The sequence below is a fragment of the Ostrinia furnacalis genome, unplaced genomic scaffold, assembly GCF_004193835.3.
Source record: "Ostrinia furnacalis isolate ACB-3 unplaced genomic scaffold, ASM419383v2 OfSCF4910, whole genome shotgun sequence".
NCBI lineage: Eukaryota > Metazoa > Arthropoda > Insecta > Lepidoptera > Crambidae > Ostrinia > Ostrinia furnacalis.
The window spans coordinates 1-71488 of record NW_021135149.1 but is presented as its reverse complement, the minus strand read 5'-3'; the positions used below and the strand labels follow the sequence as shown (position 1 = coordinate 71488).

The window sequence follows — 71488 nt, the reverse complement described above, 5'->3', positions numbered from 1 at the left end:
CAAGTGATTTTGCATACCTAGTAACATTCTCAATTGTGTTTTTCAAATTAAATCATAATTATTTATTTAATTTTGACCAGTATTTTGGAACTTATAAACGTCAAGGATAAAAAAAGGTAGCCCTTAAGGGGCACCTTACATGTCTCCTTATCTTTTGGTGGGCCCTACATACTTATATCGCAAATGCTGAGAAGAAATGCCGGAACAAACTCAGTATGCAATATTTATAGGTAATTGCAATTATTTATTGTACTTATTCCTATAACACGGATGACTACGGTCTTAAAGCATGGAAGCTATCTATTCCGGAAATTACTTACTCTACTACTAGTTTTTTTAACTGGTATTTTGCTACCAGAATAAGCACAATTCTCTGTTTTGTGAGAATTTGGTCAACCTTATGTACTTAGTTCTCAATAACAAAGAACATTCAAGGAGAACAAATGCGTTTGTAAATTGACTTTATTTCAAAGACTAACAGTATTGACACCAATAAATAGTGTGTGTTTAGAAGTACACTATTATTCTGTTTGGCACATTTTCAGGCCCGTATTATGAAACGAACCTCAAAACTAACCGCCTCTGTGGTTAGTGGTATGTATGAGCAGCTACTAAAGACCCAGAAGTTCAGGGTTCGATCCCTAAAGGGCACAAAATTTTCTGCTTGGAAGCAAAATTTTCTGCTCGGTTTGCTTGGAGATAGGGCTTGTTTTAAGTCCGCCTGGCTCGCTACCACTAATTTAAAGCCCGTATTCACAAACATTACTATGAGGTCTCACAGTGCGCGTGGATGCACAGGATCACACACGAACCAATCACAGAGCTCTATTTAACACTGTGTGTTCGATTTGCTGCTTCACTTAAGCAAGCATCGTTTGAAAAACGGGTGTAAGTCTGTCGCCATAACAACAATGTTAACAGCATTGTGTTCCAGCAGTTAGAGGTAAGATAGCCAGTTCTTCCGTGGTTGAGGATTCCGGGTGAAGCTCGCTTCCACCTTCGGCCTGATCGTCACTTTACATCAGGTGAGATGCAGGCCAAGATAAAAAAAACACGATTTCAATTCTAGCAAACATCAAAGCTTCTTTTGTGTTATATGGCTTCGTAACTGATCAAAATAATAGTATTAGTTAAACTTAAATTAACTACTCACTTAAAAACCGATCATCCCTATTTTTCATAATTTTTCGCACAAGTATGAGTGTAGTTTTATAAATACGGATAATCTATATGAATATTACAGAGCTGAAAAGTTTGTTTGTTTGTTTGCTTGAACACGACAATCTCAGGAGCTGTTGGATAGCCTATTTATCGAGGAAGGCTTTAGTCATTAACATCACCCTACAGCCAATAGGGGCGGAGCAGTAAAGAAAAATGTTGCAAAATCGGAAAATATTTTTCATCACGCGTAAGAAGTCGCGGGCACAACTAGTTTTATAATACGAGTATTTTCAAATAAAATTGAGTACATAATAACGTAATTATGTTGTCCCAGGTGTGACTCTATGGTCATTATTAAAAGAACAATTAATTTTCGCGCCCATTGTTGAAAAAAATCAACAATACTGTGCAAAGGTAATAAATATACTTATACATAAATAAATGTATTGTGTACGTATGTAGATACTATATAAAAGGAAGAGAATTGGACCAAATATAGGACAATTTTGTATAAAATAATCTTAATAATTTATTTTAATAATTTGTACGTTGATTTTCTACAGTAACAACAGCTTTGAGTTATTTCAATTTGATAATAGGATGTTTTTCTATTCGAATAATGGTTTACGTAATTAGTTCTTTTGTTAAATATGGGTACTTAATTTTGCTTTATGCCCCATTTTCTTTTTTTTTAATTATCTTTGACGTTCATAAGTGCCAAAACTGGTCAAAATTGAATAAATATTTTTGATTTCGCTTCAATTGGTCAAATTCAAACACATCTCTCCTCTCCACGTTATAGTCTTTCTTCAATAAATAATTATTCCATTTTTGTGTTAAAGAGAAAGAACCCATGTGTAATAGCTAGTAATATTTTACAATGACATGGAAACCTACGTATTACAGCGATAATTACACAATAATATGGTTTTGAACAATAAAAGAACAATTGTTTAAACAACAATGGCGTAAATTGCTCGAACAATATTTATTGATGAATTATTGGGTATTATTAATAATTAGAGACTTATTCACGGTAAATTGTGTAAGTAAATGTATTTTAGTATGGTTTAGTGGTGGGGAAAGAAAGGTCCGGGTTCGAGTCCTGGTTATTTTTCTTTTCAATGACAACTCTAACTACAGTACAGTAGTAGTACAGTACAGTACTACACAAACAAAAAAAGTTGCCGTCCGTATTCACAAACATTACGATGAGGTCTCACAAAGCGCGTGGACGCACAGGGTCACGCACGAACCAATCACAGAGCGTTCGATTTGCTGTTTCACTTAAGCAAGCATCGTTTGTGGATACGGGCGTAAATGTATTCTTGTATGGTTTAATGGTGGGGAAATGCGAAGGTCCGGGTTCGAGTCCTGGTTATTATTTTAACTACAGTGTGAATTTTTTGTAGTTGATCAAACATAAAAGTTCTATTCTACTACTAAAGTATAAAAATAATATTAAAGTAGGTAACTATTAGTCAATTGATATACTTTTTTGAGTTGTCAAAACGCGACTCTATCATTGATTTTGTATGGCGAAAAGAACTAATGACATTAGGTACTTGTTCGCGAACTCAATTGATTAACTATTTAATTATTCCAAAGCTACTGAAAATATAATTTTACAACCCTATTTTGCAGATTGACAATTAGTTCGGGTTTCAGGGCTAGATTGAAGATTCGTGAAAGAAATCTGTTCTTGGAATTAATTGTTTAATAGTGTCAACTAACCAATTTTACTACAATGCTTAAAGGAGAGACACAAAACAAATAAAATTCCTTTTTTTATAATGAGTAGGTACTAGCATTTTCAGTGTTAAATTATAACGTTAACTTTTTTAATAATATGATATTATTAGGAGTGTCTCTACAAAAATTCATTCAATATAATTTCATGTTTCGTAAGATAACGATATAACAATTCTGACAATAGTGACTGAGTTTCTTGCGCTGCTTCTTCTCAGCACTAGCCCATTTATTGTCCTGAAGCAGTGGTAGGGTTAATACTGGGACGTGTAAAAGTGCTTTTTAAAAGCCTACTTGCATAAATAAATGAGTTTTATACTTTATCTGTAATCCTATCTATCGTTTATTATTAGTACACACAAATAATAAAAATTCTATAGACATTTTTACACTTCCCTATCTGCACACTTAGTTCCAAACTAAGCAATGCTTGTACTAAGTACCTAACAGAAAACGGATATGAAATAAGTTTTGTAATTAAACATAGAGAAACATTTGTACATTATTTTAAAGTATTCCTTTTATTATTTTCGACAACTAATCGGATGTTGTCTTTGCATATTGATTAGTTGAGTTTAATTATATAAAATAACTATATATTTCAAGCCGGTAGATTGACGTGAAATACAATTAAACATAAATTACAGATATTTCATGTACAATAATTAAATACATAACCTAATGTTACAATTAATAATTAGATTTAAATCCGACATATTCCATCAAAAGTGACTGAAATATACGAGTATTTCCTTCTTTCCAAATCATAGAAAAAACTGACGAATTCAAAAAGGCAACTGTTTTGTTAAATAATAGAAATTATTTTTTTAATAAAAGAAATTGTAGCAAAAAATTAGAAAACAGCCCATCTGTAATTCCAACCTATTTTTTTTTTACAAATGAAATTAATATTTTGACAGGCAAATTAATATTCTATGTGACTTATACTAGCTTTTGCCCACGGCTTCGCTTTGAAATTAAATTTGTCACAGATCATTATTTAAAGCCTATGTTATTCTGATATATAAACAATAGTATTGTAACGTTTCATCAAAATCCGTTCAGTAGTTTTTGCGTGAAAGAGTAACAAACATAGGTACATCCATACTCCATACAGCCGTACAATTCGCATTTATAATATTAACAGGATTTCGTTTCTTTTCTGTGTAAAGTGTCCCTTATGGGCTAACTTTTTTTACTGTATTTGACGTTCATATGTGCCACCAGTGGTCAAAATTGAATAAAATATTTTTAATTTGATTTGATTTCTTAGCTTTATTTCCTAAATTAGGTAAAGTATCCAGCAATATTTGGGGCCTGAATAAAGTGCCCTGAAAAGGGACTTTATAAAAAATCAAATTCGTCTATTTTACAAGTAGGCTTATTAAAAGCTCTTTTACACGTCCCAGTATTAACCCTACCACTGCTTCAGGACAATAAATGGGCCAGTGCTGAGAAGAAGCAGCGCAAGCAACTCAGTCACTATTGTCAGCCTCTTTTTCAAACATACTGGTAAAAAGTTCAATTTTTCAGTCAATAAGAAACTAGAAAAGTTACAACAAGGCGCTGGATGCAGGCCGCTACCAACCGGGCGATGTGGAAATCATTGGGGGAGGCCTATGTTCAGCAGTGGACGTCCTGTCGCTGAAGTGATGATGATTAAGGATGTTTATACAAATAACACTAAGGCCCGATTTGACCGAACTTTTATCCGAGAATAACTCCTGGTATAACTGGCACATTGACAGTTTCAGAATGGGAAATATGGCAAAACTGACGATTTATTCTGAAATTAATAATTACTCTTGTTTGGTCGAATCCACTCTAACACATAACTATTGAGAGAAAGAAAAGTTTTTACCGCTGCTTCTTTCGCAGCACTGGGCCATTTATTGTCCCGAAGCAGTGGTAGGGTTAATACTGGGACATGTAAAAGCGCTTTTTAAAAACCTAATTTCAGAAAATGAAACAACTTTTAAAAACTGAACATGCCGCGAACTCGGCGTAGTTTATAGTCGACAAACTAAGGCTGGCTTGCACCATCTTACTTTAACTTTAACAAACGTCAGAAGTCTGTCAAACTAACAAAAAACACCGGTTATGGTTATAGATTCATACCGTTTGATGAGACCGGTAAAACGTGGTCATTGTTTGCGTGATTTGCAGATATTTTAGGTAATGTGTCACTATTTTTATTCTGCAATTCTTGTTTAGTAGGTATCATTCATTTCAGCCAAATGACGTCTACTGCTGGACAAAGGCCTCCCCAAGGATTTCAATGACCGGTCCTGCGCTGCCCGCATCCAGGCTCTTCCCGCGACCTTCACCAGATCGTCGGTCCACATAGTGAGAGGCCTAACTCTAACGTCCGTATTCACAAACGATGCTTGCTTAAGTGAAGCAGCAAATCGAACGCACAGCAAATAGAGCTCTGTGATTGGTTCGTGTGTCAGCGCACTGTGAGACCTCATAGTAATGTTTGTGAATGCTGGCGTAAGTCTTCCGGTCCGTTGTCGCCACTTGACAACTTTTCTGCCCCAACTTATACTAATCTTGATTTAATTAATTCTCTATGTTTACGATGACTTTGACAAATGCCTAAATTAAACATTTGCTTAAAGTGCACTGACATTCCGACAAGTCAAATTCCAATTAATTAACACCAAAATATTTACGCCATTATAGTTTTAATGCCCAAATTTGCATATTCAATGACATTTTTAAACTTTAATTAAGTATATTTGTAGCAATTAGTGTTTTTATAAGCCGGAAAAGAATGTGTTAATTAAATATAAAAAATTTAAAAGCTTCTTATGCAGGTTTTGTTAAAACGTTAGGTACGACGATTCGGGGTTTGTTGAATTATTTCTTAATTAGTGTTTTTATGTTATAGTTTTTTCAGTAAACTGAAGCAGGAAATAGCGTTTCGTTATTTTACTAATTGCGCTTTTAACACTTAAAGTTTTTAGTTATTCTTTTAATTGTGGCAGTTTAGCTTTTTATTTTTGTTTCATTTGTAGATTATAAACTTTTTGCTCTATATCTCACACAGACTATATTTATGAAGTTTTTTTTTTCAAACTCCTTAAACGAATTTGAGCGTAAACGTAAGTTTATCATTATAAAAACAGTTTAAAAAAGCTTACCTCAACTCAAAATCAGCTGTAAATCCCACAGTAATCCGCCATAACATACAACATTAACATTATTGTACCGTCAGGTCTCAACTACATTTCACTCACACACTGTTTCACCGATAACCGTTTCGCCGTAAAAAAACAAACTGTCAACTGTCAAAAACGCGCGGGAAAACCTAGGGGGGCTGTGGAAAACCTCCTTTTATTAAGCAATTGGGAAATTTAACCTGAAACTTGTATGGACATACGCAAAACTCGGTTGGGACTGGCGAATACGACCCGGTCTCCCCTCTCCACGGAGGCGGGGCTTGAACCAAGCAATCGGAAGGCGGAGCCATTTTTTCTTTCTGTCCGCAACTATCGTTTTATATTATTTTCGGTTGCTTATTATAATGTAATGATGTTTGATTTAAATAAAGGTAAAGTTGTCATTTCGGTCTGAGGCAGCTTGTAGGACATAAAGATGTTTTGAAGGGTGGGCAGGGCAGTTTGTATTTTACAAAGAGATGTGTTACAATGGGGAAGGTTTAAAATTTAATTGTGTCGTCAGATGATGAAAGGTATTTTCTAATAAATATTCATACTGAACTACACATTTACACTAAATAAATAAAACGAACCTCCTCGTTTTGTTAAAGTCGGTTAAAAATTAGGGTCTTTTGGGTCGAATGATGACTGGTAGGTACCTACATAATGCTCTATGCGTTAAGTTCGTCTCTATCATTGGAATTTTTGTGCAATCAGTTTAAAATTAACTAAACACTTAAACATTTTGCTAGGTAATTTGGAATTTTTTAAGCTTTTTTTAAAGGCTTTTTTATAAAGCTCTAATTTTTAGTAATATTATTTTAAATTCAGTTCGAAGACCTGATTTGCCTATTTTAATTATTTAAGTTAGTTATCCTACCATTACAATAAAAAATAGTATCTCGAAATTCTGTTAAATTCACACAAAAAGTAACAGACAGTTAGGTATTTATTTTATTTTATTTATTTTTTAAGTAACTACGCATTACAAAGTGTTCATATTTTTTTGCAAAATTATTTTTACTATTATAACCAATGTCACGATGTTTTTAAAAACATAGCACGCTTACTTTTGTGACTCTAGGCTGAGTTACACCAACTAACATTGACCGCAACTATAACGATAACCGGTGTTTTTTGTATGGAGATTGACAGATTTTTGACGTTTGTCGAAGTTAAAGTAAGATGGTGCTACCCAGCCTTATCAACAACAATAGAAGACTGTGGAATATTTTTATCAACAACCTAAGTATGTAGCGATTCACATTTAACGATATTTTGAATTTGAAAACTTAAGTATCAAATCTTATTACCTACATTGTACACAAAACTAGCAAAAAATACGTCTATTGCAATGTTGGAAATAAATTTAAATTCTAGGACATAATACCTAACTAATACCGTTCATCAGAAATAATCTAGGATTCTAATATGGTGAAAGAATTTTTCAAATCGGTGCAGTAGTTCAGAGCCTATTCAATACAAACAAAGAATCAAATCTTTCCTCTTTATAATATTAGTATAGAAGTTTAGATATCACGTCTCTACCAATAATATTGGTAATTGACACTACCATACAGTTTATGAGCTGTCAAAATAACTCTCTCATACATTTTGTATGGGAAAGACAGGCATCGTTTCGCTAACTCAATTGACTGACTAGTACTTATTTATGTCAAAGCTAAAAGAAAACTTGTTTTTATATTTAATTGAGAAGTAATTGAATTTACAACACTTGAATTTTGTGTATAAGTAGTTCTTGCAACTCACGAAGGCGAGTGAGCTTTACTTGTGTGTGTACGTGTACATGCACATAACGATGATGTAATGTCTATCAAAACTTTTGGAAATCTATCTGGGGGCACGGCAGTGCCCCCACCAAGTCGAGCAAAAAAGCGGCACGGCCGTACCATCCTTTTCTCGAAGCAATTCAGGCCATTTTCGACCGCCTGTAACTTCGTTGTGGATAAAACTAGAAGGCTGAATTTTCATTAGCTATGCAGGAATTGTAAAGACACGGTATATTTAAAATTTCATTCAATTTGAACCAGTAGTTTAAGAATTATAACGGGTCAAAGTTACTTAATTTTGTCACTCACTGACTCACTGACTGACTCACTGACTGACTCACCGATCATCAAAACTCTAAGGCACTTCTAGCAGACCTAGAAGCTTCAAATTTGGAATATAAGTAGTGTTTGGTGTATGAATCAAGGAAAAACTAAAATATTTGGGGGCACGGTAGTGCAACCGCCAAGTCGAGTAAAATTTTTCATTTTCGGTCCAGTTTTCTAGATACATAACTGCTGTCTACAAAATACAAAAAGAAATGAGATTTGGGGGCACGGTAGTGCAACCGCCAAGTCGAGTAAAATTTTTCAATTTCGGTCCAGTTTTCTAGATACATAACTGCTGTCTACAAAATACAAAAAGAAATGAGATCCCATCAAAAACAATACTTGTCAAAAAAACCAAGTCTCGCAACTCAGTTGTTCTACGGTAAAAAGTTGTGAGATCCATGTAATACCAAGTCCAGGCCAGGAAATCTTTAACGTTTTACATAAATATATTGACTTGGCCATCGCACTAAATAATTTAATTTACACGTGTTTTCATGCGATGGCCAAGTCAATATTTTATGTAAAACGTTAAAGATTTCCTGGCCTGGACTTGGTATTACATGGATCTCACAACTTTTTACCGTAGAACAACTGAGTTGCGAGACTTGGTTTTTTTGACAAGTATTGTTTTTGATGGGATCAAAACTTTTGGAAAACGAACAGTAGTAGCGAGCCACCACACATGTAAAGCTCTCTCGCCTTCGTGGATTGCAACAACTACATAATATGATTATACTTTTAGAAAAGTTGCGACTTGAAAGATCTTGAAGATGAATTATTTGTTAACTAGTTGTCCCGACAGAAGTTGTCCTGTCTTAAGAAAACATAATATAGCCGCTAAGTTTACTCACTTTCTTAAATTTTCCGCGCAGCTTACTTAATTTTTCTTACATGAAAACCTCTTGACAGTAACAAACACAACAAAAAAAATTAGAAAAATCTGTCCAGCCGTTCACGTGTGATGCCGTGACCAAGGAAAGTTTTTATAAATTTCTATTTCATAGTCATCATTTCAGCTACAGGACATCCACTGCTGAACATAGGCCTCTCCCAATGATTTCCACATCGCCCGGTTGGTAGCGGCCTGCATCCAGCGCCTTCCTGCTACCTTTAAGAGGTCATAATTTCATAGTTACTTTTAAATTTTAATAATTAGGCTACTAAACCTAAGTATACCTACTTAAATAAATTACAAATTGACTCTACATTTGAAAATATAATTCAAAAAATAAAAAAAACCAACGAAGAAAACTTCTAGTAAGGCTTAATTCTGAATCGACCTTAATTGAGCATCATTTCATAAAATCTTGACCGATCCACATTGATCATTATTCATTACAAAATATTAAATTAAATAAAAAAATAACTTGCTAATCCATGAACCGCCATTTGCGAACATAACACCAATAAAATGGTTAAGCAAATTGTAGATAATTAAGAAGCTCCTTTCCGGGCGATAAAAAGAGGGGTTCGCCCCCTATCGCCCCTCCGTTTCGCCCCCTCGTGTTTAAAAGTAAAAAATCTCCCGAGCCGGACTTTTTAATTAGTCACCATTTTTAAGTATGCTTTAAGATGGATGGAGCGTTTGAATTTGATGTTCACTTGATTACAAATAATATTGAAAAAAAACCCGACTGCGTTTTCTGAAAAATATAACTATAACGATAGCCGAAGTTTTTTGTATGAAGTTTGACAGATTTTTGACGTTTGTTAAAGCTAAAGTAGTAAGATGGTGCAACTCATTATTAAATCAAAAATTAAAAGTAGGTAAATAATTATGAAACCTACCCAGTGTCACTCTCACAATTGAGAGTTATCTAACGGACACTTCTCAAGCTAAAATTCATTATACTACATACTAGCTAACCCGGCGAACTTCGTACCTAGTTCATCAGAAATAATGTAGGATCTAGGAATCTAATGGTGAAATAATTTTTCAGTAGTTTCAGAACTAAAATATTTTTTACACTAGAAAATCATAACCTTCCTTCTAACGCAGTCGGGTATCTACTATATTTGCGTAAGAAATAACTTTTCTCCACTTACCGCTTATGGACTCCATAGTAGAGTAAATTCGGAGAGTCATACTGTGACAATATTTTCAATCGTGTTTGACAGATCTGTGAAAGAAATTAAAATAAATTCAACATTTAAAAAATTTCGATCAAAATCTTAATCTCTATTTTTAATGTTCATTACATGAGAAATGATAGATTCACCCCCAAGCTATTTATTATTTTTATTAATTTTATAAAAGAGAAAATACACGAAAAATAAACCAAATTCACTAACTCCTTAAATGAGAAATGATAGCTTCCCCCAAACTATTTATTCTTTTTATTAATTTTGTAAAAGAGAAATACGAAAAATAAACTAAATTAATTAGTTCAAAAAAACGTATAAATCAAATTGCTTCAGTATAACTGCTGAAAAGATTTATGATGTAAAAAAATAAAAAATATAGTTCAACAGGAACTGGCTATTTTTACATCGAATAGTACCTATTATTTATAGCAATAAATAAAGCTACTGACAAGACAACTGCTGACAACGCCATTCTTGTGGCGGAGTTTTGGGCCGACGCTGTGTAGGTTTGTTGTCGACACGACAAGAAGAAGAATCAAGTCGAATAACATTGACATCGAGTTACTGAGACTCTTGCGTCTCTATTTGAGTCCATTTTAACCGACTTTAATAAAAGGAGGAGCGTCTCTTTATAGGTACCTAATCTTTTTTTATAAAATTACTAGCGGCCGCCCGCAATTTCGTACGCGTGGATCCCGTTTTACCTCCTTAGGGGTAGAATTTCGTAAAATCCTTTCTTAGCGGATGCCTAAGTACGTCATAACATCTACCTGCATGCCAAATTTCAGCCCGATCCGTCCAGTGGTTTGGGCTGTGCGTTGATAGATCACTATGTCAGTCAGTCAGTCAGTTAATCACCTTTGAGTTTTGTATAAATAGATATTTACCAAAATGTCGGATTTTATTACAACAGACTACACAAACACATTTATTTACTGTAGATATTTATGTAGGTACATTACGTAGAGTTAGATAACTTCTTCTGTTACTACTTCAAGTGTGAACTTCCAAAGCTCAACCTACACCGAGCTTAAAGTTTGCAATTCAAACGGAGCACAGACAGCCATTAACGCCGAAAAGGGGAAGAAATAAGACTTCCTCATAAAACAAAGATAAAAACTGTTGTCGGAGGAGTTTTTTTAATTAAACACACTTTTCGCGAGTCACTTTTGTATATTTGAGTCCGTGACTCCGGAATTTAGTGTAATCGCCTGGAAGAGGTGCGCTTTGTTTTCGCCCGTGTTCACGAACATTACTATGAGGTCTCACAGTGCGCGTGGACGCACAGGGTGATACGAACCAACCACAGAGCACTATTCAACGCTGTGCGTTCGATTTGATGCGTCACTTATGCAAGCATCGTTTTTGAATAAGGGCGTTTGATCTTATGAGCACAAGAGAGCGAGAGCTTTCGTAAGTTCACTAAACTTATTTTACCTTCAAAATAATGATGTTTGTAAAATAATAAATTTGATTCTGGTAATATAATAAAGAGATTATGTTTGTAATTAATAAATTAATTAAAAATAGTCGAAGATTTGCCATCTCGGGGGTCTATAACTAAGTATTCTTATATCTAAATTGCAATACATAATAGTAGGTAACAAGTTTCGAGAAGTATTTCTGTATTTATTACGTAAGATATTGTAAATTGCACATTGTATAAGTAACTGCTTAAATTGTAAGACCTAATGTGAATGTGCCTCAGATCATATCTAGTCCAGTCAATAAAGCATTATAGATGGAAAACTGTAGAACACAATAATTTCTGACTTCAGGACTTTATTTAGACTAGTTAGGAGGTGAACATAGCAAAAGTCCCCGCCCTTAGCCCTTGAGCCGGCGGGGAGAGGGGGGTTTAAAGGTGCCACTTTTCGGTTTTTCGCTTAATCCTCGGAAACTATGCATCCTAGTGACATGACTACTTTGAACCAAAAAAAGCATATTCAATTTGCTACAGATGAGATAGACAAGTTTTTCTATAAATAGTATAGTTTTCGCGGCATCTTCTCTAGAAGGTCTGTAATATTGGAAATTTTATTTTTGTCTTACATGTTACCATCAAGAGAAAATCGACTAAATCAACATTGAGCAATCATTCTACACATGCGGGAGCATGTTAAGCCTAGTTCCAGCGAGGGGACTACACCGTGCGTATATTTAGACGAATCACTTTGAGCCACTTTTGAGTCCTCATCACTCAAAAACTACTGTGCATTAACACTTCAAATTTGGCTCATGTGTTGAGACTTGCAAGATATACATCAGTTTCAAATTTCATAAATATGCCTCAAACGGTTCTTTAGATATTGACGTCCAAAAATCTACATGTCTGACCTATAGACCAAATTCTAACCACTTCCAGATGACCTCGAAGGTTCAAATTTGGCATCCAGAAAGGTAGTTATGTAAATACAAAGGAACAAATAAAAAACCAGTAAATTTTAACATTTCACATGTGATAGATAGATAGTAGTGCTCTAAATATCGATTTTTGAACGTCAATACCTAAATAACCGTTTGAGGTATATTTATGAAATTTGAAGCTGATGTACATCTTGCAAGTCTCAATACATGAGCCAAATTTGAAGTGTTAATGCACAGTAGTTTTTGAATGATGAGGAGTCAAAAGTGGCTCTAATTGGTTCGTCTAAATATACGCACGGTGCAGTCCCCTCCATGGAACTAGGCTTAACATGCTCCCGCATGTCTATAGTGTTTGCTCAATGTTGATTTAGTCGATTTTCTCTTGAAAGGAACATGTAAGACAACAATAAAATTTCCAATTTTACAGACCTTCTAGAGCAGATGCCGCAAAAACTATACAAGATATAGAAAAACTTGACTGTCTCACCTGTAGCAAATTGAATAAGCTTTTTTTGGTTCATAGTAGTCATGTCACTAGGACGCATAATTTCCGAGGATTAAGCGAAAAACCGAAAAGTGGTACCTTTAAACCCCCCTCTCCCCGCCGGCTCAAGGGCTAAGGGCGGGGACTTTTGCTATGTTCACCACCTAACTAGGCTAAATAAAGTCCCGAGGTCAGAAATTGTGTTCCATGGATTTCTCTCTACACCGTCGTTAAGGCATTCATTGACTGGACTAATCGGAGGAATGTGCTAATGTGATTTAGCAATAAACGATTGAGTATTGAGTAATTATTTATTATAATTTTAGCATTTTTCGTATTTCAGTAGCGCTTTTTGTTGTTTGATTATAAATTATTTAAGCTAAAGCTGTGTGTAAGTAAGTACCTGTTATTGGCATGCATACACACCAAACTTCTATTTGTAAGATTTTCATGTAATTACTTTGTATGTAATATTGTTGGTATCCCTCAATAAATAAATAAATAGAAGATAGATAATATTTCTATAATGCTTTCATGCTAGACTGCAACTTAATACATTTATTTCTTGATTACATACCTTATTGTTTGATAGTAACAGGGAAATAAAGAGCTCAAACTTAGAGTGCAAGTGTGATTTTGTTCCCCAGTCGACGAAGCACATAGATGGTCGTGCCCTGCGTGCCCAAACAACTGCACGCAGAAAGATTTAATGAAGGCTACTGACAACACCACTCTTGTGGCGGAGTTTTGGGCTGACACCACAGATATGGATTAGATCTGTGGCTGACACTGTCTAGGTTTGTGGTCGACACGACAAGAAGATACAGAAGTCCAGCAGTAGAATAATACCTAGTTAGGTCATATAACGGCGGTAGTGTGTGAGCCAATTATTTAACCACCTTACTGTTCCAAAATTGTACACAAAAAACCTAACAACCAACATTACGATCGAAAATAATCATAATCTGTTGTTTAACGATCACAAACCACAAAATCGGGAATGATCATAGCTCATAGAATAATCACAGAATAAATTGCGAACCAACACGGCATTACAAAGTAAGTATAATAGCCATAAAAAAACTCAAATAAAATCTTGCACTCCTAATAAAGATCGTACATCATAGCTAATAGTAATGATACCTCTAGTTGATTATAATTTGCACAAATTGTAGTGAGTCGTTACTTTTCTCGACAGATATGAATCTATCATGGCAATAGGCTAGTTGCCTAAAAAAATTTTTTTAGTCCGTAATGTTTAATATCAAAAAATATTGGACACGTATAATTTTATTTGTCAATCTAACAAATAATTACATAGTTATGGTGCGTTGAAGTTGCGCACGACGTCACAACGTGCGGCATTTTTAAGCAAGCGTTGACGTCACGGGCCTCTTCTTATGAACTTTGGGGCGCTTTATCTCTTTAAATTTTCATTAGTTTGAAAAAGTGAAAAATACGAGTAGAGTATTTTTTGATAAGTTAACTGACGGACTAATTAAAACTCTTGCTTTTTGACCCAGGCAACATCCCCATTGCCAAGATAAAATCTTGCACGGTTTTGACGTGGCGCGCGTGGTTTTGAGGTAGCCAACGCCATCTGTTGTTGAGTAGATATACTAAAAAAAGCACGTGGCATAGTGACATCTAGTGCTGAGTAGCGGAACTACGTACTAATGAATTTCTTACTGAAAGCAGTGAAACTTTCAGAATACAATACAAGTTCATAAATATAGATGTCGCTAGTATGAAAATAGTAGCAGATTTTTAGAACTAAAAATGAAATTTTTCATTAAAAATAAATAACATTACATCCTAACACAGATATGGATATCTGTGCATCCTAACAAAAAATTACCTGCCAAATAGAAATGTTATAGAAATTAATGTTGTATGATATTTTTCCTAAAGCTGTCACCGAGATAAGTAAAACAGACAAGTTTATTATTAACCTACCCACTAAAAAGGTTGATGACCTGCCAAACTACAATTTTAATTAATTTATTATTGTTAATATGTAGATTCTAATTTTGTAAAATTTGCATGCCTACCCTGGACAAAACATGTTGGACTTGACATTTTCTATCGACCATTTTGTTACCATGTTTCTGAGCAAATAAACGATTTATTTATTTATTTATTTATTTATTTAAGTGCCTTTATCAAATTCAAACAAACCTCTAGACTTTTAACTATAAGTGTAGTAGTAGTAAGTAGCTAGGTGCCTAGTATGTTTCCCTACTTATCTAAGAATTTCCTAGTTATGTATTGGCATCTAATAACTTATAAATAGAATAAATAAGTAGCTACAGACAGCTTTGTTCCTAAGAATGCCTATAACAATATCAATGCGCCTAGGAACAACCTGTTTACCTTGTGAATAACTTGAACTCTGTATAGAATGACAACTTTATTTTAGTCGCAACCAATGGGTTAAATTATTTTCTACTGCTTTTAAAATAAGTTAGTCTCACCTTCATATAATGATTACATACTTACAATAAAATAAATTATGCAGATGTAGGTAGTTTGAGTCTCTTGACCATAGGTACATTTAATTTTATAGATCCCTTATTCAGGTATAAATTGTGGTTTCCCAAACTTTCTTCCCTTTTAATTCGCCACTTTTAAAATTTATACTATTGCGATAGACAGTAAGTAGGCGGCTAACCTAATTACAAAAAAATAAACATTGAAAACTTGGTTAGTGCAGTTCAGTATGGAAATACCCTTGTGTTACTTTTTATTATAAAAAGGGTAGGATGTCTTCTCTATTATCAAAGTTCATCATAAGTAATTGCTATAAAAAGTAGGTTAAAGTATATTATAAGCTAATATACCTAGTCTCTAAGTTCAAATTGTTACTAACCAAACTAATGGACTGACTGCTTTTGTCTGAAAATAAATGATTTTTATTTTTATTTATTTATTTATTTAAAGACACCTACCCAAATTCAAATCCATTTTTTATTGCATTACCTAATGTGTTTTTGTAATATTTTTACATTATTTTTAGTTGATAAGCTTGATAAAGCTATGTCAAAACAATTGATACAATTACCTACTTGGGAAATCCCATCAGTTTTATTTTGTAAACTACTTACTTACTTATCCAAAACAACTTGGAGTCAAGAGGTCATTATTGATAGGCCTACTTACACCCACACTTCCAATTTGGCGTCATTCTTATTTTAAAGAACTACGGTTTATTTTTATAGATAGTTTTTGCTATAGTTAAGCGGTAGGTAAAGTAATGATCAATAGTTAAGTAAGTAGTCGGCCGTTGTCGGTTGGAGAGACAAGATGTTTCTGTGGGTAATTCTCGTGGCAAGCTTCCTGAAAAGTTCTGTAAGTAATTTATGTTATCTATCATTAATTATTCTACTTAATTACTTACTTAGGTATATGCCTTATACGCCCGTACTCACAAACGATGCTTGTATAAGTGAAGCAGCTAATAATAGAGCTCTGTAATTGGTTCGTCATCGTGTGTCACCTTGTGCGTCCACGCGCACTGTGAGACCTCATAGTTTTTTACAACTGTAGCGTCCAGCGGAGATGACTGTTACTTTTCAAATTTATTAAGCTATAGGTACCTATACCTACCTACTTAAGTATTCACTCTTTGTTTGTCTTGTTTAATAACACGTTATTTTTTGGTAACCTTTTTTTCACATTAGTAACTTTTTAGGCCTCCCCAAACGGTCTGGCCAGTGTTTTGCCTCTAGTTTCTAGTACAACCGAATTTAGAACCCTCCTTTTGTTGAAGTCGGGTAAAAAAGGAGACGTGCTTGCTGCTGAAAATACTATAATGGCCTAGTGCTACGATCGCTTTTTACGCCACTTTATCGATTTTTCGCGATTTGTAATCTAAAATCTTCGATAACATTTGCCGGCCTCATGATGAGACGACGATATTTTTATCAATAACGACTTTTGTATATTTCGACAGTTGTTTTTAACTTTTGTTCTTAAAACTGGACAGTTTATTAAAAGTACCATGTAGGTATATACGTTCTATTAATGTTTAATGTATTTTTGTTACAGTTTTTACTTGATTTTGTTTAGATTTCAAATCTTTATAACATTGACTAGTTGTTCACAAAGCTTCTTTGAAACATAAAAAATCTATGTTGAGCCAATGTTAAGTATATTGATGAGCTTGACTGTTCAAATTCATTTATTTTGTATGCTTTTAAAAAGCTCTTATAACTTTAACCCTACCACTGCTTCGGGACAATAAATGGGCCAGTGCCGAGAAGAAGCAGCGCAAGAAACTCGGTCACTATTGTCAGCCTTTTCTTCAGTTTTATTTATTACTTAATTGAATATTATTATCTTTAATTTGTTACAGTATTGCGATGACATGGACGGGGGGAAGGCTCCAAGATTTCGCATGAACGATGGGAAGACCATACCTACTTTTGGTCTCGGCACATTCCTCGGTTTTGACGAGGTAGGTAATTTAAAAACTACCATATAACTGCCAAAACGCGGTATTTATCTACGATTTGTTTTTATATAATATCATTGTCTACGACTATTACTAGTCTTGTCACTATTAATACTATTTAGGTTATTTACGTATGTTACTAGATGCCGCTAAATCAGAATTTCACTTCCAGAAAGGGCACAACAAGGAAGCCGAAGACGGATTTAGGTTATTTAGATTTGTCACTAGATGGCGCTAAAAAACCACATTTAATTTTCACTTCACTTCCAGAAAGGTCAAAAGCCGATGAGAACGAGGTAGAAAATACCATGACCTGGCTCCTATCCTGGATGACGGCTTCCGACTCCTTTAACACGACTAACCTTGTAACTTTTATTAATTATAATGTTATTTATACCTATCACTAGATGGCGCTAAACCAGAATTACACTTCCAGAAAGGGCAAAAGGAAGCCGAAGAGAACGAGGTAGAAAATGCAGTCACCTGGGCCCTGGACGCAGGCTACCGGCTCATAGATACGGCAGCCGCGTACCGCAATGAGGAGCAGGTGGGACAAGCGCTGATGAAGACGAAGGTGCCGAGGGAACACATCTTTGTGGTCACTAAAGTAAGTAAGAACGTAACTACAAACTTTCGCCCGTATTCACAAACGATTCTTGAATATGCGTACAGCGTTAAATAGAGCTCTGTGGTTGGTTTGTGTGTCACCCTGTGCGTCCACGCGCACTGTGAGACCTCATAGTAATGTTTGTGAATACGGGCGTTACACCTCTGGCACTGACTAAGTTAAGCGCTAAGACCTATTTATCTACCAGGAATGTGTGGCAATGGTTAACTCTAACATTTATTTCAGTTGGCTTCAAATGAAAAACGCGACGTGGTGGGGGCTTTACGAAAGTCTTTGGAACGCCTCAACCAGTCGTACGTCGACCTGTACCTGATACACAACCCCGTATCTTTTACGGTAAGGAAATTTTATGTATCACATACTTACTCCTGGAAGATTTTTTTTCTGTCACAGCAGTCTTTAGGTTACTTGTGACTCTCTCTCGGTAAGGGGCACACTGAAAACCAGGTTCGCAGCCTTTAGTTAAGTGGCGCACTGAACAAGTTACAGCCTTAACAGTTTTTACGTTCAATTTATCCTCTTCAAGTACTTATAATATGGCCATAAAGATTTATAATAAATTGCCCAATTATCTATTGAAAGAAAATAATGATAACAAATTCTCAAAAGAACTAAAAGAGCTTTTAAGTACAAAATGTTATTACACTATAAAAGAATAGGTATCTAGATGATAAAATAAGATGAGTCTATTAATCTAATAATTAAAAAAGCCTCCTCTCTTATATTTTATATTTTATATTGCAGCGCCCAACAGGGTCCATAATTAACTGTACTATCACACTGTAACACCTATATTACCTACTATGTATTATGGAAGCAATAAATATATTGAGTATTGAGTACGTTTTTACTTTTAGCTGAGTGGCGTACTTACTGAACAAGTGTCAAAAAACTTGACAGATGATTTCAAAAGGCCTTCGCTTTTTGTCTCTTTTTGTAAAGAGTTACTTTGCTCAGCGAAGAGATTCAATTATCGGCGCAATCAAAAAGGGGCATTTGTCTAGACCCGCATCTTACCGAGAGAAGTCGAACCTTAGCTTAGAACTCCTCATAATTCTTCTGATCAATTTCGTTGCGGCTGTGGTTGCGGGTCCAATACAGTTTAACTTTCCCCCGGGACAAACTTGACCTTCACTGATTGGGTTTTTATTGGCGGTCAAGCTGTAGATCCTGGCTACACAGGAGTTGCAGCAGTGGGAACGAGAGGTCTAAGTGGGAATAGTCCTGAACCCATTTTGTTCATCCTTATTGTTTTTATGTGACCGTAGATATTGTACTGTTATGTTTTATGCACCTATTTCCTTTGTGTGATGTCCATTGCGATAAATATTTCTTTCTGTCTTTTATCTATAAATCCACCATTTTCAGCCCGACGAAAGCGCCTTCGAGGTCATCGACTACTTGGACACTTGGAAGGAGATGGAGGAAGCCAAGAACCTCGGGCTGGCCAAGTCCATCGGCGTCTCCAACTTCAATATCAGTCAGATGGAGCGGTTGATGCAGAACTGTAAGATCAGACCGAGCGTTTTGCAAGTTGAGGTAGGTCTTGAGAAATTCAGGATTTTTTTAAATTCCATCCTTTTTTTAGAGCCAAAGCTCACGATGCGTTGCGGTGCCACACCGCAAAGATTTCAACGTTCGTGTGCCCTCCACAGATTTATATGCCTTCGCTACGCATTGTGTAGGTACCTACTTTGGCTCTAAAGCCAAGAGTTTGAATTTGAATTAGTCCGTCAGTTAACTTATCAAAAAATACTCGACACGTATTTTTCAGTTCTTCAAAATAATGAAAATTGAAAGAGATGAAGTGCGTCAAAGTTGAAGAGGCCTGTGACGTCAAGAAGTGCTTAAAAGTGTAGCACTTTGTGACGTCATGCAGAACTTCAACGCATCATAACTTCATAATTACTAGTTTGATTGACAAATAAAAAAATACGTGTTTAACTAATATTTTTTGCTAATAGACCAAAAGTTTTTTTTTTGGTAGGGTAGCAGGAAGACTCTGGATGCAGGCCGCTACCAACCGTGCGATGTGGAAGTCATTGGGGGAGGCCTATGTTCAGCAGTGGACGTCCTGTGGCTGAAATGATGATGATTTTTTTGGGAACCTAGCCTATTAATAACCGACTTAATTTTTGCAGGTGAACCTGAACCTAGCCCAGTACGAGCTGGTCCGTTACTGCCACCGCGAGAACGTCGTCGTAATGGCGTACTCCCCGTTCGGATCCCTATTCAGTCACGACGCCTCTGCCCCCGCGCCAAGAACGGATGATCCTGTCTTGGTGGAATTGGCGGAGCGGTATGGGAAGACCGTTCCCCAGATGGTTTTGAACAACTTGGTAAGTTATTTTTGATGTAGAATACTGTAGAGTATGACGAAAGTCTAAGAGGCGACTTAGGGAATAAGTACACATCAAACAGAGAACGGGCAACAGCGCTCTCTGGAAAACATCAATCTTTTAAACTGCGATCTCCAACCCGCCTGTTAAGCGTAGGGATTATGGCGAAACCCTCCACTTAGTGGAGGAGGCTCATAAATGGTCCAGCTGTGGACTGTAAAGGGCTGTTAATGATTGATTGATGACGAATGTTTCTAGTGTGTGATAAAGATGTCCAACAATTAACCATCTCAGCTATGACATTGTCAGAAGGGCGCTACTATCAATACTGTATTATTAGTTCAAAGTTTTGCCACGTAGGAAACCATATTTTTATGACTTTACAGGAGGGCGCTATATCAATGCTGGGTTGTTAGGTTTAGATTTTTGCTGATGACATAATACCTACTAAATAATTATGGCTCCGAAACGTAGCCTGTCACTATAGGCCTCATAAAGAAGCTCAAATTTGCACAGCGTGCTATGGAGAGGGCTATGCTCGGTGTTTCTTTGCGAGATCAAATCAGAAATGAGGAGATCCGTAAACGAACTAAAGTCGCTGACATAGCCCGACGAATCAACAAGCTAAAGTGGCAGTGGGCGGGGCACATTATAAGAAAGGGAGCAGAAAAGTTGTCGAGTGGCGACCACGAGCCGGAAGACGTGGAGGTGCCTGGATGCGGGCGGCGCAGGACCGATCGTCGTTGAAGTCCTTGGGGGAGGCCTTTGTCCAGCTGTGGACGTCATTTTGCTGAAACGAACGATTTGGGGAAGCCTGATGTTCACATTGTTGTCCCTTCTTCTTCTTCTCCTCTATGGCTATTGTTTCCAAGTTTGCCAAATGTCACGCCATGTTAGCCATTACACTGTTTGAAATTATAAACCTTGGGCCCATTTTTGTCCCTTAGTCGCCTCTTACGACATCCATTAGCAACTCTGCTGGAACCGCATCTAAGCCGATAATATATTTTAATTCTATTTCCAGGTGTCAAGAGGCTTAGTGCCAATTCCAAAGTCAGTCCACAAGCAAAGAATCGAAGAAAACATTGATATTTTCGATTTCAGACTGACCACGATGGATTTGGAAACCCTAGGTAAGTTTATCTACCCATTTAAAATTATTTTGAGAGCCATATACAGGGTGTTATGTAAATGGGTAAGAGCCGACACTAGCCCATGTTAACATGGTCATATAAATGGTATGGTGAAGTCAGAAAATTGATATCTTCAATTTAATTATTTTATTTTTCATACAAATCGGATTTTATAAAATTTATTTTGTATGAAAATAATAAAAAATAAAATGAAGTCATGACGCATCGTGTCCAAAACTTGACTGTCATTTTCTATGTTTTCTAACGTCTTGTCTGTCAGTAATGTCAGTTGATGCCACAGAATATTTGGAGTGATAAACTCTAGTGTTGTCGATCGATTGTAAAATTATCGATAGTATTTTAATAGGTAGGGGAGAGTTCGGTATATTGTACCGCCGGGTAAATTGTACCACCCTCATATTTCGTAAAGTATTTATTGAATGTTTGTAATTGCAACACTCAGCGATACACAACTAAAATCAATTAATATCGGCCATGTGGTTATAGCCGTGACAACAAACACGTGTGTTTTATTTTGAAAAGTATTTTTTCATTGTTTTCAAGTAACTTTTGACAATACATGTTTAGTTTGTAATTTTGCTAAATTTAATCACAGGGTGTTTCTAATATATTATTTAGAAGCGTAAATTAGTGTGGATTACAATTATTTGAAACATTTTTCGGTATTTATAAGCTATATTTTTTACCGATTTTTTAAAAGCACTATCACCTAGTCGGCTAAATTGTACCACATCCAGTTGTATGGAACTTTACCAAAGGATTTTGAAATTTTTTTTGTAAATCATATTTTGAAGTTATAATAGCGTAGTTATGTTTGACCAACAATAAATGAAAGCAAAAGACTGGCAATGTAGATTAGCTACAAGTGTGCGTTACGATAATTGGAATTACAAAACTTGTACTCAAAATCGTGATAACATGTAAAACAATATCGATTGTCTATGTTATTAACTACTGTTCCTTTTCGTTTTCTAATTTGTTAAGAATGTATCGTATAATATTTTGCCATAGTTTTATTATAGGCTTGAAATTTATTGAAATCCAATTTAGTAACCCTGTGGTACAAATTATCGAACCGGTTGGCTAAATTGGACCGAAGCTCTGAACTCGTACTTTGTTGATTTGTGCTAAATATACAACAATCATGTTAATTAATACTTATGAAATAGTAAGTTGAATAATGTATCTTTTATTACATACCATGGACATTATCAAAAACAAAAGAAAACTGTGTGTAAAATGGGATTGAAAAAAACTGGTCCAAATTAGCGGACTCTCCCTTACTTATTAAAAGGGTGCAATACAATTTTTCATGTTACCTATTTGTTAGGTTTCTAATCAAGGCAGTTGCAGTAAAGAGGAGAATAAAGCATAGAACTGCTTTTTAGTTATTTAATACCGCGTAGATCAGTCAAGTTCTAAAGTTATCAAATACGTAATTAAGTTTGTCTATACCTACATTTTTTAAATAATAATTATTTGTCTTTTTAATTTCCAGGCAAGTTCAACAAAGACTACAGGGTAGTAAACCCTAGCTTCTGGCAAGACCACCCGTATTACCCGTTCGAAAAAGTGGACAATCCAAAACCTGATCCTTTTAAGGGAAAGAAAGAATAGTGAACTAACGTTGTAAAGTATCGATAGTTTTGTAATCGACATATTTTGATTTGAAAAATTAACTTGATTATTTTTAAACAAGACTTATCTAAAATAAATTGAGATTATTATGATTTTGTTATTTATTTTGTCCTTTAAAATCTAAGCTTGGCAATAAAAAACTCGATTTATAAGAATCTTTATTACGACAAAATAGGGGCAATTTATAAAAAAGATTATTATTTTTTATTTTATTTTATTCTTGTAGTAAAATATAGGTTATACATACAAATAATGGTTTTTAATATGTACATAGGTATTTTTTTTGCTTTTCTCAAAACCTCAATTGTAAATAAACTACAAAAAACACAAATTTCATCAGCAAAACTGAATATAAAAATGTCTCTTGCGAATAATTTGTACGAGGTTTTGATTTTTTTATTGTTTACTTATATTATTATTACTAACCACATACTATAATATAATACAACTCCATTAATAGTATTTGTATGATTCAAGTTTGAATTTAAATAAAGTATAAGAGATAATTTGTTTGACATTATTAATTTTATAAAAATATGATTAACTTTTTGTAGTGGTAAATAAAAATGTGATGTCAAATAAGTAAATATTTTTCCAAAGGTAGCCATACAAATTCTAAAGTGTGTAGTTAGAGATTGCTCCTAAATTGTCGATTGTAATTCAACAATGGACATTTGAGACGGTCATCTGTTTCTTGACGTAGTTGAAGCATTGTCCAGCAATGCTTTTTAAATAAAAAATATTTTGAGAACTCAACTTAAACAATGATTCGATTTTGATTCGCTATGTCCTCAAGTTACATAAAACTGATGTTATTGATTACCAATACTATGAAAATGTATTTATACAAATTAAATTGACGGCATTCTGACTTTCGCTGTAAGCAAGCCTTTAACAGGCTCAAATTAAATGATGTAATGCCTTAACACAAAGAAGTAAGTTTCTAAATACAGTGGCAACGTATTCTACAGTCTCCAAAACCAGACACCGTCTCCAACCAACAATTTACTTGTAAACAATGAATTCTCCAGCCAACTCGTCTGTTATTTGCACGTCGCACTTGACATTGGCTTCGAAATCACACTGGCGCGACTCGGCGTTGAAGAACAGACCGTCTGAGCAGTAGACGGCTTCTAGGTTGCGGCCGTTGCACCGCCAGTAGCGCTGGCAGTCCCCTCTGGAAGAAGCAGGTTTTAATTTAGATTTGTTGAAAGACAATTTAACATGAAGGATGGTTTTTTTGTGTCATAGAAGTTTAAATAAATATTATGATTTAGACACAGGTATCGATATCGATAGATACGTAACTGCACAGCCCTAAATAAGTTATCAATGACTTAATGCTGGATTTATATTTAGTGAGCTCGATTCTAATCGAAGCAGATATCTTTTTTTTTAATATTCAACTTTTCTTATCAAGTTAAAAACAAAATGTTGCATGTTACTCGCACTACCACTATACTCGTGGTAGGCGGGGCCATAAGAAATTTTTGAAACAGAGATGCACACTCGTCATACATATTTAATTAATTATTACGTAGGTATTATAAACAACGCTATGCCTGCCTTTGTGTGACATTACCGACAACCAGTGTGAGTGCGAGAGAAAATGTGATATGCACAGTTTTATTATTAGACCGGCTGCACGAGTCTTTGCGCCGAGTATAGTAAGGGGGCAATGGCCAATATAGTTAAATTGGGTTTTCCCAAAACTAAAGGGTTACCTCCGCTTTTTTCCCTGATCTAGTAGATTTACTTAACCAAAGGTGATGTAAACGAACCTGTAAGGCATCTGCCTAGAGGAGGTCTCGGCTCTATTGCAGTTTAGGATGGTGTTGAACTGGGTAGCGAATACAGCAGCATTCGGCACATCATCTGTAACAGAAATAATATTTAATTAATATTGTATAATGCACACCAAGAGACTGTCTTAATTTTGTACTTAAGATTGATGATGTAAATTGTGAGAATCAAAGATCAAAGGTACGGATCGTGTTTATTATTTTATTATTCTCGTATCTTTTTTTCAACCAATACAAATTTTCTCCAAGTGGGAAAAAGTTATTGGTTATTATTATTTTCTACGCAAAATACCTTTTTTTGTAATATTGGTATCAAAAAAGTGTCTGTTTTACTCACCACCATCATCCTCAGCCTCCTCCGGCTCGACGGCCCAGCCGCCGCTGCCGCTGCCACTCCCGCTGCCGCTGTCACCGTCGTCGCCGGAGCCCTCGATCTCCTGGTCGCGGAGCAGGCACGGGGCGGCCCAGTCCCAGTTGCAGACCTGGAATAGAATAATGGGGTGTTGGTATTTTTTTATCTATCGCTAACATCGATATAATTACATCGATAGATGTATTTGACGTACATCACTAACTAGGCGTCTTAATAAATTAATTTGTCCATTATATTGTAACTAGATACCGAATAAGTAATATATTTTAGGTCTTGTTGTTGTGTTCTAAAAATGGTCTAACTACATACTATTAATGTATTTGAACTTGAATGATTCTTTAAAAAAATATTTGTGATAAAATTCGAAACACACAAAACAATGCTCATTTAAGATAAAGATAAAGATACATTTATTTGTTCAAACATGTGTACATAAGGTGTTAAGTCAGCATTTAAAATGGATCAACATGTCGTACCTTTGCGGTGTACAAATTAAGTTATTAACAAAATGAACAAACAAAACAACAAAATTACTTATCTTGAACAAAATTAAATACTACTTAATCGATAGAGTAACGATGTCAACTACCGGTGTTTCGGCAGCACTATTTGGCACGCACCTTTTTGGCGGGAAATTATAACGTAAAGTTTGACAGTTTTATTTTTCTAAAAATCTGTGTGCAAAGACTGCAAAGATTAAACCTTCTTTTAAAAAAAATTGCAATGAACCTAGCCAGTTTCAAATAGTTTAACAAACAATGGTATTAATTTATCTTATTTTTACCTGGTTAACGAAATCGAAGATCAATGTAGGGGGGCAGGACCTTTCGACCTCCTTGCCGTGGTCGCACATGTAGAATTTGTTGCAGTCTGTGAAATGCGGCAGGAGGAGGAAAACCTGAAATAAATACAATAGTTCTGTTAAATCTTTCGATTAATATCAATAACAACGAGTTACCTGTGTATGTTATGTAGGCAGCAGAAATATTAACAAGCAACTGACTTAATAATTTGTGGGCTTACAGGACAGTTAATTTTGAAATCACTTCGCACAAACGTTTTTTGTTCCTCGCTCCGTGAATTGATTTCGAAATTAAAACTGTCAAATCCCCTTGTCTAAGGGGGCCTTTGGGGTAGAAAAATTCTCGAGAGGCGATCACGGACAGGAAGACGTTGACAGCTGTAGACTCGGTGGACCAACGAACTTGGTCAAGGTCGCGGGTCAATTCCCAGAAGGGTCACAAGATCGGAAAAAGCATTTCAGCAAAAATCCATGGCTAGCTTTCGTTGTCATCGATTTGGGCTAACATTGATGATGAAGGAAATATTTATGAAACGATGATGATGACGTCACTCACTTGGCCCTCCGGGTCGCAATGCAGCGAGTTGGGGTCCACTCCCTCAAAAGACACGGCGGCAGCATAGCCGACAGCCAGCAAGGCACACAAAGATTTGGCTGTAACAATAAAAACAATTTTTTTAATATTTTTGGACCTGTGGTTTTGGCAGAATAGAATAGGAGCAACCTTACTCTTCCCATGGATGTACAAGGTGAATAAACTAATAAGTATAAAGCCTCCATAATGTGCCCTGAATCTGCAGTCAGGTCAAAGTGATCGCATTCGCAGCATCATGCACCTAAACAACTTTGTCGGTCTCTTTATAGTAATGACCGTGCGCCTAGAACTGGGCACGGCAGTGCCCCCGCCAAGTCGAGCAAAAAAGCGGCATTTCCTTCAACTAAAGTCAGTCCAAGATTCCCAATGCCACTTTTGTCCTAGATGTTTATCCAGCTAGAAAATAGTATCAAATTGGCACCAACGTTTTTTTTTTATCCACAACGAGGAAGCTCTTGGCCTGTATCTCACCTGATGGTAAGTGACTCTTCCAATTTGTGGAGGACCCGCCGGCCTCAGCTTTATTATCAACAAAATTACTTGTAAGTACCTACGTAGTTACAACAAAACAATGAATATCAAAATTCTACGTGTGTCCTACCATTGTTTAGTCCTTATCCATATCTTTAGAACAACAGCTTATCGTAATTATAATCTAGCCTAACGTGTGGTTTTAATTAATTACCAACTTATAAATTAATTTGTATTGGCTCTCAAGTTAAATGATTGATTTGAACAAGGAAAATTAGATCAATCTTTGTACCTAGGTACCTACTTAATCAAACTTTTTTATAAGTCCATGATCGACTACCATGTCTACCATATCAGTGATCATGAATTCATGAGTCAGTGATCATCATGGCGCCTGAGTTTACTATTTCGGGCAATCAGTTCCCCTAAAATTAACATTTAAAACTTTTTTAAAATCGCTTGAATTTGGCGGTTTTTTATGAGTAAAAAAAATTTATACATTCGCTCTGTGAAGCGATTTGATTTCGTTCTCTCTCATATTATTAATCGTTGATTCCAAATTAATGTAAGCCAAATACAAGTAAATCAATTATTTTTATGCCTACAATGTCCTAGCCAAACTAGAAACGACAGCACCACAAAGTTAGGTACTTACTCGGTGTAAGGAACTGAGCAATGATGAGTAAGTAGGTAATGTTACCAATTTATTTATTTATTTATAGGTACAACAACAGAATAAAATAATCTTATTTACCTAATTTTTCTTCCCCAATCATAAAAAAATAGCAACAATGAGGGTTTTCGCGACTGAAAAATCCGCCAGATGGCAAAACGTAGACGCGAGGTCCAAATGCTGCATGATTGGTTATTTTTGACATGACATTGACAGATATGTCAAAATCCACCAATCATGCAGCATTTCGACCTCCCGTATACGTATTGCCATCTGGCGGATTTTTCAATCGCGAATACCCTCATTGTGTAAAATTGCAATTAATCTTCATTAATTACGTTAAGAGATCGAATCACTTTTGTAAATATTTGTCCCAGCTACTGTAAATGCGTTTTTGTTCTGATAAAATCTGCACATTTATTGGATTATTATTGAAAACGTAGTTATAATCTAATTAGAAGATCTTGATTAAGATTGTCATTATAATGACGGAAAAATACACTGAAAAGGCATTCCCCAGACCCAATCAATATAATGATTAAAATAATAGCTGCTACACTTAAATTAAGAGCGAGATCTCAACTGTGTTCGTTCATAATTTTTGAAGTGTATTATTTTTTGGGCGACTTGCCTAGTTTAAACTCTTTAAACTAGTCCCTAATACCCTAATATTCAATTAAAGGCTAAAATATTTAGCTTACTTTTTGAAGTTTTTAACATTACAAAATGAGACAGTCTTGAATCCTACTTCAAAAGCACGTTGAGAAAGTAATCCTGATTATCGAAGTAAAACTCATACATAAACAATAAACCACAGAATTATTTTGATAACTTTGCCTAATAAGTAACTAGATAATAATAATAATTTCGCACATTGATTACTGCGAATAGGTACTAAATAGTTGACGTCATTCTAATGTAGATTGCCTTATCAACTCGGATTTTATGATTAGATAAATTTTATGGCTTTTCTATTGTCAGAGTACACGGCAATAGGAGGTGATTTTGTAATTTATTGTGTTATAAGTTCCTATTATTATTTTGTTTTGTTATGACCAATAATATAGTACAAGCTTTGATTATTTCTCAAGCTCTGTAGATGTATGAAAACAAAAAAAAATCAATTTCAAGAAGAAAAACTTTTGACACACGAATTTCAGATAATTGGGTTCATGAAGTAAAATAAAAACTTCTGGTAGAAGTAGAAAAACCGTAGTTAAGTAGGTTATTAAAATAACTTTTACGTTGTTATTTTATCAGAGTAATAAATTAATCGTTCGTTAGTTCGTTTCAGCCGAAAGACGTCCACTGCTGGACAAAGGCCTCCCCCAAGGATTTCTACAAAGACCGGTCCTGCGCCGCTTGCATCCAGGTACCTCCCGCGACCTTCACCAGATCGTCGGTCCACCTAGTGGGAGGCCTGCCCACGCTACGTCTTCCAGCTCGTGGTCGCCACTCAAGAACTTTCCTGCCCCAGCGGCCATCAGCTATGTGCCCCGCCCACTGCCACTTGATTTTAGCGATTCTGCGGGCTATGTCAGTCACTCTGGTTCTCCTACAGATCTCCTCATTTCTGATTCGATCACGCACAATAAATTAATGTCTAATGTAAATAGCGAGTTTTGCGGACTTTTGCGCATCAACAACCTAACCAATCAGTTACTTTCTGACATATCTACAGACTTATTAATCCAAGTTGTTCACTGGATTAAGATAATTATGACGTAGACGATAATTGAAAATAATAAGAAATTCGTCATTATCGTCATTATTTTAGCCAAAGTACCCTCCCACAGTTGAACTTAGAGGGCTCTTACAGTGATTTCCATGGACCGGTTAATTGGAAAATCAGAAGTGTTTGTTTCCGTTTTTTCTGCATTACCATCCCTTTCACTGTTTTTACAGAGCTGGATGCTGGCTGGTAAACATGATTAGGTAACCAAAAATATCNACGAATATTTGAGGGGCGTAAAGGTCTTTTTAATGTAATTTTGAGGGCGTAAAGGAAATCTATCTCAGTAAATACAGCTCTAGTCCAATTTTTCAATACCTCTTCGGAAAATGCTGTGAATTCTAAGCACTTTCTTCTTAGGTCATATTTTAATAGCTCGAAAAACAAAAAAGTTACTGTCGAATAAAAAAATAAAAAATCGTTTTTTGCTTCTCCTGAAAAGTCGTACTTTGTCCTTTACGACCTTTGAGCCCAGAGGTATCGATATAAAAATGACATACAGGAACAGTAATCATCAGTTATCTATCTAACTAAAACAAACTAAGTTATTTATCTATTGAATCTATACTTAGAGGACCCGGTGAAATAAATACAATGATTTATAATTTTGTACATACTATCCGTTCGCGATAAGTTTGCCGCTGGCGATATGACGTCACTCGAAGGGAAGCGTCTATAACTTTAACAAACTATATTTAAAATATTTTTTATTTATTATTATTGATAAAAATTGTGTATTTGGGTAAAATAAGACACATTTATTGCGTTTAATCACTAATTAATTGCGTTTAATCGCGGTTAGGAAAGGGGACGCGCATTCCACGGAAACAGGTTGTACTGATTTCATTGGGCTACTTGCGTTTAGTTCCACCAGTTCCACTTTCAGAAGCGTTAAAATTATTAAATTACGTCTTAATTATTGTAAGTAAATAATTATTAAGCTATATACCTACATATAATAAATTTGGAATTCTATAAATTTTTATAAGTTCAACTTGATATCTTTCAGATAAAATTAGTTTCTTGTATAAAATGTTTGCGAACGAAACGCATTTCTGATAACAACATGAAGCTACAGATAAAAATGGAGGGCAAAGTTGGGAACAAAACTTGAGTCAAATACCTACTTATATCTATCTCGCTCTCTGTGGCCCTACCTCTCTTTTTAGTGTGAACTGTAGTATTGCTATCTTCTTATTTAAATCTCCTTGTAAATTCTTCGAAATAGCCAATTCACTAACCAAATAAGAAGTTAAATAAATAAATAATTAATATTTGAAACTTAGATTACCTAGTTAAATAAAAAATCACAAAATTGTCGGCCATTTAGGCTTAATGTGTTGGCGAATCAGGGAATTACAATCCCAATTTCTGAGGTATCGGTAATGTGGCAACATCGGCCGAATCCGGCCCATCATGGCGGTTGTTTACTATGCAGTTGATTTCGTTTGAGATTTTTCAAGGGACCTTATCATTGTTTTGTCTGAAGAAATGGTGCAAAATTGTATAGTGCGTGGTTGCGGTAGTTCGTGTTGTCCTGGAAGTGATATAAAATTCCACGCGTAAGTGTTTATTTCGTGATTTCTGACAGTGGATCATTGTTAACATATTTCTTTGTATTTTCACAGTAATTACTTCCTAAAACGTTTTACCAGTATTTAAACTTATTATTAAATGTTACATATGTCAAGAAAAAGAAGATTTTACATTGAGTTTCATTGACTTTGAGCAAATTTAAAATTTTTGTTTCTATAAGACATTTTGAAGTAGTATGACCATATTGAGGATATATCTGGGACTTTCTGTGGGACCTTACTTATCTAATTTTGCATAATGTTTTCTACGGCCGTTTACTGTAATCAATCCATATCCAAATCCGTCTGTCAACTGCCAAATTAAAATCTGTTTTCTATCAAATATCCACAGTTTTCGATGCCTTTACACTTTCTTAATGTTGTAATTCATCTTAAAACAAAAACATCGAAAACCTTTTTTCATAATCATATTAAGTGCACTTTATCAAGACACACTGTTTAAACGTAAATCAGTCTTTGTCGTCCTGAGAAAAATAAATAAAAGGTTACCCTACTTAGAAAGAGAGAGCCTGCCCACAGAGAGCGAGATAGTGATACATAGGTTGTGCTTCAAGTAGGTATTCTAAGTCTGGCCTCCATTTTTATCTTTAGCTTCATGGATAACAAACGTTTTTTTTGACAGACAAGCCAGACTATGTTTTTGGTCTAAAATACAAGCAAGCGGTTGTGAAAGTAATTTTTTATTAATTTAAAATGGACTCGTCGGATTCCGAAGACGATTGTTACGGGAACATAGCACAGAAATTGCAGCGAATGAAAAATAATTACAAGGAGGATACCATAGAAACAACCAACTTATTGAACGAATCGACGACAGAGCTTGATGAAATTGTAAAGAGTGCTGAGTTACTTGCTAAAAAGAGGGCCGAAGCCAGTTTGCAGGAAAAGAAGAATGAGGAGGCAAGCAAAAAAGAAGAGCAAGATGCAGATTTACTCGATACTTTGCTAGCAACTTCGTCGAAAAGAATGACGCGATCCGCCGCGAAAAGGGCTAGTTCTGACACCAATTCGAGTGAAGGTACCGCTCCTAAAAGGGCAAACAGAAGAAAAAGAGGCGGGAAAGCGTCTCAAAGCGCCACCAACACTGATACAACCCCGGATACCGTGCAAAATGTAGTTGAAACGCCAAATGTACAAAATACGACACAGCCTGTTCAAAATGTACCTCAAACTCAACAAAATACTCCTAGAACTAGAGGGAGAGGTAGAGGTAGAGGTCGAGGTGGTAGGAGTAGAGGTAGAAACTCTAGAGGTATACACATACCTAACTTTTGGGGAATCCCTACATACAGCGTTGGAAACACAGATGAGTACCCAGATCAGTCAGATAGCCAACAACTATTTAGTTCAAAGCCGAAATCCGACGACGTAGTGCTAGTTGAAGACTCAGAAGTATTAGACGAAAACGAAGAGCTATCCGTCAAAGTCTACTGGCAGAGTTCGGAGTTCTTTAAGTTCATGATCAGACGCTTCCAAAAACTAACACAAATCTTTGATTATTTCTCACAAAAAGAAAACGTCAGTCATGACAAGTTGTTGTTTACGTTCAACGATCGGATACTCAAGCCCGATGACACACCAGACACAATAAACTATAGCATTGTAAAATTTATTGACGGGGGTATTGTTAATCAGAGTGTATCAAAGTTAGTCAAAGACGATAACAATAAGAAAGACCAGAATGGAATAAAATTGAAGTTCCAATGTCAAAATGTCAAGAAACCGTTTGAGACGTGGATCGGTATCGACGATAAAGTAGGAATAGCAATGATGAAATGTGCTGAGCACTTCGAAATTTCGATAGATAAATTGCGCTTCTATTTTGATGGAGATTTAATATCAGGTAACAATTTTTTTGATATTCTTATTTTTTGATTAACCGAATTTTCATGAAGCCGTGACTTTTAAAAAGTTACACAAATAAAAAACTCATTTATTTTTGCAAATAGGCTTTTAAAAAGCACTTTTACACGTCCCAGTATTAACCCTACCATTGCTTCGGGACAATAAATGGGTTTGGTTTGTCCTTCTGATCTGAACACCTGAAAATTGGTTTAATCAGTGATGAGTCAGTCAGTGAGGCCTCGTATCACAAGCATATTTTGCTGGGCTTGTATTAAAAAAATTGGGGTCTATCTTATGAAGACTTTCTTTTATCAACAATGAATATTATCCCTTTATTACCTACACTAGCTGCCCCGGCGAACTTCGTACCGCCTATATTCATCAGAAATAATGTAGGATTCTCATTAAATTATTATTATTTCTCATTATTTGTCATTTCTCATTATTACCATTGTAAATTTTTTTTTAAATTAGTCCAGTAGTTTCAGAACCTATTCAATATTTCAACAAACAATCAAATCTTTCTTCTTTAGTCATCCCAACTAATCCCAATCCCAACTAATATTATAAATGCGAAAGTAACTCTGTCTGTCTGTCTGTCTGTTACGCTTTCCCGCTTAAACCTTCTCTATGCCAAATTTCATCAAAATTGCTTCAGTGGTTTTGGCGTGAAAGCGTGATAGACAGACAGAGTTACTTTCGCATTTATAATACTAGTATAGATATAGATTTAAGTAAACATTGTATTTCTTTGTTAACAGGTAGACTCACAGCACAGGAGCTGGAGTTGGAAGGCGGCGAATGTATAGATGTACAAATAATTACTTTGGGTAAGCACTTTTAATAATTTAGTCTAATTATTTTACAAATAAGACACACGTGCGTAAATACTTAAATAAGCTATGTATTTAAAGAAAACGAAAACATATTATTTAACATAACAACTTCAAATTTTTGTCACATGCCCATATTTGAGGGTTTGCCGCGATTTTCCTAGGATCCCATCATCAGACCCTGACTTGGTGACAGTGGGATCACATCAAGAGTATTGAAAAAAATAGAAAAGTTTCATCTTTCTAGCTTCAAAAGTGACGGATTTCTACACAAACTTTCATCCCTTAATTTTATTACTCCCTTTAGTAGTGTAACATTTTTAAAAACTTTAAATGTCATTTTTATTTCTGTCTAATCAAAAGTCTAAAAAATAAGTTTCAAGATTCTAATAAATTGCTTCATTTAACCTTTCATCCTCCTTTTAACCCCTTTTTTGCATTAAAAAGTAGCCTATGTCCTTTCTCAGGCTCTAAACTATCTGTGTACCAAATTTCATTCTAATCGGTTCAGTAGTTTTGACGTGAAAGTGAGACAGACAGACTGAGTTACTTTCCCATTTATAATATTAACATGTTAATTGTACTGTCATTGTTTGTTCTCTGTAGATGTGCCTTAAATAAATAAATAAATAAATTACTACACTATCGTTATGTGCATGTACACGTACACACACAAGTAAAGCTCACTCGCCTTCGTGAGTTGCAAGAACTATACTGTTAGAGTAGGCGCACACCGTTGATTTTTAGTTGGCCGATAGTTGTGCCCGATTTTAATTTGTATGAAGAATCGGCCAAATCAAATCGGCGTAGTGTGCGCACTGCCATACATGCCCATACTGATCAACTGCCCGACTAAACTATCGGCCGACGAAAAATCAACGGTGTGCGCATACTCTTAGTATTGGTTTTGCTGCATACAGATAATTAAATAAACATTGTATTTCTTTGTTAACAGGACAGGAGCGGGAAGGCGGTGAATGTATAGATGTACAAATAATTAGTTGATGTTTAATTATTATGTATTTTATTATGTAATTAAATAATTAAAATTTGTAACTTCTAATGAAGAGATTATTTTTTATGAAAATTGTTTTTATTTACATATCTAGTTATTTATTAAAGCGTCAATGCCTTAAAATTGATACATAAGGCGAACTTAATGCCTCTGCCTCTAATGGTTTTCTCTGCCAGTTTACCTTCGGGCTAAGCAGTGTCTAATTGCACAGAATAAAGGATGAAGCACACTTATCAACCCGGAAACGGATTGTAATATCAACTTAAGGTGGTCAGTATTTTTTGTATAAGAAACTTCTTACTTCAATGCACACTTATCCGTAACCGTAACCTAAACGCCTCACCTCGCGGTTGGTAGCGCGGCGAAAGGCTATACGGTGATCCTTTTCTCGGTTGATAAGTGTGCTATGACCTTAACTGGGACTAGGGGCCACTCGGGCAGATTATGAAGCTAAAAATGGGCCACAGAAAATAGAAACAACTGAATAAAGATTCATAATTTCACTATCTTTCTTTATTACATGTACAAGGGGTCGCGTGCGGGCCGTGGTGTCAATTATGCATCCTTGTTGCATTATGTAGATCGGTTTATTAGATCCAAGGCTAACTTGTATGGAAGCAATCCTACCCAATGTGTGGCGCCGGAATAAAGCCGGCACCGCACGTTCGCCCCAAGATTCTAATCTAATTTCTTATATTGGATTTGCCAATTGATAACGACTTTTGCTGGCTGAAAATTGGTTATCGGTCTAATCCCGGTATTAGTTGATAATAACTATTACTTTTCTATTATTTTACAGAAAAAACTGTGCACGGAGCACCCGCGTGACCCGCCGCGTGCGTCCGCTTAGAAGGCGCAGATCACCGAACTTTTAGTTGGCCTATAGTTGGGTCGGGCTGTTAATCAGTATGGAGATGTATGAAATTGCGCACATTACACTGATTTGGTATCGGCCGATTCTTCATACAAATTAAAATCCAACTAAAGGCCAACTAAAAGTCGGTGGACTGCGACTAGGCTTAAGGCAGACTACAGGGTTTTTGTATGAACATGTATGGAAGTTTCTTGCGCTGCTTCTTCTCAGCACCGGCCCATTTATTGTCCCGAAGCAGTGGTAGGGTTAATACTGGGACGTGAAAAAGTGCTTTTTAAAAGCCTACTTGCAAAAATTAAATTCTCAACACAAGCATGGTCACACGCATGACGCATGGAAACACGTCATACGCATGCACTGCAAATACCTACTATCTTAGATATTAATCTAAGCCTACTATACTTATTTTTCGATACAAATCCGCGTGCGGGCGCCCTCGAGTTTTAGCGGAGGCTCTAAGAAAATAACAGCTTTAGGTGTACGATGATCATAATAATATGACAGTAGCGTTACGTCCGCCTTTTTTCCCGTCATACCCACAGGTGGAAGTCCCCACCAGTGGGTAATGTGGGACTACACAGAAGGGGACCTCCACTGAAACCCCACGGTGTCCGCCGGGGCCATTGAAACGGAGCCGTGAGCTCGCTCTTGAGGGAGCCCCTCCGGTTTCGAGGGGAATTATAATGGATCCCCTAGGATCGTCCGCTAACGGCGCACTAGACACTGGTGCGCACCGCCACACGGGCCAAAATAATTTTGGCATGTATAACTTATTAAATGAAGAAGATGGAAAACGCGGCTTAAAAAATAATTTTGAGAAGTACCTAGGTATGCAAAAAGTGTAAATTTTTTATCTTCTTACAGTTTGGTATCGAACCAAAAGAACTTATCTTTTTTCGTTTCGACGAATCCACAACTTAAGATCTTAAAACGCTTAAAACGCGCACCGCTAAAAAGTTTTGAAAACTTACCTAACATTTTTTCTAGAATAGTTGATGATGCGTAGATATAAAACAGGTGGGTAGATAACACAAAACACAAGATTACACGCTGAAAGTAACAAGCACACAAAGGCAAGAGTACCACAGATGACTGCTTATTACTGCCTGGCCATTATCAGTAAATCGAAAAGCTTTATACACTTCGATTCCTTTGCGTCGACAAGATTAAGATAAGCACTGTCAAAGAATCCAGTTTTTCGAATTTCGTACTTTAACTATACTAATATTATAAATGCGAAAGTAACTCTGTCTGTCTGACTCGCTTTCACGCCTAAACCACTGAACCGATTTTGATGAAAGGCAGGGAGATAGTGAGTCCCGGGAAAGGACATAGGATAGTTTTTTTCCCGGTTTTTGAAACAGGGACGCGCGCGATAAAGTTTTTCTGTGACAGACAAAATTCCACGCGGTCAAAGCCGCGGGCGGAAAGCTAGTTTTGTTATAAAACAATTGAGTGTTGTAATTTATTTGTCCGCAAAATTAAAATGGCCGAGATAAGTAGAAGGAAGAGTTATTTAGTAAGATTAAATTAGTAGTAATCGGCCGATAAATTGCTTGTTTCTGATAACAGTCACGTCCAAGTTTAAGGACTGGTGTCTAGGCCGAAGCAGTTCGAAAACCTCGTCTAAAGCGATTAGAATTTGGACTTTTAAACGTCACATAAACCTATCACTGCACGCACTATAGTTTTAAGGTCATGTCATAGCAGACTTATCAACTCGGAAAGGGATCAACACCGTATCACCTTTCGCGCTGGAAACCGCGAGGCGATGCGTTTACGTTACGGTGCTAGGGTTTCTGCTCGAGCTTTCTCGAACTCGAGAAAACTCGAGAAATTTGGCTTCATTCGAGACGAGAAAAAAATTACCGGAGCTCGAGAATTCTCGAGTTTCGATTTTGAAGCTTTAATATTCTTGAAAGCCTATTTTCTTAGACAAAAGTAACTTTATAATTATTTAATAGGTCAACGTTGCTTTAAGATTGGCCTAGTCTTTCCTTTTTTAACTGATTTGATTTGCAAGTAATGATCTTAATCGAAACTAAGTAATAATAATGTTCACCAACGAGTATGATATATTATTATGTATTTTTAACTCTGACTGATGTAAAGACTCAAAAACTTGTTAACTAGACAGTTACCTTACCTAACAGACGTTAGGTTAGGTAAGTTTATTCAAGTCGTTATCTATCAAATTTAAAAATTTATTAAAAAATTTTTTTGTTCATAAAAAAAACTATTTATCGTAATTTTGCTATTTGGACTTGTGTTCTTTAGAAAACAAGTGATTCAATTGTAGCTCTAGATTTTTATTGTTATTTATCCTTAAAGTACACGAGACTTTATGACTTTTGTTATGATTATTAGTAAATATTAATTATGAAAGAAGATTTTATTTTTTGTTTCTTTCCTTACCAAATAAGTGGTACTAAATTCTAATATTGATTGTTGTGCATAAAAGTAGGTATATTAGATTAAAAAAATCTGTGTTTTTATTAGATTTCAACCGATTTCAGCAGTTTTCATTAAAAGACTCGAGACCCGAGAAAACTCGAGACTTTGGCCTCGAGAATTCTCGAAACTCGAGAAAAAAAATAAGTCGAGAAATCAGAAACCCTATACGGTGCGGATAAGTGTGCATTGCAGTATGGAGTTTCATACAAAGAATACTGACCGCCTCGAGTTGATACGTTTACGATCCCTTTCCGGATTGATAAGTGTGCTACGTCCTTTACTTCTTAACCACTTGATCTATTATTTTCGCTCTTTACTATTATGTTAGTAGCTTAGGTGCTACCTCAGACGGAGCCGCGGACGATGTCCAAGTTAGGACAATAACTCGCGGCTCCGTTTCATTGGGCTCCGGTGGACACCGTCGAATTTTACCTTTAGTGGGTAGGCCCCACTCTTGTGGCGGGGAGAGGTCCACATAACCACTGGTCATTCCCATCAGCCAGTAGGTACCTATGTCACATAGGTACCTACTGGCTATGTGGAAAGTATTTCCCGAAAATGGTAACCACTAGCTAAGCTAAATAATAAATCTATGGTAAGTAGGTACCTACCTATATCATACGCGACACCCAAAAGTAGTTACCCAAGTGGGCCGAAGGGGCAGAAGGGTTGGGAAGGGCCAAATTTCGCATATTTCTCCCATAGGTAAGTAGGAGCCTCTTACAGCATCCACGTGAAGAATGGGGGTAGTCTTATTCTACTCTGCCGGAACCACATGGCACGTTATCAGTGCGTGCATACTTAGGTAAGTAATCCCAACTAATATTATAAATGCGAAAGTAACTCTGTCTGTCTGTCTGTCTGTTACGCTTTCCCGCTTAAACCTCGCAACCGATTTTGATGAAATTTGGCATAGAGATAGTTTGAGTCCCGGGAAAGAACATAGGATAGTTTTTATCCCGGTTTTTGAAACAGGGACGCGCGCGATAAAGTTTTTCTGTGACAGACAAAATTCCACGCGGGCGGAAAGCTAGTTTTGTTATAATTGTGCTTACGTAGGTGAAGGTAATTCTTTAGGTATTAAGAGGAGTATTTATCTACAGCGTAGTAAAGCGTATAATGCATTCTATCTACCGATAGCCTATATTAGTTGTTTACAAAACAAACTACGTCTTAATTCTCGTGTTGCTAAGACTTCTCGAATTTTCTTTAAGGCTTGGATCCACGTGGGAATTTTGGAGAGTTGTCGAACTATCAATAGGTTATGTATGTTATCATCATCATTTCAGCCACAGGGCGTCAACTAAACTGCTGAACATAGGCCTCCCCCAATGACTTCCACATCGCACGGTTGGTTGTAGCAGCCTGCATCAAGCGCCTTCCAGCTACCTTTATCAGGTCGTCGGTCCACCTTGCTGACTGTACCTACTTCGAAAATCCTAATCCATCGATGTAATGACGTTAACACAAAAATATCCGATGGTATGGGTCACGTCACTAGAAAGAAAGATATTTATTATTATAAGTATTTTTATCACGTTATATTTACCTGCTCGTATCTATTCTTGTCATTCGTCTTGCCTTTAGTTTTATTGGACTTATAATTTTATTGTAAGTAATTAATGTAACATGTACCTACACCTACCTAACTTTGGTTTTTCTGTAAGCTTATTATGTTGCTCATCAATAAATAAATAAATTACTAATCACGTCAACTACTTATTTAACACAAAGCTTTATTATTCGTATTTAATTTGTTGCGGTCATTTGAATATGTAAGTAATAAAATGAAGAACGATTTTTATTGGCACTAATTTTTTTTGTAACTACGAGTACTAGTAAATACATAAGTAGATGCCTACCTACTCATAAAATATAATACAGTCGAGCATGGCTCGTTGGTCTAGGGGTATGATTCTCGCTTCGGGTGCGAGAGGTCCCGGGTTCAAATCCCGGACGAGCCCGGATTATTTTTAGGTTAATTCTTTAGTCGCGACGACAGCATTTGATTTTTTTCTTTCTTTGACGGCACCCAGCTTTTTGTGATTTCCGTTTATTAACTTTAGATCAATCAATCAAAAGAGGCTAAGTTACTTTTGGGACAAAAAGTTCTCGAGACACCAAGAACCGGAAGACGGAGACGTAGGTAGCGTAGGCAGGCACTTGACTGTAGGCAGCTCTTCCACTCAGTGGACCGATTATTAGTGAAGTTCGCGCAAAGCAGGAAAGGATTTGGGCAGCACTAGTCGTTGTTTCAAGCAATGTTTACATAAGTATCATTTTTATTATATTTTCAGATTCCGAATCCTTTGGTAAAAGTTTATATCGTCCAAATATTCAGAAACGATTTACTTAGTTTTGTTGGCGAATCGTTCTTAGGTGAAGGTTATGGCGACAAAATTCCTAAATTTGACTTTGTTGGTGTACCTAATAAATAAATAAATAAAAACAAAACGTTCTGTCGACCAAGAGTCAAACGGAGAAATACTGTTGGAGATGGTACGTTCCACAATCATACTCGTACCTAAGTCACAGAATAAGTAATACTAGGTACCCCTAAGACATATTTGATATTCCTACACGCATTTTAACACGCTTTCCATGTTGATCGATTGGTAGCGGCCTGCGTCCAGCGCTTCCCTGCTACCTTTACGATGTCGTCGGTCCACCTTGTAGGTGGACGTCCCACGTTGGTTTTCCGGTACGCGGCCTCCATTCCAGAACCAGCATTGGGGGAGGCCTATGTTTAGCAGTGGACGTCCTATGGCTGAAATGATGATGATGATTTTAACACGCAATGTAGACAAGGAGAATGGAAAAGTCTGTGATGCAATCAAGATCCTGATAATTAACAATTTGTAATAAAAACTGATTGATTTGTCATGTTTTTGAAAAGTGCTGATTGTCATAATGTAATTAACTATCTTATTGATCAGTATCACCTATTTACATTGTGGAATTGCAATTATAACATGGGTAAACACTTATCGTTAATTTAAATTAATTATGACGTGTTCAAAGCTCGTTTAAAGTACCTAATGAGGATCTATTCCACTTTGATCACCTGGATTAGATCACCCAGGTGATCATAGGTGACACTTGGGTGTCCTTTTATCACCCGGGTGATCTCATCCAGAGGTGATCTCATCCACGGGTGATCGAAGGACACCAAAGTGACGCCTATGATCACCTGGGTGATCTAATTCAGGTGATCAAAGTGGAATAAACCAATAGAGCTATAGTTTTAACGCTCACTGGCATCACTGTTGCGTAAGGTCATGTCACTAGTGGCGCCAACTGAAAGCAATAGGATTATCGTATTTGCACTCATCAAGAAATCGCCACTGTAAAGTAAGGTGCGGTTACTCGCCAATGATGCTCTAATGTATAAAGCCAAACGCTAGCTGGCCAGCCCTCTAACTCCAATAGAAACTGTTTATTTTTTTGCTAATTAAGTAGGTAAGGGCAGAAAGAAAAGTTCTCGATTGCACCGGAAAACTTAGTGTAAACAACCCTCTCTCTAGGTGGACCGACGATCTGGTGAAAGTCCTTGGGGAGGTCTTTGTCCAACAGTGGACGTCATTTGGTTGAAACGAAGTAAAGAAATTTCAATAGGTGCTGTGGGAATCATTGGGAGATGCTTATGTTCAGCAGTGGACGTCCTATGGCTGAAATGATGATGATGAATTAGCTAATAGGTGTTGTTTTACAAAATTACAATAAGTGTAGATGTGATGAGTTGTTGGCCGTACATTGTCCACATCCTAAAACAAAATAAAAGTACCTACCTATCTATTAGATGAAATCTTATCAATGTAAGTAGTAGCAAAAGAAATTACGTAGAACAGATTAGCGAGTAAATCTCTAAATCTAATGTATTATTTATTGCTAATCCACGCACGACGTAATCTAATCCGTGACGCATTGTTTGCATAACCATTTTCATTCATTACTACATTTTTTGCGAGACCATCGGATTTTTTGAGGTGAAAATAGCCCAATAGTTAGGCTGAGTTAAGATAGTGCATCTTATTATTTACTAACAATAACCGGCGTTTTTTGTATTTTGATCACCTGGATTTGATCACCCAGGTGTTCAAAGTGGACTCCAGGAAACACCTTGGTGTCCTTTGATCACCCATGGAAAAGATCACCTAGGTGATAAAAGTGGAATTATCCATGGGTGATCAAAGGACACCAAAGTGTCACGTCACTTGGAGTCCACTTTGATCACCTGGATGATCAAAGTGGAATAGACCACTCTCAGGGGTTAAAATATACAACGTACTAATATTTAAAAAAAGCAATTACTATAATAAAATACGTTACCGTTTGATGACACTGATAAAACGTCATTATTTGCGTGCGCACTTCGAGAATTTGCAATCATATTTTGTATGCATGATCCGGCCTACAAGCCCTCTTGTAAGTCGGATCCAAATTATGTTATTCTTGATCCAGCCTAGGTATCTAGTTGTCTCTTTTCTTTTGCTTATGAAAGTTATGAAGAAAAGGGACACCATACGTTGTAGTCTTAACTGGGTCAGTGCCTGAGTTATGGGAACTATGGGAGCGGCACTGGTGTTTTTGTGACGTCAATGTCAAACGTCAGCGAGACTTCAAATTTCCTTCAGACTTATTAATATATTATATGCTCTGTCTGTCTTAAACTGCTGTCATGTCACCCCTCCCGTACCTCAGGCACTGACTCAGTTATGCACTCTAATAACAATCAAATCTTTTTGGTCATGAGGTATAAATAAATAAAACGAATGATTCGTTTAAATACTTTAATAGATTAAACATTCGAGTACGCCTTAATCTAAATTAGATCATAACTTGTTCGCTACAGAGCTGACCTATCACTGACGACCTAGCTACAGATTTCTCTTATCTAACTTATTAGTACATATTCGTCAATATCTATACAACAGAAAATAACTTTAGACTGCCAATACTATTAAAACAGCTTAGTCAATTTTAAACATAATTTCCAAGATAATAAAGTTGGTTTTTTTACAAATTTTTTAGAGTGGGCGGGAAATTTTAATGTCCACAGATAAGTAAGAAAAAATTGACATTTCCACAGATAAGTAAACCGCGACAATAATGCGTCCAACACTGAATTGGCGCCAAAAGTTTTTACTTTGAAGTTATTATTGTCACAGATTATTAATATGGGGTAAAATGTGGATTAAAATATAAAAAAATACAATATTTTCGTAATTTTCTCGTTGTGTAGATATTGAAAACTAAAATAAGCTTAAATCAATACTATAGTACTATTTTGAACCTTCCATTTTTGATACATGATGAATCTGAAATAATACTATATTTCTAAATCTGAAATAACCTTTGATTTTTTTTACATGAAATTAATCAAAATTAAAATAATAAAAATACAAAATGTATGTATAAAAACAATTAAAATAAATAGCTGAGCAGCTAAATATGTAAATTAAGTAAAATCATTTTGCTTTTAAAGCTCGTCAGAGATTTTAAAACAGTACTGAAGTTGTGATTTAAGTTTTTAAATGATTTTGTTTATTTGCCCACGAAAGTACCTAGTACAGTATTGAGATTTCTACAGTCCATATTATGAAACGAAATTCAAAGAATTCGCAAAAAGTACATTTTAAACATAACAGGGATGTTTCCTGGGTAAAAAAGCAAGAGTTTGAATTAATCCGTTTTACAAAAAATACTTGACACGTAGGTATTTGTCACTTTTTCAAAATAATGAGAATTTAAAGAGATAAAGCACGCCAGTGTTCAGAAGAGGCCCGTAACGTCAAGAAGTGCTTAAAAGTGTAGCACTTTGTGACGTCACGCTGAACTTTTGATTGACAAATAAAAAAATACGTGTTCAATAATTTTCGATAATATAATTACGGACTAAAAGCTTTTTTTAGGAAACTAGGTAGCCTATTATGATTGATCTAAAATTTTAAATCAACCAATGAATCGCAGACTTAGTTTAAAATAGTTTTGATTGTCGTTTCACACTCAAGTATGACTGCACTGCATATTTTTGCGACTTATGTTTGATATTGCTGATTGTGGCAAATTGACTGTCCGTGTTTAACACGGATTTAATTAATTAGATATCTATCAAAATTTAGATGTTTATCTTTTGATATTTATCTATCTAGAATCTAGATTTTAGATAGACATTTTATAAATGGCTGAAAGTATATCAATTAAATGTATGAATCATTGACCAATATAGCAAAAAAGCCAGTCACGACAGTCGTTTTGCGGGATCCTCATTCGTGATCATTACTGCATCCCGCAAAGCCGGATTGCAGTGGGAATGTGCCCTCAGATTTAACGGAAAATTGACATCTATGTAAAAGCGAAAGATCACTGACTGACACCCTCATCACGAAATCTCAGAAACTACAAGTGCTAGGAGTCTCAAATTGTGCATGGGGGTTCCTTTTAGAACGTAGGTGCTTACTAAGACGGGATATTGCAAAATTCAACCCCTAAGGCCCGGTTTTTTGATTCGTAGTAAAATTAACCAATGGTCAAATTTGACAGATGTCAAATGACAAGTGGTTAAAAATCAGAAAAAAAATGTTTTTCGAACAATGGTTAGCGTGACTTTTAGTACATTTTTTAACCATTTGTTTACATTTTGTTAATATTTAACCATTAGTAGCAAAATTTAACAATTAGTTATTTTAACTATGAATCAAAAAACTGGACCTAAGGGGGTAAGACGGGGTCCACGCGAACGAGGTCGCGGGCGGCCGCTAGTTAATAAATAATTACGTTATTTCAAAACCATAGACTACGATACTGCATACTTTCGTTTGCAAATAAACGTTGCAGTGGAAGGGAAATAAGAATAACACATAATTAAAATTAAATACAATCATAAACAATAGTATTACGTATTTAAACAATAGACTTATTACTAATCACTGAAAAATAATTTGGTAGTTCCATAAAAGATGGTCATAGCAGACTTATCAACTCGGAAAGGTATCAACAGTCAACACCGTATCGCATTTTGCTCCCTGTCAACCGCGAGGCGAGGCGTTTACGTTAAGGTGCGGATAAGTGTGCGTTGCAGTACGTTTCACACAAAGAATACTGACCGCATCGAGTTGATACGGTTACGCCTTTCCGGGTCGATAAGTGTGCTACGTCCTTTATACTGTGTTGAAGTGTATAACGCGTTCACGTCTAGACAGAAACAAGACACCGAGGGAGACTACGATCGTAAATTGAATTTAAGCAGTATCAGAAGGTTTACCATGAGTTTACATTAAACGTAATCGCTAGCGGAGGCGTATAATCTATTACAAATTTTAGTTCTTAAGAATAACCGCTAGGGGCGCTGTAAAATCTGTCATAGATTTTTTATCGTAGTACTCATGATTGACAGAAGACAACACCTTTGTTTTGTCTCCTGTGATCCGCTTTGCACTGGAGGGAAGTCGAACCTTAACTTCGAACGCCTATGTTCTTCTGATTAATTTCGTTGCGGGTCCAATGACAGTTAACTTTCCCCCGGGACAAACTTGACCTTCATTGGTCGGGTTATTGGCGGTCAAGCTGTAGTTCCTGGCTACACAGGAGGCATAAATCAAAATGGTCGTGGTCTCCTGCCTCGGTCTCTTGTATCTGCCTTAGTAATTTATTTCCCAAAAACTGCATAAACCTTATTTTTAAATCTTAAGATTAGGAGAGAAAAAATAGGCGGGTATTATCTATTAGGGTAACCAATAAAAAGTCGCATATTTTCACGTAATATGTAATGTCTACAGCCAACTAGTTTAAAAGTACAGCGATACACTCTAAATAACTGGACAGCGCTGATTTGGAGAGGAGATAATAGTTGTTAAAACTGATGTGAATGAACATGGGGCTCTTTCCCAAGACGACTTTTCGTTTTCTGCAGGATTCCGTTAAGTAAGTAGTATAACACAAACATTCAGTTTGCAGTGTCCCGTAAAAAACTGATGAGTTCGAATTTCATACACACGCTTGTGTGTTCACATGACAGTCCAGTTATACAGGACGGGTTATACAAAAACCAGTGCAGATCATAACTAAACCATGACCTAGTGGTTCGTGTGACAGACCACAACGCCCGGTAGCGGGTTCAAATCCCGCAGAGACCAATGTTCGTAAAGGCCCTTTTCCATGTGTTCACGCAACAGTAAATTTTTGTGGGATAATGCATTACCTACTATAATATTGTGATAGAGTAGGATTTATAAAAAATATACAAATAAAGAATGTTTTTGATGCCACTCAATCTCTTTCTAATAATGTTCACTCTTTATTTTGAGTTCGAAACTCACGAAATAATCCGATAAGTTCCGAATATGGTACAGTCAGTAGTTCAAAGTGGTCAAAAAGTTGACAACACAATCTGAATCCAATAAGGGTTTTCGCGAGTGAAAAATCCGCCAGATGGCAAAACGTAGACGTGAGGTCCATATGCTGCATGATTGGTTATTTTTGACATGACATTGACAGATATGTCAAAATCCACCAATCACGCAGCAGTCAGACCCCACATCCACGTCCCGCCATCTAGCGGATCTTTCATTCGCGGAAACCCTCATTGTCAAAAAGAATTTGGCTACTTTGGGTGTCACTTGGCTACTTTGGGTGTTGCACGAACTATTTGACGCTGAATGACTGGACCAAATAAACATTATTTTTCACTATTTTTAAACGTGCCTCAGCGCTGTTTTATCATTTAGAGATCGCATAGATAGCTTAAAAAGATGTTTATATAATATTTACACACAATCAACAATATTTATATAAACCTTTCTGCGATTCGCTGTACAATTAATGATTTAATTAAATTGTCATTAGTTGATAAAATCATTTTTAATCATTGCAAATTGAAATAAAGCTTTTAATTTTATTTTCTAAGCTATACGATCCTTCGTATAAAAATGGTTAATTTATCTTTACAGTACGCTTTTTCCGAGTTATTTTATTTTATTCACTATACGAAGGCTAAGAAGAAATTTTATTCGAATAATACTATGGTTTTTATTTATGTTACAGTACGTTTTAATTTTGAAAATTATCTTAGGGAAGGAAGTGTGGTTTCTTTAGAACATATTAAACAAAATTTAAATTATTTTGAATTTAAATAAAAAAAAAATCAATAAAAATTATTCAAAAGAAACCACATTGATTATTCCTAACTACTATATTTTATTGTTATAATGAGTTAAGAATCAAAAACTCAGCATGATGTGATAAGTTAAAAAAAACTGTACGCGATTGTACAAAAAAAAATCCATCAAAACAATTTTGATCTTTCTAAAAAACCTGAATCAAAAAGAACAAAAAATAAACGATTTTGATCTTTAAAAAAATTATGAATCAAAAAGAAATTAAAATCAACATGAATGTTTTTTTACGTCGAATAGAGTGAAAAAGAGTTTTTTCATGTGCGAATGTAATTTATCATAAATTACAATGTAATTTATGATTATTTTAATGTAATTATGACTATCTACTCGCAGATATTTTTCCTATCACACGTTAGAACGGTGATAGACTTAGATAAGATTAAATCTAATTATATTTCTAATCGTTAGCTATTATCAATCAACTCAATCAACTGACGTCCTCTATTATTTAGATAATTTTAATACTATCCAGAATTATACTGAAAAATTAATTGCAATTTTATGAGAAAAATCTTTTTGAACCAAAAAATCGGCCATAGACAATTGGAATTTCACAGGAACATAGAGAATAAAGCTTAGACGTAATTCAACTTATTGCTACAAAATAACACATTATGCACTTACAAATTAATTTTTAGATATAAAAAAATATGATACGTCCGATTTGACTAAAAAAATTGCTTTCGTCTATGATTTTCATAGAATAATTTAATATTAATAAATGCTCATTATTTTATCCTATTGCTTTATGTGTTTGACGTATAAAAAATAATGAATAACTTTTAAAATATTTTTATTTTATCGAAACGACAAAGTCAAAACGGAAATATCATCGTAAAAATATGTTAAAAAATAATAAATCCTAAAAACAATTATTACAAAATTATAGCACCTCCATATCATCGAGTACTTATATTTTAATAAAATATGTAAAAAACACATAAAAACAAACACATTTTTAAGTCTCGCATACAAAAACAGAAAGTTTCGAGTGAAACTCATAAAAATCACTAAAAAACTTTAAAATTCTTGTATGTTTGACTGTACGTCATGAAAATAATGAAAAATGGGTAGAAGAAAATAATGTGTTTTAATGACCACGATATATTTTATATGCCAATATTATACATTTAATTTCTAAGAGATCAATAAATTAAAAATCATATCTTCAGAGAAGAGCATACGAAAAAATATGTTTTTTTTAGTAGAAAAAAGTCAGTTCTACCCAAAATTCATATTTTTACTTTTAGAAAATAATTAAATAAAAATTCTTGATTATTCAATCACAGATTAAAAAGTAGACCGATTACAGCACAGGTAATTTGGAATTTTATGCCTTCAATTTTTTTTTTAACCACGCACAATACTATATTTTATTAATTTATTAAGACCGTTGTACATGACTGTACATATTTTTGCTGTCAGTTTGACAGTGACAATTTATATCACCTATTTATCTGCGTTAAAAATAATTTACAGTTGATTAAAATAAATTCAATTTCAATGACAGTGTGATATTTAAAATGACTCAACAGTTATTATAATTTATTTAAAATCGATGATTATTTTTGCGATTTTGAAAATCTTTTTATAGTTATTATTGCACGAAATATTGTTGATGTATTGGTACTTGTGAGTTATTTTTCATATCATATGCCTAGTAATAAAAATGAGTTTTAACACACATAAATATATTATTCTATCTACCAAATCATGTACAACAGTCATCAATTGCCAAATCTATTATTCAATAAAATCAATATATTAATTTAGAATATTCTCTCCTAATTTATAAAACCAACCGTGTAATTTGCGAATTTATTCATAATGTTATTATTAAAAATAATATATAAAGTATCTATTTGGACATATCTTGCAATTCAAGTTCACCATGATTTATTAATAATCATAGGAAACTATTTAGCTAATTTTTCATCAATCTTTTGCCTTCGTTTTTAAAGTTTTTTTTTATAAGTTAAAGGGGCATTCATTTACGAATAGACTCAAAGTGTAGATAAATGAAACAAAAAAATATCAATATCATATTAATATTAAAAAGAGAAAAGATTTGTATGTTTGTAACGAATAAACTCAAAAACTAGTGGACTGATTTCAAACATTCTTTCACCATTTTAATTATTCCTGAGTAACATAGGCTGTAGCAGACTAAAATTCACGCGGCTAAGCCTTGCAGTCTTGTCGATTATAAAGTCAAGTAGCTGATCCGGCGAACTTTGTACCGCCTTTGTTCACTAGAAATAATGTAGGATTCTAATGGTGAAAGAATTTCACAAATCGGTCCAGCAGTTTCGGAGCATATTCAATATCAAATATAATCAACTAATTCAATCTGTTTACGTGGGGATTTTTTTATGGTTAAAACTTTGAGTGCATATGCGGTTTTGTTCCCCAGTCGACGAAGCACATGATGTCGTGCCCTGCGTGCCCAAACAACTGTACGCAGGAAGATTTAATGAAGGCTACTGACAACGCCATTCTTGTGGCGGAGTTTTGGGCTGACACTGTGTAGGTTTGTCGTCGACACGACAATAAGAAGAAATCTTTCATCTTTATAATATTAGTGTGGTAACAATTTATTCCAATTCAGTGCATTCTATCATCAACAATTTCCATTACAAGTAAAATCATCGTAAACATTGATAAAATACTTTTTACGTACTTTTGCTGTGTCTAATTATAATAACTGTTGTAAATAACTGTTATCGGATATCTTTTGAACAATAAAAATGTCGCAACCGGCTTGCACATAGATTGGCAGTTTCCTTTTTATTATAAGTATGTGTATTATTTTATCAGCGACCAACGTACGTATGTATTTATGTAATAACTATTTATATGATACATTGTTTAATACACGATATGTAGATTTTGAAATTGAATTTGTCACATATTTTATTCTTATGGCGCAAGTACACTTAGCGAAGAAAAAGTAACCGAGATGGTGTTCACACTATACGTCTCGGCCAATTTCCTGCAATGTACTTGCGCCATTTGCAGGATTCGACCAAACAAGAATAAAAATTAATCTCAGAATAAATCGTCAGTTATTTTGACATAATTCCCATACTGAAACTGCCAATGTGCCAGTTATACCAGGAGTTATTCTCGGATAAGTTTGGTCGGATCGGGCTTAACAATCGGAAGTCGGGCGAGGCGAGGCGAGGTAACACGAATGTGTGCCCACGCTATACTTCAATTAACTCCGCGAGTAGTGTAGCAGAGGCGCAAATAAATATCTCACACTTTGTAAAAAGTTATTCTACTTCAAATGCCCCTCTCAATTGTAATGTTTTTTAACATTCAACGTTCCTAATGTCCAAATAGATACGTAAGTGATACATACAGTACAGTGATACGCCTTAGTCCGGGGGCAGGTAGCTGAACAGTTTGTATTTGTCGCGGATGTACGGGCGAACGTCGTCTTTCTGCAAGAGAAGAATGTTTCATTAATAATACATACATTTATAATAATTAGGGAATCGAAAGAGTAAATAAAACGACATTTTTGTACTGAAATGCGAGATTTCGGGAAAATGATATGACACACTTTTACTATGGGCCTCATAAGAAGGCTCAAGGTCACCCAAAGGGCGATGGAGCGTGCTATGCTCGGAGTTTCCCTGCGTGATCGAATCAAAAGTGAGAAGATCCGCAGGAGAACCAAAGTGACCGACATAGCCTGCTGAATTACTAAAATCAAGTGGGCAGGGTTTTTTATTTTGTACTTTGCCGAACATTTGCACGAGAACGGTTTGTCCAAAACATATGAATTTGGTCTTATTTAATGCAGGATTAAATGCCCTTTAACCGTCAGGAAGACCACTTTTCGATAGGGTTAGTCCTTTACGCGGTATAACCGGAAAACCGAAAAAGCGCCCCTTTCGGGGGCCCCCACCACTTAAGCACAACTCCGTCGAAGTCGAAAACCTAGGAGAGTCTTTATGGGCAACTAATGAAGCCATTAAAGCACTATAATCTTTAGTAGGAATTATTTCCGATTTAATTCATTTTTGTGTTTAATTCTACTGGCCTAGGGGGCGGGGCACACAGTTCGCAAAGCTGATGGCCGTTGGGGCAGAAATCAATTGGAGACCACGGGCCAGAAGACCGACGATCGACGATTGGTGGACCGACGATCTGGTGAAGGTCGCGGAAAGCATCTGGATGCGGGCAGCGCAGGACTAGTCCAGTCTTAGGGCCTCAAAGATTTGTCGATAATGATGAATACTCAATACTTTATTACTGCATCAGAATTTTAGCATTTTCTTCCAGGTGATGAGCTGGTGATGAGCTGGTGATGAGTACTGACCGTGGCGAGGTGCTCCAGGAAGGGCAGCAGCTTGAGCAGCTCGTGGCTGCGGTCTGAGCCAGCTGGGAGGTGATGAGCTAGCCAGCTGGCGCGGTGATGAGCTAGCCAGCTGGCGCGGAGATGAGCTAGCCAGCTGGCGCGGTGATGAGCTAGCCAGCTGGCGTGGTGATGAGCTAGCCAGCTGGCGTGGTGATGAGCTAGCCAGCTGGCGTGGTCATGAGCTAGCCAGCTGGCGTGGTGATGAGCTAGCCAGCTGGCGTGGTCATGAGCTAGCCAGCTGGCGTGGTGATGAGCTAGCCAGCTGGCGTGGTGATGAGCTAGCCAGCTGGCGTGGTGATGAGCTAGCCAGCTGGCGTGGTGATGAGCTAGCCAGCTGGCGTGGTCATGAGCTAGCCAGCTGGCGTGGTGATGAGCTAGCCAGCTGGCGTGGTGATGAGCTAGCCAGCTGGCGTGGTGATGAGCTAGCCAGCTGGCGTGGTCATGAGCTAGCCAGCTGGCGTGGTGATGAGCTAGCCAGCTGGCGTGGTGATGAGCTAGCCAGCTGGCGTGGTGATGAGCTGGTGATGAGTACTGACCGTGGCGAGGTGCTCCAGGAAGGGCAGCAGCTTGAGCAGCTCGTTGTCACTGCGGTCCACGAACCAGCTGTCTATCGGGATGCCGTTTTCGAGCTGGTAGCCAAACGCCTGGGAAAAAACATACATGACGTTAGAACTTTATGTTAATACGTCTGGAAGACGTAGTGTGGGCGGGCTTCCTACTAGGTGGACCGACGATCTGGTAACGGTCGCAGGAAGAGCCTGGATGCAGGACCAAGCATTGTGGAAAACCTTGGAGGACTTTTTCAGCAGTGGACGTTATTTGCTAAAACCTACGAACGATTCAGAAACCACAACTATTTCGCTCAGCACAAAAATCCCTGCACTGTCATAAATCGCCAGTTCATCTGTATTTGAGGATTCTGAGTGAAGCTTGTTTTTTAGCTTGTTCCGGCGTTTCTTCTCAGCACTTGCCATGTTTGTCTCGAAGCGCTGGAAGGGCCTAAAAGATAAAGAGACATGTAAAGTGCCCAATAAGGGCTCCCTTTTCTTTTTTATTATTTACTATTTTTTGACGTTCATAAGCGCCACTTGTGGTCTAAACTGAATAAATATTTAAGGTTTTTTATTTCAATACAGTATTTTTTAGCTTACATGACACGTAACAACTAGGCAGGTAAAGTCCACGCACTCTTGTCATAAATAATCGTTAGAATCAAAAGATTTTATTTACCTGCGGGCTGTTGTCCACGATGACGGTCTTGCGCAGGTCTCGTCCCAGGATGCTCAGGTCCTTCACGTAATTACCGTTGACCAGGAGACAGTGCTCGCGGAACAGCCTGCAACAATATGGAAGATACAGAACCCTAATATGTACTCTGATTAATTTCGGACAGTTTATGTGTAACGCCTGAACAAAAACAAAGGGCAATATTTTGATGTTAAACATAGATTTCGAATATAAAAAATGTGCAATTTAACTAATTAAGACATGACAAAAAAATTACGTATGTCTCGTTTCTGTCGGGCCTGGGTCACAGATGACCGTTCTTCTTTACAGGTTATTATTATCCATGATTATTGTCTATGACTTACAGGTTATAACACTGATTTTCCAGAGATAGCACCTAAATTTAAACGTCAAATGTGGATTTGACATTTTAACATGTAGCACAAATTTTCATCACCCAAATATTTTGTTAAAATAATTTGTTTTTAATGTTAGATTTCATATTTGCGTGAGAATAGAGTTGGTTTCATGAGCTTGTGAAATAATGTGTATTATATTAAGAAAACGTAAGTGATTATAGTGTATAGCCCGACCAGGAACATAAAAACCCTCGCCATGTTGCGGAAAACTAATGGTACTAATTTCTTTTAATGGCAACAGTAACTGTAAACTTCATTGACATGTCACCTTGCATGTCAGTCTATTGCTGTCAAAGTGTAAACAAACTTTATTTTAAATGTGCGAAATTGATTTTGTGAATTAAATTGCTAAAATCTTTTTATAGTCGTGAAAGAAAAGTGGTTCACAATGTGTTAAAGTATTTGTCGAAGAGAAATACTAAGGGTTCGGGCAATATTTTCATTGAATAATGTTTCCGACAAAGGTTGTCAAATTGACTGACATGTTTATCGCATAGTACAGTCCACTATGAAAATTAGCTGTGGTTTGTTTCAACTATGTACCTATTTTAAAAATGTTTGTCACTTTCTAAGTGTTGAATTTTATGGAATTGGGAAAGAAGTACCGAGTTTGAAGCGTTTATGAGCAAACATTGCAGTTGAATATTCAAGTTCTGAATTTGATTATTGATGAATCCCAACTAATATTATAAATGCGAAAGTAACTCTGTCTGTCTGTCTGTCTGTCTGTCTGTCTGTCTGTCTGTCTGTCTGTTACGCTTTCCCGCTTAAACCTCGCAACCGATTTTGATGAAATTTGGCATAGAGATAGTTTGAGTCCCGGGAAAGAACATAGGATAGTTTTTATCCCGGTTTTTGAAACAGGGACGCGCGCGATAAAGTTTTTCTGTGACAGACAAAATTCCACGCGGGCGAAGCCGCGGGCGGAAAGCTAGTAATAAAATAAATCCTACTAGCTTGATTGATGGTTTCATTTAATTTATTTAAACCAGGTTACCTATAATAATATTTTTTCGTTAATTTATGAAAATATCAAATCAGCCCGTACTAATCCTGAATCCTGATACATAAAGTTAGCCTATTAATTTAACACAGGTACGACTGTACTCAGTGTTGCACTATCAAATGCAATTGACGCGCCTCTATGCCAGGGTTTTTATGTTCCTGGTCAGGCTATAATTGTGTGCACAAGTGTTTGTTTACATCTATGGAAATTTCTAAAGAATCAGACTTTATACCTGTACTTGATCCATCGTCTCGCAGGGTCCAGCAAGTTCAGCAGGCGGTCCGCGTACACTCGCTTGCTGGCGGTGAACAGGATGACCTCGTACAAGCGTGAGACGCGCGACAGAAACTCGGAGTGGGGCTATCTAGTGGCCATGTGGTGGCTATCTAGTGGCCATGTGGTGGCTATCTAGTGGCCATGTGGTGGCTATCTAGTGGCCATGTGTGGTGGCTATCTAGTGGCCATGTGTGGTGGCTATCTAGTGGCCATGTGGTGGCTATCTAGTGGCTCTGTAAGTACCTGTACTTGATCCATCGTCTCGCAGGGTCCAGCAAGTTCAGCAGGCGGTCCGCGTACACTCGCTTGCTGGCGGTGAACAGGATGACCTCGTACAAGCGTGAGACGCGCGACAGAAACTCGGCGAAGTGGGGCCGGGTGCGGACGAATACCTGTGGGTAAACAATCAAATATAAGTTTATGGCTCAAACTGCACTTGCAATGAATGGATCATGGTAGCTTGATGTGCCAGCAACTCTATATAAATTCTAAAATAATAATCCTTACTTGCTTATGAACCAAATAGTATGAATTAATGGAAATATTTTTTTTCCGATGCGCAGTAAAATTCGTCCGCTGTGTCCTGAAGAAAAAAATTATTTCACATGCTTTTTGCGAAAAAAGTACCATACAATGGTATATATTTATAATCCTGATAAATGTAGCTTTCAGGACATTTTTTTTTATTAGATTATCTCCAGTGGTTTAAAAGTAAACGAAGTTTATTTAAAAAAATACTTTTTGGTTTTTGGGAATTTTGCTCAATATTTCTATTTTTTTGTATGAAAAGGCAAAAAGTGTGTTCTAGAAATGAATTCGTCATCTTTTAACTATCCGAAAATGATACCACACTTGCCCTAATACCCATAGTTTTGAAGATATGGGCCTTAAAGTGAAGCGCGGCAGAAGGAAACTTGGCTCCCGATGTCTACCGACGGAAATCCACTCAGGAGCACCTAAAGAACCACTGTTGCAAAAATGAGCCTTCTATATTAAAGTGGAGGGGTCTCCATACAAATCATTGCACTAAATTCCCTACTAACTGGTGTGAGAAGAACTATAGGGTTCTCACCGTGTATCTGCAGTCTTGGAACAGCACTGGGAAATGGAAACTGGCGTCCGGAAGCTCTTGCAGCGAACAGTGCACCAATGTCTCGTCCAAGTCGAGAACCTGTGAAAAGAAATCACGTCAGATTGTTGATTAAGTCTGTCAAGTAATGTTTGTGAATGCGGGTGTAAATTCCTTTATCTCTTATAAAAAGTCAGGTTGTTTGAACATTTATAACTCGAGAATGGCTAGACAGATGTTGATGAAATGTGATATGGAGGTTGCTGACACCCTACTTACTACTACTACCCAAACAATCTGTTCAGGTGGGAATTCTCAGTAGACGGTTCTTTGGAATGCAAGTGTGGATGTTTTCTCCAGTCGACGAAGCACATGATGGCGTGCCCTGCGTGCCCAAACAACTGCACGCAGGAAGATTTAATGAAGGCTACTGACAACGCCACTCTTGTGGCGGAGTGTAGAATAAATAATATTGTTTTTAGTGTATCTAATAATTATAAACTACGGGTAGTCCGCCGTGCCGTATGGTCAATGACAACATATAAGTGGGATATGGTAAGCGTAGGAACCGCTTGTTCCCAACGAATCACACCCAAATGAGTAACCCTGGTATTTCTTGGAAAAAATTCCCATCCAGTCATTATGATTTTCTTTGTCAATGTGTGTGTCTGTGTACTCACGAGACTAAAGTCTGGGCTGGTGCGAGTCTTGAGTGGAAGCGCAGGGCAGCGCGCGCGTAATGCGCCGGTCGCCACTGACTCTAATGGCGGGAGCTAAGGGAACAAAAATAAGTTAGTTACAAGCCGTTAGTGCAAGTAGATACAGTGTACCTGCCTACAAAATAATTTATTCTATCGTATTAGGTTATTGACCTGTAAAGATAGTTTAAGTTGGTGAAAATAAATAAATAAAAAATTATTTAATTGCTTAGATGGTACAGAATACACTGGTCATCACAAAAATCGACCCTCCCGCGACAAGCACTTTCAAATGTATGCATCCCCACTTCCCACCAATATTGGTACCATTTAAAAGCCTAGTTGTAAACTTCATTTCAGTAAAGGAAAGGTTTTTACCCCAAAAATGTGTCTGTAGAAGAATCCAGAGTCACTTTTTCAAAAAATAGGTAGTTACGCTTGAGCCAACTTTTATGACTATAAAACTGTTAAGTTGGGATTAATCGCTATCCACTATGTTAAAAAGGGACACGTGAGATCATTATTTGGTTTTATAACCATAAAAATTGGTCTAATCCCAGAGGTGAGCCCAAAGTGAGGTCTTTTTTCAAATCACATTAATTGTATATCGCGTTTATGTTAATCGTTTATTAAGAAATGAAATGTGTTTTTCTTTAAGGAAATTTATTGGGCTTTCAAATAACACCAATATTGTTGGGGCACTATGATTGTGACAGTAGAAACGAGTTTTCCTGTAAAACGTAGGTGGGCCGATTTTTGTGATGACCAGTATATAGTTCCATAATCCTAGTTTCTAGAGTGGGCGCGTCTTTTTGCGTAACACCAGTGGGCGAGTGGGGAGCATTTTGCCGCCCGTTTGTACAGCGATTGAATTAATTTTCTCTGAATTCAAGTAAAACATAAATAAGTAATGACAATTCAACGGTAGCGCATTTTCTTACATAACTTTTCAATTCCTATCATTGGAGGTCCGAAAATATTTCTCATACAATTTGATACCATAATGATCATTCTTCATAAAAAATTTAAAACCTACATATTTAAAAACATAATCATTTATATTCATAATATCACTAATCATACACTTAGTTTTTACTAATATTTGTTTTCATATATTTTTCTATACTAATGATCGAAACTCATAATCATTCGAATAAATAACTATAATATTCATAAATGTGATGTATCCTAATATTTGTTTTCATAAATTTATTACTCATAAGTGTATTTATCCATATTATTGAAAATCATGATGTCTATATTCGTATTAAATCGTATTTTAACATTAAATTAATTTGAAATGGTCCAAAACAGGCAATATTTTGTGCCACAAAACTAACGTGACAGAAACGAATCGCTGCAAAACCGACTCCACGTAGTCTTGTCTGCCCTACCCCTAGAGTGTAATTTAAAAGCCGGAGGCGCGGAGGGAGGGCAGCCCTCGCCCGCTGTAACGAGGCTCAGGCGCCCGGGTGAGCAAGCGTAGGTGCCTGAGCCTCGTTACGCAAGGGCGGAAGGGCTGCACATTCCGCAGCGCCGGAGACGAGGAGATACCAATGCATGCTGCATGCTTGCTTTCATGCTGCATTCTCTGCATGCTTATCTACTTTATTAAATTATATATGATTTTTTTAAAGATACCAGTATGTCGGTTATAAAGTAAATTATTCTGAACAACAACATTATGAGTTGAAGAATGTTCTTAGTAACAACATTATTAATTAAAACAATATGATCAATGAATGTTATGAAGAAAAAAGATCTGAAAATAAAAATTATGTATTTTAAATGGTTCTTGGTAGTAACAGTATTGATAAAAAAATTATGATTACTAACTGTTATGAGCTCCGATGGTAGTAATAAAAATGTATGAATAAAAAAAGTATGAAAAATAAAATTATGAAGAGAGATTATTATGAACACAAATCGGTAGTAAGACAAAGAATAGGATTTAGTATTTTATGTGAGCCAATATAGAACCCAATTCAACATATTTAATTAAAATTATTAATTCCTTTTTTTAGAATCATAGGGTAATTGGAAGACATAACATTTTAAATAATCTTTTTATCATATCCTGCATTATCCTGTATAAAGTCATGTATTCATTAGGCAACATTTGTTGATAAACTGTTTATGACTAGTGCGGAACAAGTTTATACCATAAACACAAGTTTCTGAAACTTGGCAATCCACACTTGCTCTCCACTCATAGCGGGGAGCACGGCAACATGTATCATAAACAATGTTTCATCACCTATGTTTATGGACTGTTTATTCGCTGGGTGCGAAGTACCTACTAGGTGGGGGTAACATAATCTATCGCAGCGCTCATGGTGGTCAAAAGTAGAAATAATGTAAGCTCTGTCATTAGATGTATCTGTCAATGGCAAAGCGATTCTACATAATACATTTCAATATCATTAATTAATCGCATGAAAAGGGTCCTACTATGTACTTCAATAAAAGAGTGAACTGTATTTCGATAGGGCTGGTTTAATAGCCGTTTACAATTTGGAAATAACTAGACTATACAACGTGGTAGTACAAAAATGAGTCACAGTAGTTGTTGTGCACAGATGTTTGCCTTATGATGAGAGCGTGAATTATTGAACTCTGCCCTTGTTTTGTTCTTAATTCTTCTACATCTCGGACTTGTCCAGCCAATACCAACAACTTTCCTTTAAATACGGTTTGTGGTTGGAATTTGATATTGTAACACTCACAAACCCGGTCTTCAAAACAATACTCATTTCGATCTGAAAACGATATTTAATTTATTACTAGCAATACAGGAACATTTAAATGTATTTACTGTAATATAATGAAACCGTTAAAGTAGCTTTTTCTTTTTGTTTTACTGTAAAACTACAACTATAAATGAAGTAAACAAACTCTGACACAATCAAAATCAAACACACTTTTCGGACTTACCTCATTTGATTTGAATGACCAAAATGATTTCAAAACCTTTTTTCCACCCAAATCGTGGTATCACAACAATTTATTAGTCGAAAATATTTGTTATTTTTTCATTTCGATATTTTTTCACAAATAAACGACCTAAATGTCAATGTGACAGAGCCCACAAAGTTATGGACGCTAGTTGGCGCTGTAATCGTGCACAGAGCCAATTAACTGTTTATAGCCTGACCAGGAACATAAAAACCCTGGCATAGAGGCGCGTCAATTGCATTTGATAGTGCAACACTGAGTACAGTCGTACCTAAATGAAACCATCAATCGAGTTAGTAGGATTTATTTTATTATTCATCAATAATCAAATTCAGAACTTGAATATTCAACTGTAGTGTCTGCTCATGAACGCTTCAAACTCGGTACTTCTTTCCCAATTCCATAAAATTCAACACTTAGAAAGTGACAAAAAACTTTAAAATAGGTATTTGAAACAAACCACAACTAATTTTCATAGTGGACTGTATATACGATAAACATGTCAGTCAATTTGACAATCTTTGTCGGAAACATTATTCAATGAAAATATTGTCCGAANTTTAACACATTGTGAACCACTTTTCTTTCACGACTATAAAAAGATTTTAGCAATTTAATTCACAAAATCAATTGCGCACATTTAAAATAAAGTTTGTTTACACTTTGACAGCAATAGACTGACATGCAAGGTGACATGTCAATGAAGTTTTCAGTTACTGTTGCCATTAAAAGAAATTAGTACCATTAGTTTTCCGCAACATGGCGAGGGTTTTTATGTTCCTGGTCAGGCTATACAGAGTTTATCAACAAATGTTGCGTAATGAATATGTCACCGTAAAATTAGGAATTCCGTCAGATTATAATCTGACGTAGTTAAATTACAATCTAACCTAACCTACCCACGCTGAACTGTCCCACCAAACTCAATGACAGGGGGGCGCTACCATCGTCCAACTATATGGTTTCCGACATGACAAAAATCTGAACCAGCGGTTAGTTTACAATCTAACGCGTTTTATTATAAACTGACAGAGTTCACAATTTCACGTTGACAAATAAAGTTCTAAAATACTGGACTGTCCTGTCGATGACATTGACAGTGGGGCGCCACCGTCAATACCGGATCGCTGGTTCAGATTTTTGTCATGTCGGAAACCATATAGTTGAACGATGGTAGCGCCCCCCTGTCATTGAGTTTGGTGGGACAGTTCAGCGTGGGTCATCTATACATGGCTTCACACTAATAAAAATGGAATAAATAAACAAAAGTATATATTTCATCTTTGCGGACAGAAGCTACTGACCTGCTTGATGAACAGGTAGGGATCGAATGCGTCCACCCACGAGGAGATCTGCTCGCACGCCACGCGCCCGCTGCACATAGACATAACGTCGCCCGACGACTCCTGGGAACAATGGGACACGGTACTCATCATCAAGTAGGAGCACGACCCACTCAATGTACCAAAGGCATATAGAGGATTTGGCCTACATCATCCACACTGACCAGACCAGACAGCAATATTTTTTTGACAATAGGCTAGATGACAAAATTTCAATTTTATTTGTCCGTCAAACAGATAATTAGAAAATAAATATTACTCATATTTTTATTTTCTTTCATAATTAAATAATAACAGTGCTACATCGAGTTGAAATGGCGCGTTACGGCATGCTTGAGTAGATTTTTTACTCAAAAGTGAGGTCACGCGACATTTCAACTCATGAACTCAATATAATTCTGTAACTATTCGATTATGAAAAGAATTAAAAAATATGTGTCCAAAATTTTTTTATTATCTGTCTGACCAACTAAATAGAATTTCGATTTTATTACCCAGTCATCATCCCTATTCAGATGTAAAACTTTAGGGTCTTAACACAAAAATTCTTAGTTAAAAAGTTAGCTTATTAATTATTAGAGAAATATCAAGTTTTTCATCAAGTTAGATAAAAGTTACTACTGTAGTCTGGTCCGTGAGCACGAAGAATTTTGTCCAATGACCCCAAGCTGCCCATCCTTATCGCTCGCGCGTAATTATGTTGCTGTCGCGCTCGCACACTCACTGCGGGCGCCGTCGCACAGTCGCGACAGCAACATAATTACGCGCGAGCGATAAGGATGGGTAGCTTGGGGTCGTTGGACAAAATTCTACGTGCTCACAGACCGTGCTTTAGTATCTAGGCCCTTAGAAAACTTTTGGCAACCACGAACAGGATGACGCAGCGTGGGCAGGCCTTAGGTGGACCGACGATCTGGTGAAGGTCGCGGGAAGAACCTGGATGCGGGCGGCGCAGGACCGGTCTTTATGGAAAGCTTTGAGGGAGGCCTTTGTCCAGTGGACGTCATTTGGCTGAAACGGAGATCTAGACACTTTATAGGTCCGAATATACAACACGATGCTTTACAACTGGCACTTGCTAATGGACACATAAAATATTAAAAAAAATGAAGAGCCAATGATTTCATCATCTATTAGAACTAAATATATACCTCAATATCAGAAGGCGGCTGCTCGTCGTGGCACGCCAGCGAAGACTCGTCTGCTGCGATGTCCGATCCATTCTGAAAACATTTCAAATCAAAGTTTAATCTCTGCCAGGAATCCAGAACTAGGGCTTCCAAACTCTCAGTGGCCGTGCCCTGAGTGTCGCAGCCGTCAGTCCATCTAGTGGGGGGCCTCCGATTCATCATCATCATTTCAGCCACAGGACGTCCACAGCTGAACATAGGCCTCCCCCAATGACTTCCACACCACACGGTTGGTAGCGGCCTGCATCCAGCGCCTTCCTGCTACCTTTATCAGGTCGTCAGTCCACCTTGTGGGTTGACGTCCCACGCTGTTTTCCGGTACGTGGCCTCCACTCCAGAACCTTGCTGCTCCATCGGCCGTCAGTTCTGCGTACTATGTGCCCTGCCCATTGCCACTTCAGCTTGCTAATCTGTCAGGCTATGTCAGTGACTAGTTCGTTTACGGATCTCCTCATTTCTGACTTGATCACCGATTATTGTTGCAGAATACAAAATATGTACTACGTTACCTCGACCCAACCTCCAGTGGTAGCAGCCAGACTCTGGCTAATCTCAGCCAGAAAGCCCGAACTGGGGCTCCGAGCAGACAGGGCCTCTAAACTTTCGATGGCCGTGCCTTGAGTGTCGCAGGTGGAAGATATCTCACACTCAGAGGAACGGACGTAGCCGTCTTGCTCGAGCATGGTTACGAAGTCTGGCTGCAAGGTAAAAATGGTTTCAGTAAATGAAATTCAATTTTACGTTTAAAAAAAATACTAAATATTTTAGACCAATAATACCTTGGAATAGATGACTTTTTTACTGAAATTCTAATTAAAAATGGTTTCTTTTCAAGCATAGTTATGAAGTTTAGCTGTAAGGCTGGTTTTAGTGTCACGCGGACTGTCAGTGCGGATCGCACCGGACCGGACGGTCCGCGTGACACTAAAACCAGCCTAAGGGGTAAAAATGGTTTTAGAAAAATTCAAAGTAATGATTGAAGCCAGTGGCTGATCCCAGATAAAAAAGTAGATTAACTTGGAAGCTGTTAACTTCCTTTTTTAGTACTTTTTTAAGCTTCTTTGTTGAGAAAAAAAAAACAAATTGGACTGAATACAAAACTATTCATAGCATCAAGTTGCCCAAAATAATTTTTTGATTTGTGGAACAATCTAATTTGACTTGATTTTGCCCAATTTATGGGCTACATAAAAAATATGATGCTATAAATTACCTGCACATATTTTTCTCCATTAGTCAAGAAGTCCGAACAAGAATCTAGATCATCAGTAGTTGATGTTGGCTGATACATCTCCAAGTCATTGCTCGACTTCCTACGCTTGATCACACGTTTCTCTACTGAGTTCTTCCTTGAAGTCTTTTTCGGGTCCTCTTTCTCTGTAGTCATGACCCTAGCTGCTTTGTCCGCTAAAAAATTTACCTCATCTTCCGTCCCCAAATTTTCGTTCATCAACCGAGCACATTCTGCTATAGCTATGAAATCATTGAGACAGTCGTTAGGAAGACACAGATCTGAAGACTCCACTAGAGCATCAGAGTCAGATTCCTCAGATTTTGGAGTTGGGAAATCAACAAACGTTGTAGTGTGAGCTTCGTACATGGTCACATCGTTGTCTTCAGACCAATTCCCGTTTTCTGGAACCACAGCTGCCTTTGCTTTGCCTTTCTTTTTGGGGCTTTCGTTCGTAGAGCTGACTTTAGTCACTTTTGGAGATGGAACACCCATTTGACGGACTTTACGTATTGGAGAGCTGTTCAATGAAGCCGATTTGTCTGGCTTATCCATGCGCCTTGTCTTACGTGGGGAGTTCATAGCAGTTGCTACTTCCGTCTTACGAAGCTCACGGTTTAAAGAGCTGTGGCGAAGCTGCACACTCTTTGTTGTACGGATCTCTTTAGTTTTAGAAGTTGTAGAGACTTTGTCATTCTGGGTCACTTTGGACTTGACGTTAGTTGATGACGTTACATTGTCCTTGTTGGTGTTACGGACAACAGTCTGGAAGATCGGCTTCTTTGCGCTTTCTTTGTGCTTTAATTTGTTTTTGTGCGATGTATCAACAGACTTCTCCATGCTTTTCACTAGTCTAGTTCTAACTGGTCTTGTTTTCAAATTTTGGGAACGTGTGATGCAGAACGAAGTGGACAGGCCATTTTTGGCCGGGTCCGGCTTCAAAATCTTCGTCCACACCGGACTGGGCTTCAGCAAAGTCTTGTTCAGCGGTTTCTTCTTGAATTTGGTCACCTTCTGAGAAGTTCTCTTGCCGGAGAGCGGTCGCTCCCTCTTTCTACTTCTTAACCGCATTGCAAGTTCAGAAGAATTCTTAACCTGGAATTATTTTACAGTTTCACCGGTTACTCAACATAATTTGTGATTTAGATGGTTGGGATAAACATGCATTGTATAACCAAATTATCTAATGGTAACTTACATGAACTCAATAGGTTGATAGAAAGTTTTTCCTTTTTACATACATAAGTGGTTTTCAGTAATAGCTTAAAACACATAACACCCGATACGCCGGGGATACGACTCGACCGCACTCCCTTTGTTTCAAACAAACATTTTGTTGCTTTACAAATTCACTCCTTTCGTCGCTACAGAGAGCGGCAACTCTTCGCGCCTTTTTTACAAGCAAGTTTTTATCAAATCTCAAGGTGAAATTGCATCAAAAACGTGTCCAAAATACACTTAAAACAATATTCTCACTATTTACCACTCTAACAGATGTTCAATCACCAAAATAATCACTAAATTAGAATCGCAAAAATAAAAAAGCGGCACCAACCATTTATTGATTTATGCGCCGCATAACAACAGCGATTATCACCGATCCGGGCGTTTTTATCCACCCGGCACGATAATATGACTATTCATTTGCGAAAATCACAATACAATTAGCTCTGATTGTTTAATTACATGAAAATCTTTATTGTGGAACACAAAAGCCAAACAAATGTCAAAATGGCGGCGTTTCTTTTCTATTTCGCCATTTTTTCTTCAGATGGCGCTGGTTGATTCGCGCGCATGCGTTTGGAAAGTAGGCACTTTCACGTAAAAGTCAATAAATCCATGCTTTTCGCTTTAGGTTAAATTTTAACAAATTCGCTAGTTAATTGATGTGTAATTAATTAGCCGTTTTAACAAAATAATCAAATCGTGCATTAAAGTTTCTAGGATAGAAGTCGGTTTACAAATCTTCAAAACCATACTTTTTCCACTTTTTGATTCTATTTCTTTAAAAATTTAATAATTTGCGGTTTTCAGTGATGAAACTTTAATTTCTCATCTGAATTAGCTGAATAAATTACGATTACATGTAAACACCATTTTTACCTTTAATTAATTACCCAATTATTATCGAACAAATTCTGAATGAAAAGATTTTTAAGTGTTGCCATAACACAAAAAATGGAAAATTTTGGGAGAATACTTACCATAAAAATCTTTTCAATAAATGATTTTAATAAGTATTTCTTAGTATTGTAGACAAATACATAGTATATACATTATTTTACCGATAAGACTTTTATGAAACACACGCTCACGTGTCGTCGCACAAGATCTCACTTTTAATGAATAATCTAAATTAAACCACTCGATGTGGCAGCACTGAATAAACCGCCAAAAAAAGTAAAACTTCAAAAGATCGTACGAAAAAAAGCCGTTTTGTTTGTTGTGTTTGGGTTTTGGAATTCTGGATACTACAAAACTACAAATCAATGCTCTCCGCTACTTTTTACAAATAAATAAAACGATTTAAGCTACCAACTTATCAAATTATCATCATGTCTAGTGTATCAGTTACTTCGAGTAAACGAGAGGTGGGTAAAGTATTGCTATAATTAAAAAACATAAACAAGCAGTGAGCATTTACTGTTTACGAGCATACGTAACTCATCTTCGAAGTTTATTCATATAATGCAGCATCCTAGCATCAAAATCAAAATCAAAATCAAAATCAAAAATATTTATTCAGTTTAGACCACAAGTGGCATCCTTAACTACACTTCCTATCATAGGGATTGTAACAAGTAAGTTTAATAATTAATTTGTCTCAATGATAACCAACTTTTTTATGTTCTTCAGTTGAAGACTTCAGAGCTGACGATGGAAATAGAAGCCGTGCGAGAGCTCAACTCCAGCTTACGGACGTATCTAGAACACCTCAGATTATTCAAGAAGAATTTACTAACAATGAACAGAAATTCTAAAGAGCTCAACAAAGTCAACACCCAGTGGATTGATATGTTGAATAGTAAATAAGTGTGGTAAATAAGTTACTGTGATGTTAAGTACATGTAAATATGTTTTGGGTACTGAACCATCCTAGTTTACTTAAAATTTGTGCCATGCGGTTACTGACAATAGGTAGTTTTTTCTCCAAGTATTTTACTTAATTTTGAGTTACTGAAATAGTGTAATTTTAACAATTATTTTTATTTAAAATCACAGTAAGTTCATATTTTTATACTATGCATGTCATGTGGATTGAGTGATCCTTGCTTCAATCTTAATAAATATTGAGGTCTAAAATATGTCAAAGTATTGCGGTGAAGTAAAAAAAATTGCACATGCACATTGTATTGTTCAGTTCATTACATGATATCATTGCTCCACTGAGTGATAGCTTTTGAAAGAAAGAAAAAATATTCACTTATTTTGGTTCTTTATGTATTTTGATTCACTAGTTCTGATAAACCAAATAAACTATTTTTGTGTTTCTTACAAATAGAACTTGTTAATTAATGTGTAATAAAAACTACATTATTACAAATTACAGTTTTATTGTCTAAATTCTTCATGTATACTTTATAATTATCTTCATTTTGAGGTTTCATATCCATCGGTGGCATTCTCCATCATTGAAGATTTGATTGATTTTTCTGTAATTGAAACAAAATAATTATGACCCATGGACCTACATTAGGCTTGCTAATAACTATTAGAATGCCAACTGAAGTTGCAGGTTCGAATCCCGGCAAGGACAAGTTGTAGTGTGAAGAGCATTATGAATACCAGATGCAATGAACAATACCTACAAGAGTTATAATGTATCTTTTGTTATTTAGTAAAAAAATATTAACAAAAATAGCTTGTTAAATGTGTTGCTTGCTAACTGGTTCCAATTTAAATGAGAGAGAAAGAATTTTAGAGACAAAACATCAACTGCCCCATAGGTTTTCTTTTACAATGGGAGTAAATCTTACCAATCATACAAATGGAATACTGCGGCGTGTCACAAGGCAGCCCATACACCAAGCCATTGAGATGGTCCTGCCTATCCAGGTTTAGGCAGGGATTATCCATGGAGAACTCTTCATCTAGCCATGGAGGCATCTGGTAGAAAACACCAATTTATCAGAACTACGTAATAGCGACATCTTGTAATGAATACTAGTACTAAAATTTATAGTGGTGACATCTAGTGGTTGCTAACTGAAATTTCTTTTTACTAAAAGCGACATCTATTATTAAAGCACCACACTAAAATGTATCAAATAGCATACTAATGACATCTAGCGCGGAGTAGATGAAACATTTTATTTAAGTAACACTAGTGACATCTGGCGGAAAATATTATTTTAAATGTCGGACTGAAACCATGGTTTTCTTCACATTAGCCAAAAATGACTGAACTTTTTATCTTTTTGGTGGTTTATACTTACATACAAAGCAAAAGCGGGATCATTGAAATGTACTGGGTCGTAAATCTTCTTTCCATTGTTTGGATTGTGCCACGAATAACTCACTGCATCTGATGTATCTCTCGTCATGTTTAGACGACCGGAAATCCAAATGTGATGAATTGCTGGTAAAAAATTAATAAGAAACATCTATGATGATCATAAATTAATATTTTTTTATATCAAAGTACCTATTTCGATGTTTGCTTATTAGTGTTTTTTTTTTCACAAGATTACAATTGGCTTAAAATTACGGGTCTCTTACAAATTCATTACTTTGTCTACTTGACAAGAGATGGCGCTATTTTTAGAAGTAAAATTTATAAACAACGCGACGGTGTAAATTTTGAAAAATACTTACGTTCATCTTTATTCTCTCCCATGATCAGTAGCAGTTGTATCAAAATATCATTATTATCCACACTAGCGAGGGTCCCGTTCATTTTTAAGCAGTTGTCGTAAGCATGCTGCCAGTATAACAGCTGCTTCACTAGCACGTAATAATAGATGTCGTCGCTAGGTGTCGCTGGCACCGAAGCTAATGCTTGGATACCTTCAACAAACAGAAAAATAAAATTAAAAATAAGAAAGGAAGCATACGTTTTATTCTTAAAATATAAGAGTTATAGAAACTAGCATGATAAGCGAATATTAGACCTCCCCAACCTGCCACGTGGGGAGTGTAGGCCAAATCCTCCATTTGCCTCTGGTAAATTAGAGAGGGTCGTGCTCCTGGCTCCTGCAGTGGAGACTAAATGACCTGATGATGGAATGATCACCTTGGTAGCAAATGAACTGCATCCTCCTTTCACACCGCGCCTCCATGAAGACCGGTGGGTGAGCGGCGTGCCGATCCAGTTGTAAGCAGCCGCTCTGCTTCACCGATGACCTGTCCCTGAAATAAAGCATCTTCATTTAGAACCGACTCTAACAGAGCCTTAAATAACCAATAGAGGCCTTACAAAAAAACTGGGACCAAAAAGGCATAAAAGTCATTAAATTTTCTCCAAATAGGTTTTTATACGTATTGACAATAAGTAGGACTTAGGCCCTGTTTCCACCAAAGCGGAGCGGAGCAGAGAAGTGGAAATAATGTAATCTGATTGGTTATTCAAAACACTTAATCTCTGATTCGCTCCGCCTTGGTGGAAGAAACTGGGCTTCACTCAAACCGTAAACATCAACGTTTCGGTGTTTATTTCAGTACCATGGGCAAATGTGGACACAGATCGCCATAAACAGAAGAAGAAGGGTATACACAGGCCACTCTTTCCCAACTGGGCACTCTGGGCACGTGCCCAGGGCCCCGCGACCGCGATCGAAGAGGCGCCCGTCTGTTCTCATAAAAGATCTTTCTCCAGATGAGAAGGGCCTCCCTTGACCCTTAATTATGCCCAGGGCCCCTAGTAGATTAAAGACGGCTAAGTATACATATTGATTTTGCTGATTTACCTCATGGGAGGCCACAGCTCTGCCTGCACGTCAGAGTGAGGAGGCAGCTGAAAGATGCTAGCGCCTGTGTCCACCCAAGTCCACTTGCCGAGGGTACCAGTGGAGCCGATCCAGGCGTTCTCGATACCTGCGAGTTGTATAGGCTTGATTTTAAAGAAAAATCTAGATACTCATCGAGCCGTGTAGCATGTAATGTATCAGATACTGTATCAAGTGAGTACATGGACACGAGCCCGCTGCGAGCTGCTCGCGCGTGGTTCGCAGGGAGATCGCAGCGACCCGCCGAGTGGCGGTATCACTGCGAGCACAAAGGAGGCTCGCAGTAGGATTCAGGTGCTCGCAGCCAGATACGCGATGACCGTGGACAAGCCGTACTCACTTGAAGGTTGGTTGAGTTACATGCTACGTTACGTGTTACATGGCAGGTGAGTAGTGATAGTGACAGAGCTGCTTTTCACAGTACTTGTAGAACACAGTTTCAGCTACCCATTTCCGTTTTTTCTCTCGCTCTCATCAAATGGCGATTTTTTGCGATAGAACGAGACGATATGACCCGAAATGGGTACCTGGAACTGTGTGGTCCATAGTACGTTTTTGATGTTCAAGGTAAGAGTGAATAGGCACTTAAAGGGCAGGTATCCTAGACTGCATTTCACTTGAGCCTTAACAGGGCAGATCAAGTCAAAATGTTTCATTGTTTTTGGACTTCAAGGCCAGGAAATTCAGTTCAAAATATGGTGGTAACCAGTAACAGTTCAGCATAAAAAGAGTGTTTTTGTGCTCACCATTGGCGCCTCTATCGAGTAACTAAGGCTGGTTTTAGTGTCACGCGGACCGTCCGGTGCGGACCCGCTCCGCACGGCCAATCTGTATGAACTTCTAGGGAGCGTTTTAGAGTAATGCGGTCCGGAGGAACCGCTCGCTCCCTAGCAGTTCATACAGATCAGCTGTGCGGAGCGATCCGCACTGACAGTCCGCGTGACACTAAAACCAGCCTAAGGTGTAGAAAAATAATAAGTTCTTACTTGGTCGAGTCTTGAGCATGGCCATTCCCAGTTTCTTCAAACATCTCATTGTGCCGATATTGGCTAGACTGAAACAGATTTGGAACATAAATATCCGCCATAAAATCAATCAAACAACTTTATCTACTAGATCGAGTAAAAAAAGCTGCACACAAAAAAAATATTATAACAAAACCAAAATAATGTTGTCTTTTGTCCATTTTATGTGACCGGGCACTGATCCCGAGACTGAACTATTTGTTTTTTTGTTGTTAATGACCTGTACTATGATCCCTAATAACAAAGATGTTCACACATTACAAGTCAACCTGTATAATGTCAACAATGTCGCTCTCATCTCATCATGTGACCCTTTCGAGTACCGAACCTGCACTGACCTCATCTTCCTTAGCACACAGTAGGCCGCCGCCTGGTGCCAGTTGAGCCGGCCGTTGTACACGTGGTAGAGGCCGCTGCGACACCGCACCACTTTCAATTCGCTCACTTTTACGTCTTTTTGGGCTTCTGTTAGAACCAAACGACATTAATAATTAATTATCCTAGGAAATTGCACTTTGCATTACACTGCACCCAGTCCCAAACTTAATCAAGTTGGTTGTAACCAAAGGGCATCCAGGTACTTACTGCTGGACAAAGCAAAGGCCTCCGCCAAGTCTGCCCGCATAAGTTATTTATTTATTTTAAACAATATTTCACTGCCATGACAGGAGGTCCCATTGCGACAGTGAAGTATACAGACTAAGCTAGTAAGCTATGCATTATACGAACATTAAGTACATGGTATGCAGGACTATTTGATTGAAATGAAAGGCCCAGTATTCACCACAATAATTTAGAGGCAGTGGGGGGATCGAACCCACGTTCCTCGGATCACGAGTTGGCCAGTCCGACACTTTGACCGTATGGCTATCGTCGCTTTTCGTTACTCAATACTGTTTATAACGGATCAATATAGATAGCCCCTCGTCTGCAGGCCTTAAGGCTACAAATAAGCGTTGTCGCTCTCTCATCAGTAGGGTAAGGTCTTAAAACGGGGACAGGGTAGGTTAATGGGGCTCAACAAGTCAGAAGGACGAGCAGTGCCGTATTATCCATAAGGCACTTTAGGCCAGTGCCTAGGGGCCCACTATGGCCAGGGGCCCACTATGACCAAGGGCCCAGCACTCCCGATAAAAAAATGAAAAAAAAAATA

General features: G+C 36.7%; 7 protein-coding genes, 1 long non-coding RNA gene and 1 other non-coding gene across 9 annotated transcripts in view; 4 read left to right on the top strand and 5 right to left on the bottom strand.

Moving 5' to 3' along the window:
* The window catches only part of Inv (invected homeodomain), a gene marked incomplete at its 3' end in the record, with an annotated part of 27966 nt that extends 21666 nt beyond the window's left edge, over nucleotides 1–6300 (bottom strand). Inside the window, exon 1 of the mRNA XM_028314742.1 lies at nucleotides 6057–6300. The remainder of the gene's footprint in view (nucleotides 1–6056) is intronic.
* Nucleotides 6301–16372: 10072 nt separating this feature from the next.
* LOC114360159 (aldo-keto reductase AKR2E4) lies at nucleotides 16373–23351 on the top strand. Its single transcript, XM_028314740.1, has 8 exons — nucleotides 16373–16478; nucleotides 17485–17586; nucleotides 18020–18190; nucleotides 18437–18547; nucleotides 19580–19750; nucleotides 20353–20550; nucleotides 21575–21683; nucleotides 23203–23351. The coding sequence occupies exons 1-8, from the start codon at nucleotides 16434–16436 to the stop codon at nucleotides 23319–23321; spliced, it is 1026 nt and encodes a 341-aa protein (XP_028170541.1). The 5' UTR covers nucleotides 16373–16433; the 3' UTR covers nucleotides 23322–23351.
* Nucleotides 23352–23939: 588 nt separating this feature from the next.
* Nucleotides 23940–37072, bottom strand: LOC114360160 (peritrophin-1). Its single transcript, XM_028314741.1, has 6 exons — nucleotides 36924–37072; nucleotides 26876–26973; nucleotides 26302–26415; nucleotides 25482–25626; nucleotides 25124–25217; nucleotides 23940–24519 (listed from the first exon to the last, which is right to left on the bottom strand). Exons 1-6 carry the CDS (start codon nucleotides 36928–36930, stop codon nucleotides 24348–24350), a joined length of 630 nt encoding a protein of 209 aa, XP_028170542.1. The 5' UTR covers nucleotides 36931–37072; the 3' UTR covers nucleotides 23940–24347.
* Nucleotides 32012–35220, top strand: Rad60 (DNA repair protein Rad60). Its single transcript, XM_028314739.1, has 3 exons — nucleotides 32012–33228; nucleotides 33992–34060; nucleotides 35019–35220. The coding sequence occupies exons 1-3, from the start codon at nucleotides 32079–32081 to the stop codon at nucleotides 35066–35068; spliced, it is 1269 nt and encodes a 422-aa protein (XP_028170540.1). The 5' UTR covers nucleotides 32012–32078; the 3' UTR covers nucleotides 35069–35220.
* A 3226-nt stretch (nucleotides 37073–40298) lies between the features above and the next one.
* On the top strand, nucleotides 40299–40370 carry TRNAP-CGG (transfer RNA proline (anticodon CGG)). The gene has a single exon. It is a non-coding gene; the product is annotated as a tRNA-Pro (tRNA).
* Nucleotides 40371–43182: 2812 nt separating this feature from the next.
* LOC114360165 (uncharacterized) lies at nucleotides 43183–46896 on the bottom strand. Its single transcript, XR_003656485.1, has 2 exons — nucleotides 45118–46896; nucleotides 43183–44894 (listed from the first exon to the last, which is right to left on the bottom strand). It is a non-coding gene; the product is annotated as an uncharacterized LOC114360165 (long non-coding RNA).
* Nucleotides 46897–48656: 1760 nt separating this feature from the next.
* On the bottom strand, nucleotides 48657–65117 carry LOC114360164 (CTD small phosphatase-like protein 2). Its single transcript, XM_028314744.1, has 11 exons — nucleotides 64921–65117; nucleotides 63348–64460; nucleotides 62644–62832; nucleotides 62096–62167; nucleotides 60906–61007; nucleotides 56629–56721; nucleotides 55952–56050; nucleotides 55123–55271; nucleotides 53182–53287; nucleotides 52488–52595; nucleotides 48657–51028 (listed from the first exon to the last, which is right to left on the bottom strand). The coding sequence occupies exons 1-11, from the start codon at nucleotides 64921–64923 to the stop codon at nucleotides 50963–50965; spliced, it is 2100 nt and encodes a 699-aa protein (XP_028170545.1). The 5' UTR covers nucleotides 64924–65117; the 3' UTR covers nucleotides 48657–50962.
* A 602-nt stretch (nucleotides 65118–65719) lies between these two features.
* LOC114360163 (uncharacterized) lies at nucleotides 65720–66909 on the top strand. The gene is made up of 2 exons (XM_028314743.1): nucleotides 65720–65956; nucleotides 66222–66909. The coding sequence occupies exons 1-2, from the start codon at nucleotides 65921–65923 to the stop codon at nucleotides 66396–66398; spliced, it is 213 nt and encodes a 70-aa protein (XP_028170544.1). The 5' UTR covers nucleotides 65720–65920; the 3' UTR covers nucleotides 66399–66909.
* A 17-nt stretch (nucleotides 66910–66926) lies between these two features.
* LOC114360157 (uncharacterized) lies at nucleotides 66927–70800 on the bottom strand (the record flags this gene model as incomplete). The annotated part of the gene is made up of 8 exons (XM_028314738.1): nucleotides 66927–67018; nucleotides 67343–67472; nucleotides 67802–67944; nucleotides 68181–68372; nucleotides 68599–68714; nucleotides 69272–69398; nucleotides 70297–70364; nucleotides 70674–70800. Coding segments are annotated over 8 exons (965 nt in total), but the record flags the coding sequence as incomplete, so codon positions are not given.
* Nucleotides 70801–71488: the final 688 nt, after the last annotated feature.

Bases quoted from the DNA above. Each gene is read 5' to 3' on its own strand.
- Rad60 (XM_028314739.1), top strand. From the start codon at position 32,079: ATGGACTCGTCGGATTCCGAAGACGATTGTTACGGGAACATAGCACAG. The intron at 33,229-33,991 runs GTAACAATTTTT...CTTTGTTAACAG, and splicing joins TGATGGAGATTTAATATCAG to GTAGACTCACAGCACAGGAG. The intron at 34,061-35,018 runs GTAAGCACTTTT...CTTTGTTAACAG, and splicing joins TGTACAAATAATTACTTTGG to GACAGGAGCGGGAAGGCGGT.
- LOC114360159 (XM_028314740.1), top strand. From the start codon at position 16,434: ATGTTTCTGTGGGTAATTCTCGTGGCAAGCTTCCTGAAAAGTTCT. The intron at 18,191-18,436 runs GTAAGTAAGAAC...CATTTATTTCAG, and splicing joins ACATCTTTGTGGTCACTAAA to TTGGCTTCAAATGAAAAACG. The intron at 18,548-19,579 runs GTAAGGAAATTT...CACCATTTTCAG, and splicing joins ACAACCCCGTATCTTTTACG to CCCGACGAAAGCGCCTTCGA.
- LOC114360163 (XM_028314743.1), top strand. From the start codon at position 65,921: ATGTCTAGTGTATCAGTTACTTCGAGTAAACGAGAG. The intron at 65,957-66,221 runs GTGGGTAAAGTA...TATGTTCTTCAG, and splicing joins TTACTTCGAGTAAACGAGAG to TTGAAGACTTCAGAGCTGAC.
- LOC114360164 (XM_028314744.1), bottom strand. The intron at 56,051-56,628 runs GTGAGTACACAG...TTCTTTTCACAG, and splicing joins CCAGCCCAGACTTTAGTCTC to GTTCTCGACTTGGACGAGAC. The intron at 55,272-55,951 runs GTGAGAACCCTA...GTTTACCCACAG, and splicing joins TCCAAGACTGCAGATACACG to GTATTCGTCCGCACCCGGCC.
- LOC114360160 (XM_028314741.1), bottom strand. The intron at 25,218-25,481 runs GTGAGTAAAACA...TTTCTGTTACAG, and splicing joins GGAGGCTGAGGATGATGGTG to ATGATGTGCCGAATGCTGCT. The intron at 24,520-25,123 runs GTTCGTTTACAT...TGCTTCTTCCAG, and splicing joins TCTAGGCAGATGCCTTACAG to AGGGGACTGCCAGCGCTACT.